This window comes from Eucalyptus grandis, chromosome 8 (assembly GCF_016545825.1).
Source record: "Eucalyptus grandis isolate ANBG69807.140 chromosome 8, ASM1654582v1, whole genome shotgun sequence".
NCBI lineage: Eukaryota > Viridiplantae > Streptophyta > Magnoliopsida > Myrtales > Myrtaceae > Eucalyptus > Eucalyptus grandis.
In genome coordinates, this window is record NC_052619.1 from 609,857 (window position 1) to 678,997 (window position 69,141).

Genomic DNA, 69,141 nt, shown 5'->3' on the forward strand with positions numbered 1-69,141 from the left:
GAAAACAAAGAAGCAGAGAGGGCGCAGAAGGAGAAAAGAAAAGAAATAGAAAAAAAGAAGAAAAAATGACGTGGAGGGAGAGGAGGAGAATGTACACATGGAAATGCCATGTGGACTGATTTTTTTTTTTTTTTAAAACGCCAACTCGTATTAAAATTTTAATTAAAAAGCCATGTATTAATTTTAGCCGTATTTTATCGTTGTTGGCACTTAGATGATTGTTTTTTTTTTATTTTAAAAATTTGGCACTTAAGTAATTCGGCAAATACTTTTGGCATTAAAATAAGTGTCCTATACAATTTTTGACACTTTTAGTGTCATTCTCCCTCTTTTTGAGTTAGGACTGTTCACTAAGGGAGGAACCTCTCCCTCTAAGCTTTGAGAACCCCAATTTTCGGTTTACAGATTTTTGCCCAAATTTCAGAGTTAGGTTCTTCACCAACACTTGCAATTTTGACAGAATTTTGCCCCCCAATTTCTTTAATTTGGGTGAGGGTTCATCAAACACATCTCTAAACATTGTCGTTATAACTTCTCACTTGTTGATTTTGTTTGGCTAGTGAGCCACGTTGGATTTTCTCGTGAGACAAATCGCCTATTGCCCTTACGTGAATAATTTTTAAAAGATGTGATGCTCAAGTGAGCATCTTATGAAAATTATGACACTTACAGCATTCTTATCCCTAAGCAAATGCAATGATACATGCACCGTTTTAACAACACAAATCAGTCCAGTAGTAATTTTCAAGGCGCGGGGATACAGAGAGTCTACAGGTTGAATAGATCCTGTCACTGTAATGTTCCTACTTGACTTGCTATTTTCTTATTGTCCTTTAAGTATGTTGTGACTACAAGCTTGAGAAAGGCTGTTTCAAATCGATGCATGGGAAATTTCTACCCTAAAGCTTCACTAGTCTATCAGAAATCCAGCTGAAGGGAATAGTAAGTGCTTCCTCGGCTCTTTCCCCAGCTCTCTCCTCCAGCCTTCTAAGTTTTGGTATTAAACGGCAGACGTAGTCTTGGGCTCTTCTTCCCTCCGCTGAAAGTCCGGTCATTTTCTCCACCTTCCACCTTCCCACCAGAAACTCTAGAACATCTGAATAGTCCTTTGCTGTGTAAATGCCAAGCCTCTGCACCACGGCCGAGTAATGGAAGAAAATGTTGACATCACAACCGTCATACATCAGATGTGCTGGCATGGTGATTCTCTTTCTCATCATGTCGGCAAGTGCCAAGACAGCACCATCTGGGTCGATCTCAAAGAGCTTCTCCATGATTTTTGTATAGGCTGCTTCATGACGCTTCTCATCTGATGCAATTATACCGCAAATTTGAGCCAATTTCGTGTCCCCATGAGCCTTGGCGAGCCTGCCAGTGTTTCCGTGAGAAATAGATGTTGCCCTTTCTTGAAATGAAGTGTATATAAACAAGAGGTAGGGACTGTTTTCTGCCCGGGGATCCTGGGAAAAAAAAATATAGAAAGATAATCAGCTCCAAGAAGCACAGAGTTGCCTCAAATTTTAGTGGGATCTATCTCAACTGATTGCAGAGGCATAAAGTACATTTGAAGACGACAATCAACAATTTCGAGATGCAATGGACATATATGTCAACCAAAATGATTCCAGTGCGTTCAGTCTCTTTCAGCTGCAATGATTTGCATGCATTTGAGTAATTACTCTGTGCTGATGCACTTTAGTATTAGTTGGTCGTGGTGGTGCTAGGATCTCACCATCCCTGTCCCAATAAGATATTGAATCGTTTTCTCAATTCGCTTCATGTCCACCCGTCCAGACAGGTACAAATACTTGTTCAGGAGGTCACCATGTCTGTTCTCCTCCGCAGTCCATGCCCTTGTCCAAATGGCCCAAGGTGTTAGGCTCGAACCTGTTTCGTCTCTAAGTCCGTCCAAATTATTGAGCATTGTCTGATAAGTAGGGAGGGCTTCTTCTGTTATCATGCTTCCAACCAAAGCAACAAAGTAGTCATCAGGGATTTCCCTAGCCCTCTCCCTAAGTTCCCTAACTTGTTCTTCAAATCCATCCGATGCAGCATCCGGCAGAAAGTCTTGTGGTTGCCAACAATTCTCGACAGGTTTCAAGTGAACCAATACATTCTTCTTGGCCCAATCCTCCATGGACTTGAATATTTCGATCTTTTCAGGTGGCATGGAGTGGGTTACCTGAACATGTGCCTCCCTTCGAGGAATAGAAGACTTCTTGACGTTCTCAATCTCCCTGCATCGAACATATGATCTTTTATGGTTCATTACAAGCCAGAAACAAATTGGATGTTGTATCTAGTTCAATGTCAAATCGAGAAATGGTGTTCCTCCCCACTTGAATAATAGGATTAGTAGATGTGTAGATTCACATGGATTGCAAGAACTTTGGCTGGTCGAGATACTGATGATGAGGATTTTGGAAGGACTGACTGGAGCACCCGACACCCTATCGAAAATGATTACGTCCGTTCATGCTAATTCAGTTTTCCAGCTTCTTTTTCGCTTTCTTTCTTTCATTTTGAAAGTGAGAATCTACTTTTACCACTCGATATTTTTCTTTGAACTGTAATCGATTCAATCGGCAGAAAAACAAGGTGTATGACTATAAATAGATACTCTGTTTATCCAGAAGTTCCTTGATCATTCATAAGAAGCAAGTGATACAGAATCGGCAAACACTTCTGCTACCCAGAAAAGGTTGTGATAAGAAATGCTCAATTTTCTCATGCTCCTGCTACAGCGAAGCGATCCTCTAGGATAGCTATAACAGCATGACCTTCCTTCAAAATATTGTAAAGCTTGCCTAACTTTTTGCATGGTTCTGAAAATTTCGTGTTGGTGGGGTGGTTGGTGGCACTGGTGCCAGCGCCGGAGGTGAGGTGGTTGGAGGGTGCAGGATAGAGACAGATCGAGTTCCTTGGGGTTACTGTTTTGGTATCTCAAGGTTTGTGTTTGCAGTAACTGGAAGACCCGGGTTTTATTCTGGGTATATTTGTTTCAAGAAAAAAATCATGATAAGGGAAATTGCTTTTTAGGAAATCATTGTCTAATAGAATGTTTTCCCATTTTCAGGTTAGTGAATTCATTTTCCTTACTTCAAGTATGCATAATTTCTTTGATCCTAAATGGTTTTACATTGACCAATCATTTTCAGCAAACTAAATGCGTAATAATTCAGAAAACTAATTCACAGAAAAATATTTCACTCAAACAAGAGCACCCAAAGATGAGAAGATTGAATCATTGGGTCTCCACTTCGTGGTGGTGAATTGAAGATGTCGATTCAACCTCTTAAAAGGAGCTATTGTATAGCATTGTTTCGCTTATCGATGGCATAACTCACGCCTAGTTCTTACAAAAGATACATACTTTGTGCATTCACAATGAGAAGTAAATCAAGCACTTACGTTAGCTCCAGAAGAACGAGTGAATGGAAGAAGGGGAATGTTGAAAACTCACTTGGAGGTGGCGCCAGAGCGAAGACTGGAGGACATGGACTTGGAAGATCCGAGGCTGCGATCGGCGATTGGAGGCAGCTTAAAGGAAAGCGACTTCATCGGTTTAGAAGTGAGAAATGGACCGAGTTGGAAGGCCATTTTTGTTTGTTGATGATGTGTTGTCTTTTTTTTTTTTTTTTTTTTTGCTTGGCTTGGTTTGCTCCTTGAGGACGAGACTGCACAAGACGATTTTGAGCAAACCTTGGGGAGTCTTATATGAGGGAATTTAATGGACGTGAAGCTAAAGATTTGTTTGGGAGAGGAGTGTTTGGGCACAAGAGGGCGTTCCCAATACAAAAGGAGCGGTGAAATTTGTCCTGTTTTGCCCAAGCTTTTTAAAAAAGTGAAGCTCGATAGCAAAGTGAAAAGAAGCTGAAGATCTCAGACAGAATTCCAAAATACTCGGTCTTGTGGAACACGTCCGACGACTACCAAGCATCCATGCATGCTACTAATCGCCGGTCTTTCTCACCGTGATTCCCGTGATCCATCGTCCATCCGAAGTTGGAAATGTCACCCGCATGACATCGTGAATTAGGTAAGAATCTCGATTAATTTGATTTTCCTATATCTCGTTGTATAATTTGTAATATCGCAACCTTTCTTTAAATGTTTGATCCATATTGCCATATCCAATGAATCTCTGGATCCCTTATGAATTGGAAAGTCTTCCTAATTTCACAACGTGCACACGATTGACACTCCGATTTTATGCTTGAAATATGACTTGCAATTGTACGGAAAAATCACCAAGCCAATTTCACGCCCGAGATATGATTCTTGATTTTCATTAAAAATTGACCAATCCAATCTCATGAGCAAGATACAATTCGTCAATTTAAAAAATTAAGTAGACACAAATGATATCATGCCTGATTTGCTGCTATGTTATTTTATATGCCTTTGTTTGAATTGATTTTGTTTCCGTAAAAGAATAACCAAGAAATAATAAATATATTCAAATTGGATTAGATTCTCACTAGAATATTGCCTGTTTTACGATAGTTTCATATTTAGATTAGGCATTTTATTTATTTCGAATTTTTGAAATAAAAAAACCAAAAACATTAGTTTAAGATGTTAGATTTTCTTTTCATTAATTTAAATTGCATGTTCAATTATTAGGCAACTTTAATTTCGAATTTTATAAATAAGGAAAAGAAGACATAAAAATTATCATGCGTATGTCGCATAGAATTAGGTCATTTTTTGCACGTCATCTAGTCATTGCATATTTAAGATCATTTGAGTGCATGACATATTAGGATAGTTGCATTTAATATTTTCTTGTCATTAGATCATGTTAAATAATTAATGACATGTGGTGTGACATATAGTTCGCATGATAGGTTGCATGTTACATGTCATGTTAGTTAGGCATTTTGGTGTGTCATTGCATGGCATTCCATGTAGACTAAGTTTCATTTAAATAAGAGAAAACCTAAAAGAAAACTTTTGAGTAAAATTACATATTTATTATAAATCATATCTAGGGCTATTGATGTGAATTTTGAGCTAACATTGCAAATGCTTTGGTTGTTATGAGGTAAGTCATGCAATTTATCCATCTTTTTATTGGGTGTTAAATTGATGGATTATGCACACGCATGGTCACCTCACATGTTAGGAAGTAATAAAATGAATTCAAGCTACTTAATAAACATTTTTTTTCACGAAAGGAATGGTATCACAAGGGAATTAAAGAAATCTAGTGTAATCAAGTCTTTGTACCCAAATTCTCTGGTTTGTAGGAGTAAAATAATTATCCCATTATTTTTACCAAAAAAATAATTATCCCATTATTTTACTTAGGTGTCTAATCGACTTACCATAAATTGATTAGTGATGACTCCTAAATAAAATTCATTTGCAAGCTAAAAATTTGAACATAAGTTGTGAATTGGTATGAGCTTGGAAGAGTCTGAGCTAAGTCTATGCTTAGTAATCCATTTGCACACACAACTTGCCGTCAGACCTAGGCCGCACAAGATCATCTAGGATGGTGTTGAGATGGATACCACTCCAATCACATGTCCACAGTACGAGTGTCCGTCTCAATCTTAAAATTTCTTTCTTGATGTTAAGAGTACCCATCTCGATTCGAATGCTCGAGACCTACTTCAGCTCTTTGATCAAGGTAGAGTCATGAGGACCCAACTTAGTCCACACCCCTGTGGCTAGTCTGATCATCCTTGTGGCTCCACTTTTTAAAGCCTTATAGAGTAGAAATCGAGCCATGTACCATGTGTACGTCTATGTTATTGCCATTGGGTCTACCAATGAAGTAAGTCTTCTAAACCTTCGTCTCACATTTTGCTTACTTTCCCATACATTCAGTTGGTCCATGTTGGGTATAGGTCAATTAGGAAGTTAATATCATGGTCATTTCGATTTAGAAGTAACAATCATTTAGTCCTTACAATTTTTTTTAGAGAATTTGCTTTTAATTTAGGCCTTTTATTTTCATAGCCATGTCTTAGGTCATTATTTCCCAAGAAAAATATTGTTGTTTTACAAAAAATAGCAAAAAAAAAAAAAAAAAAAAAAAAAACTTTGGAGAATTTGTTCTCGATTCATACATTTGTTGTTCCCATTAGAATCTTTATTTTTTTTATTTTTTATTTTCCCGGTTCATGCTTATAAAAGTTGATATCTAGTCCATGGTAGGGTGTCCTATATCTTTATTTTCCTAGTCCAATTTTAGGGAATTCCTTTCATATACGGACTTTTCATGATTAAAATAAAAAGAAGAAAAAAAAAAGAAAATTAGATAGTTGTCATGGACTGGTTCCCTACTTCTACCCTGTGCTTATATGTGCGTTCATTTCTTTGAAATGGGTGATTATGGATCGACGCCACTCACCCATCCATACACGGTCTAGGACAAAAATGGCCGATCAAACTGATATGTGTGATCGTGTTGCAAATATGGAAGATTAGCTCAAATAGCAACTCACCTCGGTGCAACATATGACTGCCCAAGTCGATTCCCTTCGAGAAAATTTGATTCCTGCACTCACTTTCCCTGAGTTAGTAATCCCGAAATAGGCAAACATGACCCAAATGATTGATGATGACATGCTTGAGCTGAAGGATGATCCGTTGTTAGTCACTGTTGAGAAGACTAAGTCTAACAATGCTCTTAAGACATAGCAAGATGAACGCTTTGCAAGACTTTAGGAGAAAGTGAAACAATTGCAGGATTCACAAAGCTCACTCCCGATCGACTTGTCTTTTTATGAGAAGGTTAACATGGCAAACAAGTTCAAAATACCGGAGTTCGAGAAATATGATGATACTACTTGCCCAAAATCTCACTTGCAGATGTACCATGTGTGGATGGCCCAACATGTAAAAAATGAACCCCTCATGATCCAATCATTCCATGCGAGTTTGATCGGACCCGGACTGAATTGATACATTATGAAGAATATAAACCTTCTCGATACTTGGAATGAGGTGGCCAATGTGTTTCTCAAGCAGTACAAGTTTAATATGGACATTGCACTTTCCCATGAAGATCTCGAGCAAATGGAGAAAAAGAAGAGTGAGTTGTTTAATGAGGTGGCAAAATCTGCTTGCCTAGATCACTCTTGAACCTATAGACAAAGAGTTAATGAAGCTGTTTGTTAAGACCCTTTCATTTGAGTTTTGCAATCGGGTGGCTAGCACGTATATTGAGAACTTTAATAAACTCATCCTAGTGGGTGAGCAGATTGAGACAAGGTTGAGAGATGGATGGTTTAATGGGCCAATTTCTACAAGCAAAAGATTTATCCCAAAGAAAGCAAAGGAGCTTGAAGCTGAGATTAATGTGGCCTATTCTCAACCGAATCATAATGTGTCCAATCAAACTCTAGCAATTCAGATTTCCATTGAGTAAGAAGGGTGGAGGATGTCAGTTCTCTAGTCGACAACGAAGTGCTAGAAGACAATTCACACCTCTCCCTAGACCCTTGTCCAAAGTCTTGCTTGTTCTCTAATAGAAGGGATTACTCTCCACTGAGCTGAAGTGACCAGGAATCCTGAGTGTTATCTTGCATATGATCCCTCCGAAAGTGTGACTATCACATGTGAGAGGTTGGTCACTCTACTGATGATTGCTATATTTTGAAGCATAGGGTCCAAGACTTCTTGGATACAAAGGCATTCTCTTTTAATAGTAATCAACTAAATGTCCAGAAGAACCTTCTACCCAACCATGACAGAGGCATATATACTGTCATCGAGTGAAAAAGTTCTTATCTTCACACTCCTCTATGAAGGAGTCTTTTTTTTTTTTTTTATGCTTTCTAGGATTTCAAGTGTTTTTTAGGATTTCTAATTTCAATTATTGCTCTCGTTTCTAGGGTTTGCTTGTTTGATTTTTCCATTATAATAATGTAATTCATTTGATTCTATTCAATGAAATTACAAGTTTGTTTCCAATTTTGAAGGAATGATAAGGTATATCAAACCAGCCTTGTGATGATATCCAACAATGAAAAAAAATATCATTCACGGAGAAACCCTGAGGGCTGGACTTTCTCATGCTTCCTCCCAAAAACCTTTTCGAAAACAAAAGCATTTCACTGCTAATAACATTTTCCCAAAGCTTGTAGCGGATTAAACCTATTTGTTTATCTAACTCATTTACTTCTTGTTTCAAAGCATAATTCTATAACTTGTTATGACAAGGGACATCTGAAAATAGCACATCAAGTTTCATTGATGACAAACTTGTCGGTTTTACTAATGATCAACTCGCTTAGAGCACACTTTCAATGAAAAAATAGATGTGGGGCAACTCTCATTACTACTTGTGCGAGACATTAACCCCAAATGGGCAAAAGGAGTGCTCAACCCTTCTCAACTCCATGCTTGATGTAGCTGTTTTCCTAGCACATTGATGAGACAGTGGAGGCACATCAAGAGAGGATCACCCAATCTTGAAGAAAAATGTGTATCTCATTCTTGAATTTAATCAATTCTAAAAATGACATTCTCTCCCTTTTTCCCTGCAAATGACGAACTTAGGGGCATGTCAAATTCTAATGGTGATAGCGGACTGGCTAAACTGGTTCTTTGGTGTATAATTGAAATTAATCGAGTTTCATTTCTCATTGCATAGAATCCTATTCATGCATGTTCTTTTATGCAGGGGCAAAAGCAGAACTGGAATATTCTTCGAATCAAACATTGGAGTTCCGATATCAGTTGATCAATTCATGTGTCCATTCCTGTTCAACTAAGGGGCAATTCATGGACAACCATCTCTACAAATGTCTCTCCACACTTGATATTCTGACACATCTTGAAAGGACTATTCATGTTGAATGGCATTCTCGACAAGTTCATAAAATGCTTGTAATCTTTCAAAAGAAAATTTATGCATAACAGTTTTACCTGTTTAATTCACCAATTCGATCAAAGATTGTTAGCACATACCAATTTAATGAATGATGTGGAATTGATTAAATATGCTAAATGAGACGTGTCAGGATGATGAAAGGCAAGCCCTATCCTATATACAGTCTCCTGCTTATATAATTGTGAGATAAGTGTAGGAAGTTCCATATCCGTAAGGTAAAGAGTTCTCTTGCGAAAGCTACAATGACCGAAATGATGAGGGGTAATTCATTTCTCTATCCAAGCACTATAGGTGATCCATTGTTTAAGCTCTTTGAGTCCCATACACTAATGGAGATTTCTTTCAAATTACTCCTATCAAGAACCACCCTACATTGGGGTAGATTGAAGGTGACTTGGTATCTTGAGCTAAGGAAAATGGATAGAAATTTTCTTGCTTTCACTTGCATTAATTTTTTAGTGTTATTATTGCAATTGAACTTACACGGTAATTTAAGTGTCTTAGGATGATGAAGAGCATTCTTTCTTTATCATACACACTTATATCCATTGCTTAGCCCACTCAAGCCTGCAAATTTCATTTCTTTAAACCCAATTGGTGATTATCCTCCATATTGAGCCAAGGCAAAGACAATCATTCGAGCAGCATGCCCAGTGTGCCAATAGAAGATGAAGAACCCCAATATTTTAAATGTTGAATCATTCCTTAAAAATAAACCAAAGCGTGGTTGTTCAATGTATGTGTTGTAGACAATTTGTCGAAAGTCAAAAAATAGAACTAGGGGCACGAAAAAGCAGTGTGCCTGGTAAAAGTAAGACCAATGCTCATGAAAAAAGAAGTGAAGAAAAAAAAGAATGAAAACTAGGGGCATGGAAAAGCGGTGTACTTGGCAGAAGCAAGGCCAATGCTCATAGAAGAAAATGAGGAAAAAAAGAGAGAGTCAAGATAGGTGATTATCAGTTGCAAAAGGTTATGTCCCTAATGGAGCAACATTCAAAGAACACAAATGCTGAGTTTTTATAATCAGTGGAGCACGTTATGAAGACAATCCTCAATGGTAAAGAAGAACACTGGTGGTGATGTCAAGATGATCATCAACTCTCACCCTTTACGCACATTTTGAGCCTAACGATCATTTCGCTTCTCAATTCGTGAACCTAGCCTAAGTTACGTCCCCTACAAATTCTCTTCAGATTAAGGCATTTGAATTAATGTAGGAGTTTATATGTTTATAAGCATTGCTTGAAAAAGTGCGGGAAATATTATTTCTTTCTCGTTTTTGACTTGTAAACCTGGAGATGATCGTGGAGTATCATTTATTTCAATAGCATTGACACAAATAGTCCCTTGTTAAACCGTTGACCAAGCAAACATTACGGGCCTTGTTAAATACCTTTTAGATTGGTAAGGTCGTGCCACTTACGAGAATACTCGGACCCTTGTCGATATGATGATAGTGAGATTGAGTGATTTTGATGAAATAGCTTTTTTGAATGAGAGTGAGTGAAAGTCCTTTCAATGAAAAGTCTCTCGTTTAGTATTCTTAGGAAATCCATGTCATAAGTGAAAATTGTCTTGAACGACAATTCTCTCCTGTGGAAATTTGATGGTGTAAATATGGTAAAATCATTATACATAAATCTTGATTGAATTGATAAAAATTTCAGTGAACTTTGAAGTGTGGAGTTCATGAATAGTATTAATTGCTTATTTTTTTGGTGAATGCATATATTTTTGCTCTAATCATATTTGATAGGTAATGTTTTCTTGAAGACCCAAGAGCACCTAACATTTAGGTTACTTTTAGAGGCCTCATGATACATCCAAAATACTAGGAGGTGAGAAACTTTCACAAACATTTAAGGTGCATCCTCAATGTTCCAAAACTTCTTTTTACCAGGAGGTGAGAAACCTTCATGGATATCTAAGGTACGTCTTAAATGTTCCAAAATTTCTTTCTCCTAAGAGCGGGAGAAACCTTTAAGAACATTTAAGGTACATCCTAGATGTTCCAAAATTTCTCTTTTACTAGGAGGTGAGAAACATTTGCTGAAATCTACGGTATGTCCTAGATATTCCAGAATTTCTTTTTACTAGGAGGTGAGAGACATTCACGAAATTCAATGTACATCCTTGATGTTCCAATATTTTTTATACTAGGAGGTGAGAGACCTTCACGAATGTTTGAGCTACGTCCTTAATATTTCAATTTCTTTCTATCAGGAGGTGAAAGACATTCACGGATTAATCTTCTTTTCTCTCATAAGTTCTAGGAGACATATCCCCAAGAATCAAAGATATCACCAGGTAAGTATATCTTTACCCATACTCTAAATACTTGTCACCGTGCAGATATTTCCTCTCAAGTACATCGACACTCGACTCGATCGAGTTGTCCCCTACAGATTTTTCTCCAAATTCAGTTTGATTAAGGCGATCGAAAAAAAGTTTGGGTCATAATCAGATGATCTATGTTGCAATGTTGGGCGATCGAAGAAATGTTCAGGTCCTAGTCAAGCAAAACCTCCTTCTAGGCTACCGTAGCAAGGTACGGGTCCTAGAAAAAGAATTTCCCATTTAGGCGATCATAGAAATGTACGGTCTTGGAAAAACAGTTTTTCATTCACATGACTGTAGAAAGGTATGAGTCTTGAACAACCTAGTGCTTCTAACAGGCAACCATAAAATGGTATGAGTCTTCAAAAAGCAATTTTTTCCATCAAGGTGATCAAAGAAAAGTTCGGGTCCTAGATCACTAAATATTGCCATATTGGATGACCATAGAAACGTACGGGTCCTAGGAAAGTAGCTCTCTTTTACAAGACCTTATTACTATTCTGGACGATTATAGAAAGGTACGAGTCTTGAACGCATGACACCAACCATCTTGAATTGCTCTACCCTCCTTAAAGGTAAGTCATTCTAGATAGGTTCCTTCATTGTTTGCATTAGCATTTTCACGCATCATATAAATTGTATTTCAAAATGGGATTTTTTTTCCTACAAAAATATCATTCATTGCATGTGCATAATCAAAATTTAGGTCTCAATTTGCCTTTAAATGCAACTTCTGCAAACTCACCTTCAAAGAATAATAGCTATTGACTAAATTTTGGTGACTTGATTATTCTTTCATTACATATAAAATTGGGGACTAAAATTTAGCCCTTAAACAAAAATATTAAATTAAATTATGTAGCATATAGATATTAGGAGCATATTTCATTTAAGTACACATTTGTCGGACCGACGGAGGAGGACTCAAGTGGATGGTCCTAAGCTTATTTCTTTATCTGGACTAAGTGCATTGGGCAGCAAAACAGGGCCGAGCTTATTAGAAGGCTATGATGACCGCATCCTTTACATGCCAGAGTTCTAATTCTTTAAAGTGAAAGTCTTGATTCATTGACCCATGTGAAAATTCTTTCAATTTTGTGTGGGCACAAAATCTTTAGTAATTAGGGGAAGGAAGGATGTGGCGGAGACGCCCTTGAGGAAATAAACGCTGGATATTATTATCTTTCGGCAAAGAATAGGAAAGAAAAGGATATAGGCAAGAAAGTTGAAAGAATTAATATCTTGGTGGATTATTATGATCTTCTGAAGACTTCGTTCTGATATTCGAATATTGACGACGGAGGAAAGAAGATTTGAAAACCCAAGCCGTTCCTCGCCTATAAAAGGAGTTGTGATAGAGCCGAGCAAGGGGAGACCACACATTGAATACACGGCTAGAATATAGAGGACCACGAGAGAGAGATTCGTCTTTTAATTGTCAAGCGAATGCCCAGTAACGTCGACGTGCAGCGAGCAACTTTTAACAGTCCCAGCGGCACTTCGACGCTTAACATTTGTCCCCGGCGGCTGCTCATGCTTTTGCATCCCCGACGCCTTTAGATTGCTGTAGCGCCACTTGCAGTGATTTCTCAGCCCAACAAAGAACTCAGCAATCCGGCGCATTCCAGTCCAGCACCGGCGTCATCTCCAACCCTGCCGCAGCCGCTTTGACGATTTTCTGAGCAACTCAACTGACACCAGCAAAGCATCCAGGCCGAATCTTCATCAATTCCTTTTTTTTTTTTGTGGTTACGTCCCATTACAGTTTCTTCCTCTCTGGGATTCTTCAATGGGCACAAGAGGGCGTTCCCAAAACAAACGAAGCGGTGAAATTTGTCCTGTTTTGCCCAAGCTTTTTTAAAAAGTGAAGCTTGATAGCAAAGTGAAAAGAAGCTGAAGTTCTGAGACATAATTCCAAAATACTCGGTCTTGTGGAACACATCCGACGACTACGGAGCAACCATGCACTCATCGCGATTCCCGTGACCCATCGTCAATCCGAATTCGGAAACGTCACCCGCGTGACATCGTGAATTAGGTAAGAATCTCGATTAATTTGATTTTCATATATCTTGTTGCCTAATTCGTATTATGGCAATCTCTCTTTGATTGTTTGATCGAAATTGCCATATCCAAAAGATCTCTTTATGATTAATGAATTGGGAAATCTTCCTAATTGCACACTATGTATACGATTGACAGTCCGATTTCATGTTCAAAATATGACTCGCAATTACGCAGAAAAATCGCCAATCCCATCTCACACCCATTTTGTTAAAAATTGACCAATCCAATCTCATGAACGAGATATGATTTGTTAATTTAAAAAAAATAAGCAAACATGAATGATATCATGCCTGCTTTGCTATCGTGTTATTTTATATGCCTTTGTTTGAATTGATTTTGTTTCCGTAAAAAAGAAACCCAGAAAATAATAAGTATATTCAAATTGGATCATAATCTTGCTAGAATATTGCTTGTTTTATGATAGTTTGCATATTTAGATTAGGCATTTTATTTATTTCGAATTTTTGAAATTAAAAAAACCCAACAACATTAGTTTAGGATGTTAGATTTTCTTTTCATTAATTTATATGCGAGTTCAATTATTAGGCAATTTTAATTTCGAATTTTATGAAATCTGTAAACCATTGATTATGAATAGGGTACAATCAAGTATAAAGGCATTCTCAGGACGTCAAAATTTTACTTTGTGCTGTGAAGTTGATTTTTCCCTTTCCCTTCCTCTTCTCTTTATTTCATGTCAAATGTTGCTGCGAAACTGCAGAAAGTTGCAGCCCAGATTCAAACATGCGTGCTTGTATTTCATGGAAGTTGATTGGCATATGTCAGTTGTCTTGAGTTGATCGGTATTCGACATTTTCATTGTTGCAAAAATTTAGCCTCCAGCACTGGTTGTCTAAGAGACCATCTGTCTTGGTTCCATTAGGAGAGTAAATACACCCTTTCTGCTATATGTGTTAGGAAGCATAAAATGTTATCATAAGATTTGAGAAATCTGGCGTAGTCAGATGCTTTCATGTAAATGAAATGGGTTGTTAGCTGGATCTGTATACTAACCCAAGGCCGGAGATTGTCCAACAGGCTGTAGAGTTGCCGCATAACATACTTCATCAGATCGAAGGATGTCAACACTTGTAGGGAAGCTCATATGCAAGAAATATAGCTATTAAAACTGGTTTTCCCAAGTTTATTATGGCTTCAATACCAGACACGCCACCACAACAAGAGCAACAGCTAAATGACAATTAGTCCTTTTCTCAATAGCGATCTCGGTCCATTATTCTCTATTCAAAAATCAAAAGTATCGTAAACCTCATAAGTACATCAAGTACATATTTCTAAGGCATTTCTTCTGGTACAATCTGCAGAAAATATTTGGCCTCAGTGTGTGGGAAATCTTTTACTGCCATCATTTTCTTACGACGCTCACTTAAGTGTCGAAACTCTTTTTTTTGCTCATTTGAGTGTCGCATTGGGTGTAAAATTGTGCACTTGAGTGCCTATTATAACAATTTATTCTACATGGCTTTTTAAATTATGTATTGAATTCAACGTGACTTTTTAAAAGATATTGAAATTCAATGTGGAAAATTTTTTGTCCGATGTGGTAAGATTTAACAAAATGACAAACGTTTTTTGGAAACACTCTCTCTCTCGCTCTCCTTGAAGCATAGCCCAGCAACTGCGACGTATCTTGGAAGCATAGCCTAGCAACTTTGACGGAACGCTTCTCTTCCGTTGTTCATTGTCCTTCTGGCTTCTCTATCCATATGCTAGCTTTGAGTTTCGAGATCCGTTGACGAGGGAAATATATAAATAATAATGGCAACTCGTAAGAGAGTTTCTCCTTTGAGAGGAAAATAATATTAGAAGTGTCGAAAGTTACGTAAGAATCTCACTTTAATGTAAAAAGTTTTTTTGAATCATTCAAATGCCAATTTTTTTGAAAAGTGATATTTTTAGTACGAATTTCAATTAATTTGGCCGGAAATTTGAAGTGACCTTTTTATTATTATTAATATCTTAAGCTGATGTGGTTTGCTAGAAGTCTAAATCAGTATAAAAGGCCCAAAACGATGTTGTTTGACCAGTTTAATCTACCTGTCGACTCAAAACGATGCCGTCCGCAAGAAAAACGTGGCAAAATTTCTTGTTGAATGACATCATTCATCTCTCTCTCTCCCTCCCATCCATTTCTTCATTTGAGCTCTACAACATCACATGAAGATGGGGGAGGGATTGGGCTTGGAGGCGGCGTCGGAGGTGGAAGATTGGCGGTGGGATTTGGCCTCAAACTTGTGCTTCTCTTACTCGTGAAGCTTCTAGATTTTCTTTTGCTCGATATTGGAGCACTTGAAGATGCTTCGGCCACCGGTTTCTTCAGCGAGAGTTTGGCGCTTCTTGAGTAGTTCTTGCATGGGGATGTCCATTCTAGGGTATCGTGAGCAAATCATGACAGAATGAGATGGATTCATGACAAAATAGAGATTACTTAAAGCTCTACATACTATGTTTAGGCTGAGAAATACATTAAAATCAAGTCCAAAGCTTACGTTTTAAAACGTTTAGGATGTGTTCGACTATTTGCCCGAAAGAGCTGATAAAGTTGTTTTCATCAAATCGATGTTCGGAATTAGGATTGATTCATGATTTCTTCCATGATAGCTAAAACTATGTCTAAATCTATGATTCCATGTAGTTTTATGGCGTTTCCTTCGATCCCCAGAGCTGGTTGCAGATGATGTCCCTGGGTCAAGGCCGTCATCGCTAGACTCCATTAGTAGGGGTGAGCATAGTCCGGGTTGGGTTGATCCACCCCCTAACCCTAGGACAAACTCGCACAGTGTTGGTCCTCAATTTTTGGGACCGAGAATTGACCTTATTGAGCTTGGAACCAAGGATCGGATCGACCCAGTGGGTTTGTTCCGGTTCCCGAGTCAACTCGGGACCAATTGATAATTTTTTTATTTTATTTTTTGTGCTCATTGAAAAAGTTATTGAGGACCGGACTGACCCAATAGGTTCGGTCCAGTCCGGTTCTAGGATCAACCTGGGATTGGGATCAACCAATAATTTTTATTTTATTTTTTGTACTCCTTGAAAGAGCAACTGAGGATCGGATGGACCAAATGGGTTCGATAACAAGTGAGGTCAGCTAAGAAAGGCATGCGATAAGGATCGAGTGGGGTGAGCGTCAAACATAGTGAGCATTGAGTGTTGAGTGGGGAGCAATAAACCAAGCGAGCATCGAGCGGCGAGCAGCATAAGTGACCTAAAGCAAGTGAGGCGAGTGTCGAGTAGCGAGCAGAGAAGTTGTTTCTTTCGATTTTGGCAAATTGAAGACTCAGAGAACAAATAAGATAGAAAAGAACGAGCACTAGAGGAGGATGTCATAATGCTCACCCCTATCCATTAGCCGGTGAAGATGGTGACTGGTGTAATGTTTTGGTGGCGGTGGTCTGGTGATTGGTGGCGGCAAATTAGTGAAGGTTGTTGGCGTATCGGGTTGGTCATGACAAGAAGAAAACAAAGAAGTAGAGAGGGTGCAGAAGGAGAAAAGAAGAGAGAAAAAAAAAGAAAAAAAGAAAAAAATGACGTGGACGGAGAGGAGAATGTACACATGGAAATGCCACTTGGATTGATTTTTTTAAAAAGCTAACTCATATTAAAATTTTAATTAAAAAGCCAAGTATAATTTTGGCCGTAATTTATCACCGTTGGCACTTAGATGATAATTTTTCTCCATTTTAGCACTTAAGTAATTTGGCGAAAACCTTCGGCATTAAAATAAATGCCGTACACAATTTTTGACACTTTTAGTGTCATTCTTCCTCTTTTTGAGTTAGGACTCTTCACTAATAGATGAACCTCTCCCTTGCTACGTTTGCAGATTTTTGCCCAAAATTCAGAGTTAGGTTCTTCACCACCACTGGCAATTTTGACAGAATTTTGCCCCCCAATTTCTTTAATTTAGGTTAGGGTTCTTCAAACACATCTCTAAACATTGTTATTATAACTTCTCACTTGTTGATTTTGTTTCGCCGGTGAGCCACATTGGATTTTCTCACGAGACAAATCGCCTATTGCACTTACGTGAATAATTTTTAAAAGATGTGATGCTCAAGTGAGCATCTTATGAAAATGATGACACTTATGGCATTCTTATCCCTAAGCAAATGCAACAATACATGCGCCATTTTAACAACACAAATCAGTCCAGTAGTAATTTTCAAGGCGCGGGATACAGAGTCTACAGGTTGAATAGATCCCGTCACTGCAATGTTCCTACTTGACTTGCTATTTTCTTATTGTCCTTTAAGTATGTTGTGACTACAAGCTCGAGAAAGGCTGATTCAAATCGATACATGGGAAATTTCTACCCTAAAGCTTCACTAGTCTATCAGAAATCCAACTGAAGGGAATAGTAAGTGCTTCCTCGGCCCTTTCCCCAGCTCTCTCCTCCAGCCTTCTAATTTTTGGTATTAAACGGCAGACGTAGTCTTGGGCTCTTCTTCCCTCCGCTGAAAGTCCAGTCATTTTCTCCACCTTCCACCTTCCCACCAGAAACTCTAGAACATCTGAATAGTCCTTTGCTGTGTAAATGCCCAGCCTCTGCACCACGGCCGAGTAATGGGAGAAAATGTTGTCATCACAACCGTCATACATCAGATGTGCTGGCATGGTGATTCTCTTTCTCATCATGTCGGCAAGTGCCAAGACAGCACCATCTGGGTTGATCTCAAAGAGCTTCTCCATGATTTTTGTATAGGCTGCTTCATGACGCTTCTCATCTGATGCAATTATACCGCAAATTTGAGCCAATTTCGTGTCCCCATGTGCCTTGGCGAGCCTGCCAGTGTTTCCGTGAGAAATAGATGTTGCCCTTTCTTGAAATGAAGTGTATATAAACAAGAGATAGGGACTGTTTTCTGCTCGCGGATCCTGGGAAAAAAAATATAGAAAGGTAATCAGCTACAACAAGTACAGAGTTGCCTCAAATTTTAGTGGGATCTATCTCAACTGATTCTTGCGGAATGACTCCTGAAGATAAAAGTCACGTGCATAAATCACTATTGGATTGCAGAGGCATGAAGTACATTTGAAGACGAAAATCAACAATTACGAGATGCAGTGGACATATATGTCAACCAAAATGATTCCAGTGCATTCAGTCTCTTTCAGCTGAAAGGATTTGCAGGCATTTGAGTAATTACTTTGTGCTGATGCACTTTAGTATTAGTTGGTCGTGGTGGTGCTAGGATCTCACCATCCCTGCCCCAATCAGATATTGAATCGTTTTCTCAATTCGCTTCATGTCCACCCGTCCAGACAGGTACAAGTACTTGTTCAGGAGGTCACCATGTCTGTTCTCCTCCGCAGTCCATGCCCTCGTCCAAATGGCCCAAGGTGTTAGGCTTGAACCTGTTTCGTCTCTAAGTCCGTCCAAAGTATTGAGCATTGTCTGATAAGTAGGGAGGGCTTCTTCTGTTATCATGCTTCCAACCAAAGCAACAAAGTAGTCATCAGGGATTTCCCTAGCCCTCTCCCTAAGTTCCCTAACTTGTTCTTCAAATCCATCTGATGCTGCATCCGGCAGAAAGTCTTGTGGTTGCCAACAATTCTCGACAGGTTTCAAGTGAACCAATACATTCTTCTCGGCCCAATCCTCCATGGACTTGAATATTTCGATCTTTTCGGGTGGCATGGAGTGGGTTACCTGAACATGTGCCTCCATACGAGGAATAGAAGGCTTCTTGACGTTCTCAATCTCCCTGCATCGAACATATGATCTTTTATGGTTCATTACAAGCCGGAAACAAATTGGATGTTGGATCTAGTTCAATGTCAAATCGTGAAATGGTGTTCCTCTGCACTTAAATAATAGGATTAGTAGATGTGTGGATTCACATGGATTGGAAGAACTTTGGCTGGCTGGGATACTGATGATGAGGATTTTGGAAGGACTGACTGGAGCACCCGACACCCTATCGAAAATGATTACGTCTGTTCGTGCTAATTCAGTTTTCCAGCTTCTTTTTCGCTTTCTTTCTTTCAGTTTGAAAGTGAGAATCTACTTGATTCCAGTTGATATTTTTCTTTGAACTGTAATCGATTCAATCGGCAGAAAAACAAGGCGTATGACTATGGATAGATACTTGGTTTATCCAGAAGTTCCTTGATCATTGATAAGAACCAAGTGATACAGAATCGGCAAACACTTCTGCTACCCAAAAAAGGTTGTGATAAGAAATGCTCAATTTTCTCATGCTCCCGCTACAGCGAAGCGATCCTCTAGGATAGCTATAACAGCATGACTTTCCTTCAAAATATTGTAAAGCTTGCCTAACTTTTTGCATGGTTCCCAAAATTTCGTGTTGGTGGGGTGGTTGGTGCCAGCGCCGGAGGTGAGGTGATTCGAGGGTGCAGGATAGAGACAGATCGAGATCCTTGGGGTTACTGTTTTGGTATCTCAAGGTTTGTGTTTGCAGTAACTGGAAGACTCGGGTTTTATTCTGGGTATATTTATTTCAAGAAAAAAATCATGATAAGGGAAATTGCCTTTTAGGAAATCAATATCTAATAGAATGTTTTCCATTTTCAGGTTAGTGAATTCATTTTCCTTATTTTAAGTATGCATAATTTCTTTGATCCTAAATGGTTTTACATTGATCAATCATTTTGAGCAAACCAAATGCATAATAATTCAGAAAACTAATTCGCAGAATTTTTTTCACTCAAACAAACACACCCAAAGACGAGAAGATTGAATCATTGGGTCTCTACTTCATGGTGGTGAGTTGAAGATGTTGATTCAACCTCTTAAAAGGAGCTATTGCATAACATTGTTTCGCTCATCGATGGCATAACTTATGCCTTGTTCTTACAAAAGATACATACTTTGTGCATTCAGGATGAGAAGTAAATCAAGCACTTACGTTAGCTCCAGAAGAACGAGTGAATGGAAGAAGGGGAATGTTGAAAGCTCACTTGGAGGTCGCCCCAGAGCGAAGAATGGAGGACATGGACTTGGAAGATCCGAGGCTGCGATCGGCGATTGGAGGCAACTTAAAGGAAAGCGACTTCATCGGTTTAGAAGTGAGAAATGGACTGAGTTGGTGGGCCATTTATGTTTGTTGACGATATGTGTTGTTTTTTTCTGCTGAGCTTGGTTTGCTCTTTGAGGACGAGACTGCACGAGACGATTTTGAGCAAACTTTGGGGAGTCTTATGTGAGGGATTGGGAGAGGAAAAGGGGGTTGGGGGTGGGTTGTGGTAATCTAAGTGTTAGATATTTTAACAGTTTTGAAAATCTAAAAGCCATATTTTTGTAGTAGCTTTATAAGGTATGATTTGATTTATTTCGTTATTAACCCTTTCTTCATTTGTGTATGAAGAGAATCTCCAAATCACAATCATAACATACCATTCCAAAAAAAAGAGAAAGATCTGTTATATATAGGGGTGTAAATGGTTTCCAAACTGAATCGAACTAAACGGATAAGAAAATTTATTGAATCGAACTGAAATCCGATCTGAACTGAAATTGAACCAAGCCGAAATCCCGGTTCGATTTGGTTCGATTTTTCTGTTTTTATATTTTGCTTTTTTTCCTACATGCACTCATTTCAATAATTTTATTTTTGGTAAAACCATTTCAATAAATTTTTTATTTTTCAAAAAATCGATTTTTTAATTATTTTTATTCTTTCTCTTTTTGTTTCTTTTCTTCTCCTTCTTCATTGGCCGGTCGCTGGTGATGGTGGCAGCTGGTGATCGGCCAATGAAGAAGGAGAAGAAAAAAGAAAGAAAAAGAAAGAAAAAGAAAATCAAAAAAGAAAAAAAACGTTTTTTTAAAAATAAAACAAAAATAAATGAACATATTTTACATTTATTGATTTGATTCGGTTAACTGAACTGATAAAAACCAAATCGGTTAAAAAAGTTTCGATTTTTAATGAAAACCGAACATAATGAAAACCAAACTGAAAAAACCAAACCTTGGTTCGGTTTGATTTTGACACCCCTAGTTATACATATTTTGCTTCTGTGCGTCTTCTCAAGCAAAACCATGGGTGAACTTTGGTTGTCGTTCTCATCGTAACACACGAGAAAGCTATAGAGAGCAATTATGTTAGAAGCGTCAACGGTGAGGTTATCAATGAGGAGGAGGAGTAAAAATGATTCATCGGATAAACACATCACTAATTCAGCTAAGTGAAATCTCTCCCTCTGATGGCGATAATGGCTAAAGTCCGCCATTAGCGAATGGGGTCAAGCATTTCCGGTTATTGTTATGACATCTAAAATATCTGTTAGCTTGTGACCCTTTCATTCACATTTGAAAATTTGAAGTCTCGTAATCGAGTTCTGGAAAATTCCTATTAAGTGTGTTCTCTTCAAATTTGAGTCATTGAATCAAGCATATTTTATGAATTTGTGGTTCTATACTCTTCATGGAGAATGCTTACAAATTTTGCAATTACCTATTTTGAGAAATTCTTAAACCACATCGAGATTCTGTGTGCCTATTTAGAAAGAGAAAGAAACGGAAAAATGGAAAAGAAATGGAATGGAATCAGGCTAATCTTTTATTTTATTTTTTGGGATTAAAATGGTAAGTGCTCAAGTTTATGTGGCTATTGAATTTAATGGGTAATCTGGCATTTTCATCTCATGAATTAGCTTACTGAAAGATAAATCCGATAAGTCTCTAACATCCCCTCATTCTTCAGCCTCGTGAGCATTCACACATGTTCCTTTTCTGATCTTTGTGCTATGTTCTTTTCTGAATCATTGGTCGTTCAAGTGAAGAGATAGGAGATCGTGATTAGTTAATCTCTTAGTTCTCCATTATTTAAATTGATTTTTCTTTTGATGTGTCTATGACCGATGTCAAAAGAAATATGGTTAATATCATAAAAAATCTAAAATTAGTAAATCTATAACAAATTTATTTCAAAATAATTTTTTGACTACCAAAACTAAAAACTTGTATATTTTTGATAAATTTATCTTAAACTAATTTTTTGATCATAAAAAACCCAAACTGATATATTTGTGGCAATTTTACCTCCATTAATTTTCATTAAATTGGATTAATACTATGAAAAATCACAAACCAATACACCCATGATAAGTGGAGGATAAAACCTAAACTGGTATACTTATCAATTACCACGGGTTATTCAATTAAGTAATTTGACGTTAAAATTTAACAGAAACTAATGGAGGGTAAATTTGTCATAGGTGTACTAGTTTGAAGTTTTTTGCTATTAAAAAGTTAGTTTGAGATAAATTTATCATATATGTACTAGAGGCTTTTTTTTTTTTTATAATGATATTAACCTAAAGAAATAACAAAAAATGTCCATCAATTTGCCATTATGTGATTCATGTTTGCCTACAAGTTACTTTGACATCCGAGAATATTCAGATCTTTAATATTTAGTTCTATGTTTGTATATATTAACTTTGGATGGATGTTGAAAAGATGCAATACCGTATTCAACTGCATTTGATGAAAATTGAGTTCAATTAGACCTGATTTTTTTTAAGAGGTGATGTTCGTATATGTGTGCTCGATTGAGTCTATTTGTGTATTATTGAAATCGAATATGTTTGTCCACTGTTGTGTTACTTTATATTGTGTGGCCACATTTATTGATTATGTTGAACATGGTAATGCATATAGATTAACTTTATTAAAAAAGGCGATATGTTTGATGGTAAAACAATAGTTGAGACGAAGAATGCAACACAATGCAAATGAGAAGAATGACATTCTATATAGTGATTTTTTTCTTTTTTTGCATCAAAAGAATACAATGATGCTATTTGTATCGCAGATTTAAATGAAACAAAATCCACCGGTGGATATGTGTTTATTTTTGCTGGAGGTGCCGTAGCTCATATGCAAGAAATATAGCTATTAAAACTGTCTGTTCCAAGTTTATTATGGTTTCTGTACCAAGTACGCCACCTCAACAAGAGCAACAGCTAAAATGACGATTATTTCTTTTCTCACTAGTGATCTTGGTCCATAATTCTCTTCTCAAAAACCCAGTTTCCATTAACCTCATAAGTTCATCAAGTTCATATTTCTTAGGCATTTCTCCCTGTACAACTAATAGAAAACATTTGGGCTCGACGAGTGGGAAATCTTTTACATAAGCAACTGCAATGATACATGCACCATTTTGACTAACACAAATTAGTCCAGTAGTAATATTTTTCTAGCACGCAGAGATACAGAGTCTATAGGTTGAACAGATCATGTCACTGCAATATCCCTACACGACTTGGGATTTTCTTATTGCCATCTAAATATCTTGTGATTAAAAGCTTGTAAAAGACTGATTCCAACCGCTACGTGGGAAATTTGTACCCTAAAGCTTCACTTGTCTATCAGAAATCCAGCTGAAGGGAATAGTGAGTGCTTCCTCGGCCCTTTCCGAAGCTCTCTCCTCCAGCCTTCTAATTTTTGGTACTAAACCGCAGACGTATTCCTGGGCTTTTCTTCCCTCTGCTGAAAGTCCAGTCAGATTCTCCACCTTCCACCTTCCCACCAGAAACTCCAGGACATCTGCATAGTCCTTCGCTGTGTAAACACCGAGCCTCTGTACAACAGCCGAGTAATGGGAGAAAATGTTGTCATCACAACCATCATACATCAAATGAGCTGGCATAGTGATTCTCTTTCTCATCATGCCGGCAAGTGCCAAGACAGTTCCATCTGGATCGATCTCGAAGAGCTTCTCCATGATTTTTGTATAGGCTGCTTCATGACGCTTCTCATCTGATGCAATCATACCGCAAATTTGAGCCAGTTTCATTTCCCCATGCGCCTTAGCAAGCCTGCCTGTGTTTCCATGAGAAATAGATGTCGCTCTTTCTTGAAATGAAGTGTATATGAAGAAGAGGTAGGGACTATTTTCCGTTCGAGGATCCTGGGACAAAAATATAGAGAGGTAATTAGCCTTAGCAAGTACAAAGTTGCCTTAAATTTTTGGTGGCATCTTCTCAACTGAATCTCGTGAAATGACAGTTCAATTTTAAAGTCATGTGCATAAATCATTGTTCAATTGCAAAGGCATAACTTATATTTGAACATGACAATCAACATTAAGAGTTGCGATGGTCATATATATTCACTAAAATGATTCCAGTGCATTCAGTGTCCCTTTGAGATGCTCAAGATTTGCATGCATATGAGTGTGATTTTGTGCTGATGGACTTGCATATTAGTTGGTCTTAGTAGAGGTAGGATCTTACCATCCCCGCCCCGATCAGATACTGAATCGTTTTCTCAATTCGCTTCATGTCCACTCGTCCAGACAGGTATAAGTACTTGTTCAGGAGGTCACCGTGTCTGTTCTCCTCCGCAGTCCATGCCCTTGTCCAAACGGCCCAAGGTGTTAGGCTCGAAGCAGTCTCGTCTCTAACTCCATCCAGAGTATTAAGCATTGTCTGATAAGTCGGAAGGGCTTCTTCTGTTATCATGCTTCCAACCAAAGCAACAAAGTAGTCATCAGGGATATCCCTAGCCCTCTCCCTAAGTTCCCTAACTTGTTCTTCAAATCCATCTGATGTTGCATCCGGCAGAAAGTCTTGTGGTTGCCAACAATTCTCGACAGGTTTCAAGTGAACCAGTACATTCTTCTCAGCCCATTTCTCCATGGATTTGAATATTTCGATCTTTTCAGGTGGCATGGAGTGGGTTACCTGAACATGTGCCTCCTTGCGAGGAAGAAAAGGCTTCTCGACGTTCTCCCTGGATTAAACATTTGAATAATTAGCGATTTCTTATGGTTCGTTACAAGCAGGGAACAAATTGGATGTTGAATCTAGTTAAATGTCAAATCTCGAAAGGGTGTATACCCTATGCGCTTGAATAACAGGAAGTAGATTGAGGATTCAAATGGATTGTAAGAACTTTGGCCGGTTGGCATACTGATACTCAGGAATTTGAACTTAACATAAGGATTGACCAGAACACTCCACACTACTGAAAATAAGAAAGCTCGTTCATGCTAATTCAGTTCTCCGGTTTCTTTTTTGTTTTATCTGTCATTTTGGAATTGAGAATTTGTTTATCGTATAAGAATCTACCCGATTCCACCTGATGCTTTTCATCGAATTGTATCTAGTTCCATTAGCAGACAAAAAAGGCGTATAAAGAGATACTCTGTATATAAAGAAGTCCTTGAATATTTACAAGAACCAAATGATTACGAGTCGTTATTGATAGCCTTAACTCGTGTCTTAGCTTGCCCCTTGCGTTAAATGATCTCCTAGGATAGCTATAAAGTCATGAATTGCTTCATAACGTTGTAAAGCCTGCCTAATTCTTTGCACAGTTTCATGAGTTCCGTGCTAGTTTGGTGGTTGCTGGTTGGTGCCGTCACCAGAGGTAATGCACATGCTAGTACTGTTTCTATTGTGAGACCCTGTCCTTTCATTGTCTATATGGGACGGCCTAATGTTTCATAACTACTTCCCCACCAATCACAAAAGCTTTTACCCACTTTCATTTTGTTAAAGTACCATAAATGTTAACCGAACAATATTCAAAAGTATAGCTTTATATAAGGTTGACATGATAATCTAGTTATTACTGGCCGTCCCACTTGGCACTTTGTTGCGTTAGCCATTTCCTATAAAAATTGACCGGAATATAACTATATTGAAATTATGTATGGAGGTTTAGGAAATATAACTATATTTCCTAATGTTGCCATTTGGCAGGTCTTATGTTAGCAATTTTCATCACATACTTTGTAGATGCAAGATATAAGAGCATAACAGAGTGGAAGAAACAAAGACTCCAATTTTCACAAGTAAAAACTACAAGAAATCAAATCCATAATTGGAAGAGACAACAAGCCATGCCAAAGAGAAAACAGGAGAGAATCGAAGTAAAAACCCTAAGCTCAACCTGAAATTGATTCTACAGGTCAAACGTTGACAAAAGTTAAGCTCAATGCTCCAACCAACATTCAAATAAAAGCATCTCTTCCACCTATAGCTTAGAAAATTTGTGCAACAAGAAGCTACTTCATATGTAACGATCAAATTCAGAATCGAAAGGGACAAATCAATTGAGATCACATTCATAGATTATTTTATTTATTTTGCCATAGCTAACCTCAATAAGTGAGGTTTGTTTACTAATGTACTTGTGGGTATCCGTGTTGGGACGTCGGTGTCGATTGGTGGTCGGTCAAGCTGAATAGGAGAGCGTTGGGCAGGAGCTTGTGCAAGGTGCATCACGGGGTTCAGCAACATCAATATAATATGGACAAATAGCGTGTAAGGAAGGGAATAGAATAGGATTCTGTCTCATCTGTCATTATGGAAATAGTAAATGGTTGGCTTGTAAAAGAAAATTGTAAGTGCTGGTGCCTACACGCCTCGTACCCCCAAATTCTTCTTGTATATTTGTCTTTCCCTAAGAGGAGATAATACCTTCCAGTTGTTTTTTCATTGCGGTGTTACCGAAGTTTAGACAAGGATCAAGATGAAGCCTTTTAGTGACGGCCTTTTAGTGACATGCTTAGGTCCAACGGGGTGGTGATCTAGGCTCTTGAAAAGCCTTTTTGGAAGGTCTACATCCACTTTGCTTGTGAACCCGAAGAGAGAAATGGGTGAGGAAGGACTTAGGGAGGGCCTCCCGAATAAGCACTCCAATGCTCAAATCAGTGTGGTGTGAGAAAAGAAGAGAGAACTTGAGTGCGATCGTGAGGGATTTCATGTGTTGGCTAGACGAACTTAGATGATGATATTGATCCTTGAGGCAGTGAATTAAAGATGCCTGATTTAACCTCTTAAAAGGGAACTATCACAAAGCATAGTTTCTCTAGACGATATAGGATATGTGCAGTTCTTGCAAAAGATACATAGTACACGCATGCATTCAACATCACACTCTCATTAGCTTTAAAAAGCAGGAATGAATGGAAGAGGGGAATGTAGGAAAACTCACTTGGAGGTGGAGCCAGAGCCAAAATTGGAAGACATGGACTTGGGAGATCTGTGGCTGGGATTGGCGATCGAAGGCAACTTAAAGGAAAGTGGTTTCATGGGTTTAGAAGTGAGAAATGTATTGGGTTGGACAGCCATTCGCTATTTTATTGATGTGTCAATGTGATGAGTAGCTTTTTTATTTGCTTGTTTTTCTCTGAGAATGAGGCTCCACGAAGATGATTTTGAGCAAATTCTAGGTGGGTCTTTATATAGGGAAATGGGATGGACATGAAGGGAAATCAAGCTGGAATCTCACCTTGAGCAAAGCATACCAATCGAGGTGCTTTACAAAGTCAATACAAGTGTTTCTCACGCATTGATTGAGAAGAAAATATTGGGAATACTAGTTGGGCTGACTCAGCAAAATGCTAGTCTATTAATTGGGTGATATGTGTCGTGTTGGACCCACTTTGCATAAATCTTCCTCTCTCCTCTCTCCTCTATCCGTTATTTCTCTTTCTCTCTCTCTCTCTCTCTACAAAGTCAATACACTTGTTTCTCACGCATAGATTGAGAAGAAAATATTGGGTATGTGTTGGGCCAACTTAGCAAAATACTAGACTATTCATTGGGCTACATGTGTTGCATCGAGCTACGGCCATGGCTTCCTTGAGCTTGAGCTCAAGTGACGCCATGGTGACAAAATGTCAAAGTTTAGGTGATTGTAGCCGTAACCTTGTGATGTGGCAACCATGGTCATGACCTCATGCTCAAGCTGCCATGGTTGCTGCTACATCGAGTTCAAGCTAGCAACTTTAGACTCAAGCTTGAATCCTATGGCCATGGAAGCTAGAGACTTCATATTGAGCATCCATATCCTTCAATGTCTCAATCTAGCGGTCATGGACGAAAGTTCAAAGCTCAGGCCACCATGACCACAAGCTTGAAGCTCAAGTGGCCATTGCCACAAGCTTGAGTCCAAGCTCAAAACTTGAGCAGCTAATGTTACCCAAGCTCTGGGCTCGAGGTCGAGCTCCATGGCCATGAGCCTCAGCCTCGAGCTCTAGCCATGTCAGATGCAAAAGGAAAGAAGAAAAGCATGTTTTGCACAGTACACGTACATGATCATGGTCATTTGCTTGATTTTCGAGACATTGCATGCGCGCAACAATGGTCCCTCCAAAGTCCCAACAAATAATAACTTTACAATAGTCTAAACTCCAAGGCCGACTATTCTTTGATTAGGAGGTTCAGTTCTGTATCTCTACTGTATCTTGAAGTTCGAACCCTTCGGCTGCCAAGCATCAACTACCCAATCGTCCACGTGTGAAAAGGGGAGGTTTTTTTTTTTTTTTTTTTTTGGGGGGGTGTTGGTTGGTGTGTTGGGGTAGAGAAGTCCTCATTCTGAGTTATTGGGATCTAGGAATTGAAGGGGAAGAGATACCATCCCTAGCTTATTCCTCACATTCACGAGGTCCACCTAAGTGCTCGAAGGTGGGGGATATATTTTCCGGACTTGCCTAATTTTATTCCCTCTATTTCCGGAGATTACTCAAGTTGAAATTCCATCCTAAACGCACATGTGTAACTAATGTCTTGAAAAAAATGAACATATATGATGGAGCATGCTTATCAATGTCTTAGCATCAAAAGAAGTTGCCAGGACTTGACCGACTATTAACTAGATCTTTTACGAGCATTGACCAGTTGAGTTCCACAATCCAGCAATTGTGAATGTTCATGGTCCATGAGTCAATTTCTAACAATAATACTAAAAATAAAATAAAATAACGCATATACCAAATTTGTTTACCAGGTGTGCAAGACTAATTTCTTGATGCATTTATATAAATACACTAACTCTTAGTAACTACTTACAGAGAATCACGGCATTGACAATGACAATTATGATTGTTATCTTTTTTTTTCTTTGATTATAATTAGCTGTTTTGATTTGAAAACTATAAATTTTGTATATTATATTTCAATTATCAAACTATGTTAGCGTTTGCAACTATAGTCACTAAAGTGGTTTTGCTCATCTCTACCAAAAATTATTTCTCTCTAATTGAAAGATGGCTCAATTTGATTCTCTTTTTTTCTCAAAGTTTTCAATCACATCTCTTTAGTTAGTCTCGTTTCCTTATTTTTTATTTATTTAAATTCTGCTGAAATTTATGAGGGCGTGTAACTGTGTCATGCCAACTCTTGAGTAGTTTGTACATTGATTGACTTTTATCATCGTCTAAAAAGTATTAAATAAAAGACGGTCCGTGCCAACCGAGGCTTCAAAGCTTCGAGTGAACAAAGGAAAGACTCTAAAATTGCATCGATTGTGCTTTTTCCAAAGGAGTTGAAGGACTTTAATAGGCAGCTATGATGTTAATGCATGAGATGCAATAATGAATAAAATTTCTTGATAGGGTAAAGGGTAGGGAGGGAATATCAGCAGTAACAACTCTGAGTGGATATTACCATATGGATTTCGCATGTCGGACTTCTTATGAAATAAGTCATAACTACTCCGTACCACCCGCACCCAAAGTTTCAAGATTGGTAAACCTGTTATTATACAGTATACAATAAAACTATTTTTAATTGTGTAATCTAGTTTCAGTGGCTAAAAATATGTCTGACATTACAAGCCAAAGCTCAACAATAAACCCATGTCTAGTTTATTTATACCGACTATCAACTATTTCGGTCGCTTTGTTACATAACAGACATATTAAGTCATATTATATAAGTACATTGTTATCCCTTTCTCATCAGTTTAAACATATAGTACGGCGTCATAACTAGGTAAAAGTTCACATTTTGACGCTCTATCTCTCGATCATCTTTTACGTGTCATTACGCATACTTTCTGTTTCGACGATTATCCTGTTAAAGTAACTCTATTCACAACATATCATGCCCATGACCGGCTTGGACGCAAGGACGAGTTTTAAGTTATATGCTAATAAATACATTATTAATCCATTTCCTAACCACTTAAACGTCCAGAAAAGGCGGTTTGTAGCTGAATGAGTTCTTAGCAGCTTCCACAAATGGCTTAGTAAGCCATCTCAATGACACCCCTAGTTCATACACTATGTACAATAATCTCACCCAATAAAGACGTCATTCAATCTATTTTGTGCAGTACAAATTAAAACAAAAATTGAGTCCGGCAAGTTAAAATTTCTTCTCTTATTTTATTCTAGAGCAATAGCTTTTTGGATTCCATTAAGTTCATTACCCAAATTTTATATTTAGTTGACAGAGGATTATAGCTCTTTCACTGAACAATATTCATAAATAAGTATAACTTTATACGAGATTGACGTGGCGATTCGGTCATCGCCGAATGTCCTACGCGGTGTCTTGTCACGTCAACGATTTCCTACGAAAAAAAAAATCGGAATGACTACATTGGAATTTAGTTCAAAGGTTTAAGAGTCAATTGACAAAATCAAAAAATTAAGGACTGAATTAACATTCGTACAATAGGGTTAGAACTTATCGGACAAGTTTCCCTATAAATTAAGTGCAATGGCCACTTCCACCCTCTTTCTAATGTGGCCATTTAGCAGTTCTGATGTTAGCAATTCTTATCATATGCCTTGGACATGCAAGATAGAAGAACATAACAGAGAGGAAGAGACGAAGACTCCAATTTTCACAAGTAAAAACTACAAGAAATCAAATCCATATTTGGAAGAGACAACAAGCGATGTCAAGAGAAAGCAAGAGAGAATCGAAGTAAAAGCCTAACCCCAACCAAAAATTGATTCTACAGCTGAAAAGTTGACAAAAAAAGTTAAGCTCAAAGCTCCAACCAATATTATATACATATATAAAAGCATCTCTTCGGCTATAACTTAGAAAGTTCGTTCAACAAAAAGCTACTTCAAATGTTACGATCAAATTCAGAATCGAAAGGGTCAAATCAGTTGACATCACATTCACAGATGACGATCGCTTCGTGTTACATACCTACACGAAGACGTTAGACTATTGTCATTGTCATTTAATTATTTTATTTTATTTTATTTATCTTTCCATAGCTAACTTCGATGATGAATGAGGTTTTCAACTATTGTACTGGTGGGTATCCATCCGACTGGTGGGTTCGTGTATTCATGGGGCGAGTGGAGTTGTGGTCGGTCAATCTGAATAGGAGAGTGTTGGACGGAGCTCGTGCAATGTGCATCCCGTGGTTCAGCAACATCAATATGATATGGGCAGTTAGCGTGTAAAAAAGGGAACTGAAAAGGATTCCGTCTTATCTATGATAATGGAAATAGTAAATGGTTGGCGTGTAAAAAGAGAATTGGAATTGTGGTTGTCCACACGCCTCGTAGCCCAAAATTCTTTTTGTATATTTGTTTTCCTAAGAGGAAGAGGAGGGAATATCCTTTACTTATTTTACATCGTAGTGTTCTCGAAATCCGGACGAAAATCGAGATGAAGCCTTTTGATGACTTGGATCCAATTAGGTGGTGATCTAGGCTCTTGGAAAGCTTCTTTGGAGGGTCTTCATCCACTTTGCTTGTGATCCTGAAGAGAGAAATGTGTGAGGAGGGGTTTAGGTAGGGCCTCTCAAATGGGCACTTCGAACCTCAAGTCAGTAAAGGAGTGAGCAGTTCTAGGTTCCATATAGGTTCAACTTGGAACCTATAACTTTCCATTGGGATAGATTCCTCATTTTTTGAAACTTGAAACATATCCTGTAGACTTTAGAACTAAAAACCTATCATATTATAGGTTTCAAGATCGGTTTTATAGTTTATTCAAGATTTATTTAGATTATTAATTGAATGATTGTAATGAATCATCCCCTTTAATGACTACCACTTGTTACTACAACCTACTAACCACAACTTATATTTGGGTACACAAAAATATAAAATATTAACAAAGTAAAAGTTTCAATTATAAAATGAAAACTTAGACTAGTTGTTTCAGATTATATATTCATCATCAGACGCCAAGATATACGCTAAGAAAAAAAAAATTATTCCAAGTTCCATATTCCATCTACCTAAAACCTAAAATCTACTTGTTGAAACGGGTTCCCGATTTTTGAAACTTAGAACCTACTCTACATACTTTGAAACTTGAAATCAGAAAGATTCCCATCGGTTTGGTTTTTCGGTTCTAGGTTCTACTCTAGAGCCATGCTCATTCCTCAGTTAGTATACTATGAGGGAAGAAGAGAGAACTCGAATGTGAGCACAAGGGATTTCATGTGTTGACGAGATGAACACGAATGAATTGAAGATGCCTGATCCAACCTCTTAACAAAGCATAGTTCCTCTCAACGACAACATAAGATACGTACACTTCTTGCAAAAGATACATATTACACGTACGCATTCAATATCAAAGACAAAATCACACGCTCATTAGTTCCAAAAAGCAGGAGTGAATGAAGAGGGGAATGTTGGAGAACTCACTTGGAGGTGGAACCAGAGCCAAGATTGGAGGACATGGACTTGGGAGATCTGTGGCTGGGCTTGGCAATCGAAGGCAAATTAAAGAAAAGTGACTTCGTGGGTTTAGAAGTGAGAAATGTACTGAGTTGGACAGCCATTTGCTCTTTTATTGATTTGTCAATATGATGAATAGCTTTTTGATTAGCTTGTTTTTCTATTTGAGGATGAGACACAACAAAGATGATTTTGAGCAAATTCTGGCTGGGTCTTCATATAGGGGAATGGGATGGACATGAAGGGTAATCAAACTGGCATCTCACCTTGAGCTAAGCATACAGATTGAGGTGCTTTACAAAACCAATACACTTGTTATTTGTGCATTAATTGACGAGAAAATATTGGGTACACTAATTGGGCTAACTCAGCAAAATACTAGTCTACTCGTTAGGCTACACATGTCGCTTTGTGCCCACCTTGCATAAATCTTGCTCCCCCTTCCCCCCGGGTGTTTATTGCTTGCTTTTTTCTCATCTTCTCCGTTGCCTTTTCCCATGAGAAACCATAGCCATGCACTCGAAACTCCAATGGCCATGGCTTCCATGAGCTTGAGCTCAAGTGACACCATGGCGGCAAGATGTCAAAGCTTAGGTCGCCATGGCTGTAAGCTCGTGATATGGCAACCATGGTTGCGACCTCATGCCCAAGCTGCCATGGCTGCTACTAGCTCGAGTTCAAGCTAGTAACTTTAGGCTCAAGCTCGAACTTCATAGCCATGGAAACTGGAGACTCCATTTTGAGTGTCTGTGTCCTTGAGTGTCTCAATCAAGCAGCCATGGACGGGAGTTCAAAGCTCAGGCCACCATGGCCACGAACTCGAAGCTCAATTGGCTGTTGCCATGAGCTTAAGGTTGAGCTCGAAACTTGAGCGGCTAGGGCTACTTGAAGCTCCGGGTTCGAGGTCAAGCTCCATGGCCCAATCACAGTTCGAGCTAGCCATGGCGGACTCAAAAGGAAAGAAGAAGAGCAAGTATTAAACACAGAAGATGGGGGACGGAGAAGATGAGGGAAGGGGAAGGTGGGCCCAACAGATACTTGTCTTTTAATAAATGGACTAGTATTTTACTGAGTTGCCCAACTAATCTACTCAATATTATTTTGCGCATTGATTGATACTTAGTCAATACTAACTGTTGAATCAATCCTAAAATTTGGTTATAATGAGGTCGTCATTGCTGTTTACAAAATCCAGAAATGAGTTCACTAGGCCCACCAGGAAATTCACCGAATCAAATTGTCGTTACGGCCGCCTTTTAATCTTTTCTGTATATATTTCTATAGTTTTCGACGTAGTTGCAGGCAAAAGAGTGATTCGACTAAGAAAATCATGAAACACCACGGTTTTGTCCTTGAAAAGTCGCATGTGTTAGGCACGCGCAAACTGAAAAAATAGACAGGTCGAGGTAAAGTTTTTGATGCTACGGAGACATCGTTAAGCATGCTCCCTCGTGAATGTTCGACTTTCCAAACATCGATTACCTGATCATGGTCATTTGCTCGATTTTGAGACATTGCATGCGCGCAACAACGGTCCCTCCGAAGTCTCAACAATTAATAACTTCTACATTACTCTAAACTCCAAGGCGACTATTCTTTGATTAGGAGGTTCTGTTCTGTATCTCTAATGTTTCTTCAAGTTCGGACCCTTCGGCTGCCAAGCCTCAACTACCCAATTGTTCACGTGTGAGATTGGAAAAAAAAAAAAAAAAAAAGAGGGTTTTTTTGGGGGGGTGGTGTTGGAGAAGTCCTCATTCTAAGTTATTGTGATTCTAGGAATTGAAGGGGAAGAGATTGTTAGCTGGGTTCACTCCTATGTGGAGGAGGTCGAATGAGTTGCAAGCCCAAAAAGGGCTTGAGCCCATATAATAAGTTATATGAGGAAATAGGGTTTCTCACTATCTATATAAAGAGGTAGCTACAGAAAAGGAAACAGTAACAAGAGAAAAAGAAAAAGCAGAAAATCTGGGGTTTTGGGCAATATCTGATTTACATCAAGCTGGCGTCGGAGGTCGATTCGTGGTCCAATTGAGCTGAAATTTTGTCAGCATGTTCGTGGAGCAATTTTCTCGAATCTGAACGGTTTGATTTTTGTTTGAAGCTCCCTACATCAGATTTTTTGTGGATTGATCAAAACCTGCGTTTTTGGTCAGATTTATTCTTGATCTCTTGTGAAGTTCATGTGTATTGCCAAGAATTATGTTCTTGAGGTGTTTGCTGCTATGTACCTCTAGTATTTGCTAGAGAAGAACAATTTTATTGATAGTGAAGTTTTCGGGTGGACTCCGGTCCCGTGGTTTTTTTATCTCCTCACATCGAGGAGGTTTTTCCACGTAAAAAATCGTCTTGTGTTCGCGTGCTTGGTATTTATTTTACTCTACTATATCGATTCTTATTAGGTTTACACAAGAGGGGAGATTATTTTATTCCGCTGCGTTGATTCGATATTGTTCGAATTATTACCGTTCTCCCATCAGAGTGGTATCAAAGCCATCGGATTATTGCTTGATTTTTCTACCTTGTGTTAAACAATGGAAACGAATATGAGTAGAATGGTTACACTGAATGGTTCGAATTATCATATTTGGAAAGGGAAGATGGAAGATCTTTTATATGTGAAAGATTTTTATTTGCCCGTATTTGCCGAGGAGAAACCAGAGAATAAAACTGATGTTGAATGGTCTATATTTCATCGTCAAGTGTGTGGTTATATCAGGCAGTTGGTAGATGATAATGTTTTGAACCATATTATTGAGGAAACACATGCACACAGTTTATGGGATAAGCTCGAACAGTTATATGCTCGAAAGACTGGGAATAATAAGTTATTTTTTATAAAACAGATGATGGCTCTGAGATATCATGATGTTACTCGTTTGACTGATCATTTAAATTCTTTTCAAGGAATTATAAATCAGTTGGCTGCGATGGGAATCAAGTTTGATGATGAGATACAAGCACTATGGTTGCTTGGAACTTTGCCGGACTCATGGGAGACGTTCCGAACATCTTTGTCTAATTCTGCCCCGGATGGTACTATTACCATGGATTTGGCCAAGAGTAGTATTTTGAATGAAGAGATGAGAAGGAAGACACAAGGATCGTCTTCTTCACATTATGATGCCTTGGTTGTTGAGAAAATGGGAAGAAGTGAGTCTCGAGGTCTGAGAAATAGAGATAAAAGTTGAGACAAAAGTAGAGGTAAGTATAATAAATTTGCTAATGTTGAGTGCCATTATTGTCATCAGAAGGGACATATTCAGAGGTTTTGTCGCCAGTTAAAAATGGAGAAACAAAAGGAGAAAGGTAAAGAGAAGATAAGTGATAATGACAGTGATGATAATCGTGTCGCTGCACTTAAAGAAGACTTTCTCACTATTTTTGATGGTGATGTGGTGAATTTTGTATCTCATGAGACTAGTTGGGTAATTGATAGTGGTGCATCCGTTCATGCTACGTCTCGTAGGGATTTCTTTACATCATACAGGTTAGGTGATTTCAGATCTGTGAAGATGGGAAACAATGGACTAGCTCAAGTTGTAGGCATCGGTGATGTGTGCCTAGAAACCAGCAATGGCACGAGGTTAGTATAAAATAATGTTAAACATATACCTGATATCCGCTTGAATTCGATTTCTACAGGCAAGTTGGATGATGAGGGGTATTGCAGCACCTTCAGTAATGGTCAATGGAAGCTCACCAAAGGTTCTCTTGTTGTGGCTAGAGGTGAAAAATATTCTTCGTTATACATTATGCAGGCAAAATTGTCTACAGACAAAATTAATGCAGTAGATAGCGAAGATGCAACTGAGTTATGGCATAAGAGGCTCAGTCACATCAGTGAGAAGGGTTTGTCAATATTGGCCAAGAAGAAGCTCCTTTCAGGATTGAAAAGTTCAGCGCTAAAGAAGTGTGCTTACTGTTTAGCAGGAAAACAAAATAGAGTTGCATTTAAAAGCTCCCCTCCTTCAAGAAAGTCAGGTATACTAGATTTAGTGCATTATGATGTTTGCGGTCCTATGAAAACAAAATCACTTGGTGGCTCTCTTTATTTTGTTACTTTTATAGATGACTTTTCAAGGAAAATTTGGATTTATACCTTGAAAACTAAAAATCAAGTGTTAGATACTTTTAAGCAATTTCATGCTTCAGTTGAGAGATTGATAGGAAACAAATTGAAATGCATCAGAACTGATAACAGGGGAGAGTATATTAGACCTTTTGATGAATATTGCAGACAACAAGGTATTGGACATCAAAAGACACCTCCCAAGACGCCTCAGTTAAATGGCTTAGCTGAGAGAATGAACAGAACATTGGTTGAAATGGTAAGATGCTTACTTTCATAGTCAAAGCTACCTGGATCCTTTTGAGGTGAGGCTTTAAGTACAGTTGTGCATGTATTAAATCTTATTCCATGCGTTCCTTTAGAGTTTGATGTTCCTAATAGAGTTTGAACATGCAAAGATATTTCTTATGATTATTTGCGTGTCTTTGGGTGCAAAACATTTGTGCATATTCCCAAAGATGAGAGGTCTAAACTTGATGTGAAAACACGACAGTGCATATTTATTAGTTATGGACAGGATATGCTTGGCTACAAATTTTATGATCTGCTTGAAAAGAAAATTGTAAGAAGCAGAGACGTTGTGTTTATGGAAGATCAAACAATAGAGGATATTGAGAAATTGAAGATGATTTCAACACCACAGGTTAGTGATAATCTGGTTGATTTAGATCCAGTTCCTCTTACAAATATTCCTACATAGGTTGATGAAGAGCAGCAGGAAGTCAATGTTCCAAATAACGCACATGTTCCTGAACATGTTGAAATAGATAATACTATTCCTGAACCAGAGGCTCAATTAGATGTTCCACTGGATGTTCCAGTCCGGAGATCCGTTAGAGACCGACGACCTTTCATCAGGTATTCTGAAGATGAGTATGTATTATTGACTGATGCAGGCGAACCGGAGTGCTATGCAGAAGCAATAGAAGATGAGTACAAAAGCAATTGGTTCGATGCTATGCGAGATGAGATTCAGTCACTTTATGATAATCATACTTTTGAGTTGGTGAAGTTACCTAAAGGTAAAAGAGCTTTGAAGAACAAGTGGATATATAGGTTGAAGCAAGATGAACATACTTTACAACCACGGTACAAAGCTAGATTGGTTGTTAAGGGATTTGGTCAGAGAAATGGTATTGATTTTGATGATATATTTTCTCCGGTAGTGAAAATGTCTTCTATCCGTGTGGTACTAGGCTTGGTAGCTAGCCTAGATTTAGAAATTGAGCAAATGGATGTTAAAACAGCCTTCCTACATGGTGACTTGGAGGAAGAGATATACATGGAACAACCTGAGGGTTTCAAAGTGAAAGGAAAAGAGGATTATGTGTGCAAATTGAAGAAAAGTCTCTATGGCCTAAAACAAGCACCGAGGCAGTGGTATAAGAAATTTGCGTCAGTTATGACAGAACAAGACTATAAGAAGACTTCCTCGGATAACTGTGTGTTTGTCCAAAAATTTTCTGATGATGACTTTATTATTCTCTTGCTTTATGTTGATGATATGCTAATTGTTGGCAGGAATGCTTCAAGAATTGAGTTATTGAAGAAACAGTTGAGCAAGTCTTTTGCCATGAAAGACTTGGGTTCGGCGAAGCAGATTCTTGGTATTAGAATTACTCGAGACAGAGATGCTAAGAAGTTGTTTTTGTCACAAGAGAAATATATCGAGAAGATCCTTCAGAAATTTTACATGGACAAGGCTAAAGTGGTTAGTACTCCTCTTGCTGCCCACTTTAAGTTAAATACGATGCAAAGTCCTACTACTGATAAAGAAAAGAAAGATATGGACAATGTTCCATATGCTTCAGCTGTAGGAAGCTTAATGTATGCGATGGTATGTACACGCCCAGACTTGGCGCATGCAGTTGGCGTTGTTAGTCGCTATTTGTCAAATCCAGGCAGAGAGCACTGGAATGCAGTAAAGTGGATTATGAGGTATCTTCGGGGAACTTCAAATTTGAAACTCAGTTTTGGGACCGGGAAACTTGAGTTAGTTGGATACACAGATTCCGACTTGGCAGGAGATATTGATATTCGTAAATCTACTTCTGGTTATTTGATTTCTTTTGCTGGTGGAGCTGTGTCATGGAAGTCAAGATTGCAGAAGTGTGTTGCACTTTCTACAACCGAAGCTGAATTTATTGCAGTGACTGAAGCTAGTAAAGAGATGCTATGGATGAAGAAGTTCTTAGAAAACTTGGGTTCAAGCAAAAGAGGTATGTGCTATTTTGTGATAATCAAAGCGCAATTCATCTTGGTAAGAATTCATCTTTTCATTCTAGATCGAAACATATTGATGTTAGATATCATTGGATAAGAGATATTCTAGATGAAAAGTTGTTGGAACTTGAGAAAATTCATACGGATCATAATGGCTCCGATATGATGACGAAGACTACCAAGAGAGAAGCTTGAACATTGCCAATTGATAGCAGGGATGGTGAATCCCTCCACATTGTCGTGAGGGGGAGATTTGTTAGCTGGGTTCACTCCTATGTGGAGGAGGCCCAATGAGTTGCAAGCCCAAAAAGGGCTTGAGCCCATATAATAAGTTATATGAGAAAATTTGGTTTCTCACTATCTATATAAAAAGGTAGCTGCAGAAAAGGAAACAATAACAAGAGAAAAAGAGAAAGCAGAAAATCTGGGGTTTGTGGCAATATCTGATTTACATCAAGCTGGCGTCGGACGTCGATACGTGGTCCGATTGAGCTGAAATTTTGTCAGCATGTTCGTGGAGCAATTTTCTCGAATCTAAACGGTTTGATTTTCGTTTGAAGCTCCCTACATCAGATTTTTCGTGGATTGATCAAAACCTGCGTTTTTGGTCAGATTTATTCTTGATCTCTTGTGAAGTTCATGTGTATTGCCAAGAATTATGTTCTTGAGGTGTTTGCTGCTATGTACCTCTAGTATTTGCTAGAGAAGAACAATTTTATTGATAGTGAAGATTTTCGGGTGGACTCCGGTCCCGTGGTTTTTTATCTCCTCACATCGATGAGGTTTTTCCACGTAAACAATCGTCTTGTGTTCGCGTGCTTGGTATTTATTTTACTCTACTATATCGATTCCTATTAGGTTTACACAAGATGTGAGATTATTTTATTCCGCTGCGTTGGTTCGATATTGTTCGAATTATTACCGTTCTCCCATCAGAGATACCATCCCTAGCTTACTCCTCACATTCACGAGGTCCACCTAAGAGTTCGAAGATGGGGGATATATTGTCCGAACTTTGCCTAGTCTTATTCCCCCTTTCTCCGGAGATTACAGAAGTTTGATAATCCATTCCTAGATGCACAAGTTTAACTAATGTCTTGAAAATCAAAAATATATGATGGAGCATGCTTATCAATGTCTCTGTAGCATCCAAAAAGTTGCCCAGACTCAATCGGCGACTAATTGGATCTCTTACGAGCATTGATCGGTTGAATTTTGCAATTCAGCGATTATGAATGTACATGGTCTGAGTCATTCTCTAACAATAATACTTAAAAAAATGCATATATTAAATTTATTTACTAAGTGCGCGTGACAATTTCTTGAAATGTTTATATAAACACACTAACTCTTATATTTAATAAAGAATCACGGCATTAACAATGACAATTATTATTATTGTTATCTTTTTTATTGTTTTTCTTTGATAATAATTAGCTGTTTTGATTCAAAAACTATATATTTTGTATATTATGTTTCGATTAACAAATTACCACCGGCCCTAATTCAAAGATGGGTCAATTTGATTCTCTCTCTCTCTCTATTTTTTTTTTTCACTCTAAAGTATTTCAGGCACATCTCTTTAGTCAGTCGCGTTTCCTTGTTTTTTTCGTTTATATGAACTTTGCTGAAATTTACAGGGGCGCATAACTGTGCCATGCCAACTGTTGAATTGTTCACGCATTGATTGACATTTATCATCGTCCGAAAAGTATTAAATAACGGTCAGTCCGTGCCAACCGAGCCTTCAAAGCTTCGAGTGAACAAAGGAAAGTGTTGGAAGATCTTAGAATTGATTCTAATTGTAATTGATTCTATTAGATATTCTGTTAATACAGTAAATAGGAAATCTCCGATAGATGTATATTGTCGTATATTTCCTTTCCTAGTTTACTTTTTCAGCTATACATTATAAATGTACAATGTACTAGCATACAGAGATATACAAGAAAACACTTCTTACTAATATTCTGTCATGATATCAGAGCTCCATTTACTGTCCTAGCTTCCGCAACGCTTCTGAATTGCCATTGCTTCTTTCTGATTTGTAATTGAGGATTCCTTCCTGCAGAACAGATTAGCAAAGCAATCAAGAATTCATTCTCAATATCATGACAAAAGACAAGAATGTTATGAATCCCTCAGCAAAAGATTCATCAACTCAGGATCAAACTATTTCAGCTTCTGATCCTAATGGATCGACTGGAGAAGGGCAAGTGACCAATGTCTCGCCCTTTGCCCTCGCTCCCAAAAGATCATGATTCCCGAGAATCCTTGCGGCCTCTAGCCCCATGGCATCAATGGGGCCAGTATCCATATGGAACCAACTCGACTGGTGAGTCGGGTCAGTCGAATGCTGGTCACAGACCCGAATTCATACCGGGTTAAGGGATGGAACCCTACCCGGTTTCACACGGACCGCCGTATCTTTTTCCGTTCAATGGAGGGCGGCCGGAGCTCGGAGATCCACTCTACACATTGCCAGCAGACGGGCTGGAGTTGCGCCTAAACACTCAACCTCTTACTGGGACGGCGAACTACCACTCTTGGGCCCACGATTTCCGACGAGCACTCGTTACTAAATCTAAAGAAGAATTCATCGAAGGAAAAATTCCTTACCCAATGGAAGAGCGACTGTGGAGACATTGGAGGCGATGCAATCAGTTGGTGCGCACCTGGATCGGCAATTGCTTGGCGCCGGACGTCGCCGTCGGACTTCCTCCAACAGAAGATTCGAAGCAATACTAGGATAACCTGTAAGAGATGTATGGAAAGTCAGATAGGGCGAGGCTTTTCTCGTTAACACAAGCCCTAACTGAGCTAAAACAGGGGAACCTTTCGGTGACCGCTTGCTTCAACCGGCTGTGGGGCCTGTGGAACGAAATCGAAGCGGCCGAAGACAAATTGGAGGGGCTGGAGGCCACTCTCCGACAATATCACGCGATTAAGGAAAAGGAGAAAGCCACGAGATTTTTACTTACCTTGAACGACTCCTACGTCGTGTTCCGATCGCAAGTTCTTGCGATGGATCCCAACCATCGCTCGGCCGGATCTTCCGGTTGGCCGTGCAAGAGGAAAATCAGAGGACTGCCGTAACGGACCACGCTCGCGTCGGAGAAGGGACAGGCTTTGCTGCCTTCCCTTCTGGATTCGTCTCGATGGAAACCCTAGTCGAGACCGGAAGAGAATCGAGAGGAAGAGGGCGAGGTTTCGCGGCCGCAGCTTCGCGAAATGATCAAGGGCTTTTAGGTCTTCTGGAATGGACGGCTGGGATCGCGGCGTGAGATCTTACGGTCGAGGGAGATCTGTCGGATCGAATGGACTGGATCAATTCCTCACATCGAATGGCTGGGATTCTCGCCCGCCATCGGATGGCTGGGATTCTCGCGCACCATCGAACGGCTGGGATTATCGCGCACCATCGGACGTTTGGGATCATCGCGTGCAATCGGACGCTCGACATTTTGCCACGTCAGCACCAGTATATAAAGCTTCGTCCGTTGCACGAAATGCACCGATAACAGGGAAGGTCAGTATGCAAAATTCAAAATTTAAAAATAAATATTGTGAATATTGCAAACATCCACACCATACTATAGATACATGTTGGAAATTACATGGGAGACCCAACAATAAAAAGGAAAATGAGTCTTCTGTATATCAAGTCTCTACACAAAAGAGTGGTGGAACATCCCAGCAGAGTATAACTTAAGAACAATATGAAAATATTGTGCAAGCTTTGAGCCAACTCAAGACTGGTGACGCTGGTGCAGGATTCTCAGGTACTTTTCTCCATGGAAGGAATTCATTGTCTATTGATGCATGGATTATCGATTCAGGCGCTAGTGACCACATAGTTTGTAATGAATTCCTATTTTCCCAAATCCATCAAAATCTATAGTCTCCTGTTACGGTACGTCTTCCAAATAGGAACATTACACATGTTACTAAAATCGGTACCGTATGTCTTGATTAGAACTTTGTTCTTAAAAATGTCCTATACATTCCAGATTTTGAGTTCAATCTTCTTTCTGTTGCAAAAGTATGTATGGACAATTCCTGTAAAGCCATATTTAATTCCAAAAATTGTGTCTTTCAGGACCCTTCGACTGGGAAAGTGATGGGCTTAGGTAATGAGGCACAAGGACTCTATTTTTGGACAAATTCTCCAGAAGATTTAGAATTATTGAATAAAGGCATTTATTGTAACACGATCAGTTATAATAAAAATCTTCTTTTGCATCAACAATTGGGCCATAGTGCTAAATTTCCTCATCTAAAGTGCTCCATTTGTCCTTTAGCTAAACAAACTCGAGCATATTTTCCAGTTAGTACATCTCGAGCCAAAAATCCTTTTTCTTTGCTTCACATGGACATCTGGGGACCTTATCATACTCCCCATCGTGATGGGTCTCGTTATTTTCTTACCATCGTTGATGACTATAGTCGTGCCACTTGGCTATATCTTATGTAGTCAAAGAGCCAAACATTTACTCATTTATCAAACTTTCTTTCCTTAATTAGGAATCAATTTGATAAATCTGTACATCGAATTCGTACAGATAATGGGCGAGAATTTTTTACTTCTGATTGCACAACTTTGCTATCTACTCATGGAATTCTCCATGAAAGTTCTTGTACTTATACTCCACAGCAAAATGGAGTTGTTGAGAGAAAACATAGACATCTCTTAGAGGTAGCTCGTGCACTCAAATATCAAGCCTCCATCCTTGAAGAATTTTGGGGAGATTGTGTGGTCACAGCTGCCTATCTGATTAATCACATGCCAAGTCGAATTCTTCATGGTAAATCTCCCTTTGAGATGCTTTACAAGCAACAACCAGATAATAGCCATCTTAGAGTTTTTGGTTGTTTATGTTATACAACAAATGTGGGTCCTCGAGATAAAATGAGTCCCCGTGCAACACGATGTGTCTTTATGGGATACCCTTCTCTTCAAAAGGGTTATCGTGTCATGGAGTTTTCTACAGGGCATTTCTTTACCAGTAGAGATATTATTTTCCATGAAGAAACTTTTCCTTTCAAAGACAAGCTATTTTCGTCACAAGCCACTTTATCATAAGACAATCGGTTTCTCCTATCTGATGAAGACTTGTCATTAGCACCGGGTTTTCTTATGGTGCCTCAACCCTCAATGGTACTAGCACTAGTGGAATTTTCCCATCCAGAGACAGAATTACAAGCTTCATCTGAGGCAGTTCCTCTCTCAGTGGACACAACATAAGTGACTGCTAACTTATCTGTGGCTCCTGCACGTTTGGTTGACCAACCTCGTCGTTCTGAAAGACGGAGTCATCCCCCTACGTGGACGAAAGATTATATCTGTTCTACTGCCAACTCTTCAGGTACACACTATCCCGTTTCCTCATATGTTTCCTTCAAACAGTTATTAGCAAATCATATGTGCTGTATTAGTCGAATTTCTGAAGAGCATGAACCATCTTCATTCAATGAGGCAACAAAAGATCCCAAGTGGCGGCATGCAATGGAGTTCGAACTTACTGCCCTCATGGAGAATCATACTTGGGATGTTGTTCCCTTGCCACCGGATCGAAAACCGATCGGATGTAAATGGGTTTACAAGATCAAGTTCAAATCAGATGGTTCTATAGAACGCTACAAGGCTAGGTTGGTAGCCAAAGGCTTTACACAAAGAGAATGTTTTGATTACCACGAGACATTTTCTCCAGTCGCGAAGGAAGTTACCGTCCGATCCTTTTTATCCATTGCAGCAATACGCAATTGACCCTTACATCAGATGGATGTAAACAATGCTTTTCTTCATGGTGATTTGGATGAAGAAATCTACATGGACCTTCCTCAAGGATTACGCAGACAGGGGGAGTATCGGGTATGTCGTCTTCGCAAATCCTTGTATGGATTAAAACAGGCATCTAGACAATGGTATGCCAAGTTTACTGCTGCATTAACCTCTGCAGGTTTCCAACATTCTAAGCATGATTATGCTTTATTTACACGAAATGTGGGAAAATCATCAATTTATTTGTTGATATATGTTGATGACATTTTGATTATGAGAAATAATGATTCTCATGTTGCGAGATTCAAGGAATATTTACATTCCACTTTTCACATCAAGGATTTGGGACCTCCCAAATATTTTCTTGGCATTGAAATCGCCAGGTCTGACAAAGGAATTTCTCTCAATCAGAGAAAATTTGTCTTGGAAATCATTTTTGAAGCAGGGTTATCAGGTTGCAAGCCAGCAGTAATTCCTATTGAACAGAATGCCAAGTTGACAACACATGAGTATGATCTCAATTCCTCTTCATCAAATAACGATTCATTGCTTAGGGATCCATCAGGATATCGGCGACTTGTTGGAAAGTTGATATATCTTACCATGACGAGATCTGATATATGTTATGCCGTACAAATACTCAGTCAATTCATGCATATGCCAAAAGAGTCACATATGAATGCAGCTTTAAAGGTTGTAAGATACTTGAAGGGATGCCCAGGGCTCGGTATATTTTTATCTTGTGAGTGTGATATGGGGATGACAGCATTTTGTGACACTGATTACGCAACTTGCCCGATAACTAGGCGATCTATCACTGGTTTTTATATTAAACTAGGAAAATCATTGATTTCATGGAAGACAAAGAAGCAATCTACTGTATCATTGTCATTAGCTGAGTCAGAATATCAAGCCATGGCGAAAACAACTTGTGAAATAGTCTGGATACGAGGACTTCTATCAGATTTGGGAATACAAGTCAGTGGACCAAGTAAGTTGTTCTGTGATAATGATGCTGCACTTAAGTTAGCAGCAAATCCAGTTTTTCATGAAAGAACGAAACATATAGAGGTTGATTGTCACTTCACTCGAGACAAGATCAAAGAGGGAGTTCTCATAACAAAAGGCATTGGAATAGTGGATCAACCTGTAGATATTTTCACTAAGCCACTATGCCAAAGACAACACAAGTTTCTATTGAGCAAACTAGGTGTCCTCGACATATATAGGCCACTAGCTTGAGGGGGAGTGTTGGAAGATCTTAGAATTGATTCTAATTGTAATTGATTCTATTAGATATTCTGTTAATACAGTAAATAGGAAATCTCCGATAGATGTATATTGTCATATATTTCCTTTCCTAGTTTACTTTTTCAGCTATACATTATAAATGTACAATGTACTAGCATACAGAGATATACAAGAAAACACTTCTTACTAATATTCTGTCAGAAAGACTCTGAAAATTGCATCCACTGTGCTTTTCCAAAGGGGTGGAAGGAATTTAATGGGCAGCTATCAGGTTAATGCATGAGATGCAATAATGCGTAAATTTTTTTGATAGGATAAAGGACGGAGAGGGAAAATCAGCAATAGCAACTCTGAGTGGATGTTATCATATGGATTTCACATGTTGGACTCGTTACAAGATGAGTCGTAACTACTTCGCACCATCCATACCCAAAGGTCCAAGGTTGGTAAACTCGTCATTATACAGTATACAGTAAAACTATTTAGTTTTAGTGGCTAAAAATATGTCTGACTTTACCAGCCAAAGCTCGGCAATAAACTCATGTCTAGTTTATTTGTGCCGACCGTCAACCATTTCGGCCACTTTGTTACATAACAAACATATTAAGTCATATGATATAAGTGCGTTGCTGGCCCTCTCTTATCAGTTTAAACATTGGGAAAAAGTACGGTGTCATAATTAGGTAAAAGTTCAAATCTTGACGCTCTATCTCTTAGTCTTCTCTTACTTGTCATTATGCATGGTTTTTGTTTCGACGATTATCTTGTTAAAGTAACTCTATTCACAATATGTCATGCCCATGTTAGACGGGCTTGGATGCAAGGATGAGTATTAAGTTATGTGCTAATAAATACATTATTAATCCATTTCCTAACAACTTAAACGTCGAGAAAAGACGGTTTGTAGCTGATTGAGTTTTAGCAGCTTCTACAAGTGGCTTATTAAGCCACCTGAATGAGACCCCTAGTTCATATACTATGTAAAATAATCTCACCCAATAAATACGTCATTCAATCTATTTTGTGCAGTACAAATTAACACAAAAATTGAGTCTTACAAATTTTAATTTCTTCTCTTACTTTACTCTAGAGCGATAGCTTTTTGGATTATTATTAAGTTCATTACCCACGTGTAATATATTAGCTTTATAACTGAATTCTTCCGTATTTCAACATTCTAACGGTGAATGTGTAAGTTATGTTTTACAATGGCGATAAATTAAATTTCGTAATTACTAGGGATGAATAGAAGATGATATTGGAATAAAATATGATTAGAACATATAATGTTAGCTTCATAATTATTTGGTTTTCTCCTATCTATAAAAAAAGTTTCACTGTCTATAGATGAGTAATAGAAATTCCCAGAGACTGAAATTCCCCACAAAAAATCTGGATGACTAATTAAACTACCACGACCCCAATTTTATATTTAGTTAATAGAGGATGATAGTTCTAAGAGCAATCCCACATTGTTATAAGAAAATATGTTAGATAAAATTATGGTGGATTATCTTTTTCTCGGGATTGATAACTCTCCAAAATTAAACAAAGCATGAATTTGCAATTTTAATGGGCTACTAAAAATTCTCAAAGCATCACCTGTTAATCTCAATTACTGAATTTCAAGCAATAAGACCTGGTTACCAAAGGGCAATTGCCAGATGCTGTTTTTAAGCTTATCTATATACCAAGTGGTAATTGGTAAAGTCCGCCATTAAGAAACAGCGTCAAGCTTTTCCGATTATTGTTATGGCATCTAAAGTGTTTGTTAACTCATGATCCTTTCATTCAAAGTTTAAAATATGAAGTCTTGTAATCGAGTTTCTCATGAATTCCTATTGTGTGTTCTCTTCGAACGTGAGTAATCAAATCAAACATATTTTATGAATTTGTGCTTCCATCCTCTTTTATGGAGATGCTTACAAATTTTTCAATTACCTATTTAGAGAAATCTCGAAACCACATCGGGATTCCATGTGCCAATTTAGAAAGAGAAAGAAACGGAAATTGGAAAAGAAATGGAAAGAAATAGGGTTAACCTTTTATTTTTATTGTTTGGGATTAAAAAGGTAAGTGCTTAAAAGTTACCGCACATCTTGGATGGAAACCGGTTGACTTTTTCAACCGGTTTCCATCTTCTACCCAATTTTTCTTTTCAATTTTTTTTATTACAAACTTAAATTGATAGATAAAATTATAAGGAGGCCCAAGCAATCAATTTTCATAAATATGATGTAAGAAAAAAAAAACTTAGATACTAAAATATAAATAATTATAAGAAAAATATTATTACCTATTAAAACAATCGTTAATGTCATTATGGCCTTGTTTAGTTCAGCATTTATAATAGGCTTTGGGACTCTAAAGTCCCTTGGCCAAACGCAAATGCATTTCGTTCGTTTTTTTGCTTAACTTTGGAGAAATACAATTATATCTTCAAAGGACTCCAAAGGCATTTAGCCCAAAGCAGGTTCGGAGGTCCTTTGAGAAGTTGCATTCTCGGAATTTAAATCTTGGCCCTTAATTACTGTTCATCTTCTCCGAAGACCGCTGCACAGAAAAGCCAATTGAAGGCTAATGACCACCAGCCAAGGGGTCGCGTGCACTAGCAATCGTCACCTGAGGGTCACCTGACCCTGACGATTGCCATCAAACCCCAAGCGATGCCTGGGTCCCGTGACCTAGGTGACCATTGGCCTAAATCGTGTGACCCAGGCATCGGACCTTAGGCGACACATGGGTCGCGTGACCTAGGCAACTATTGACTTGAATCGCGCGACATAGGCAATGCTTGAGGTCACGTGACCTTAGATGACGGTCGATTGGGTCGAGCACTCATCTCATCTAAGTTACTAATTATGTGGAAATCAATAAACTTCCTTGCACCCTCATCCTGGCAAATTGTATACATCAATTCAATTGATAAACGCTATGACATAAATTTCCAAATAATTCTACATATTATTTTGGAAACATCATACCGTGCAATCCAAATTCACAGAAGAGTCAATGTGCATCAACTGATCAAGGGTTGTTTTCTTCTACAAGAAAATTCACATGCTTTAGTTCAGCAAACTACTATCAAGCTGATAGTAAATATATGATAAAATTACGTCGTGTTAACTAGAATTATCAATAAAAAGGTTCTTGAGCTTTAAAGCATATAGTTCAATACAAACAATAATAACAATGTTTCTTCCTCAAGACAATGGCCTCGTCGCACCTTTGACCACTAATGGCCTCATCACGGCCTTTGGAGGCAGATTCGACGAATGCCTTAATGCGCCAGATGACAATCTCGAGGGTTTTTCTTCAGTCATGTTCGCGAAGCACACTCTAAACCATCCTGGCTCACTGCAGTGGCACAATGATCCCAGCGAGATGTTCAGCTTGACGTTGTACACATTCTTCATCTACAGTTCCATTTGCGCTTCGATCGTGTTAAAACTTAACAGGTGTCTCATGTCGACCCGGGAGAATAGCCCCGCGTTGCTTTTGAGGCCGCTTATGCCTGCATTCTGGAGGCATAAGAAAACATAAAATTAGAATAAAAAAAAATTGGGTGAAAGATGGAAATCGGTTGAAAAAGTCAACCGGTTTCCATTTTAAATGTGCGCTCCTTACATGACCGTCACTCCGTCATTAACAGAGTGACGGTCAGCTAAGCTTTTCCCATGGGTAATCTGGCATTTTCATCTCATGGATTAGCTTACTGAAAAATAAACCCGATAAGTCTCTAACATCCCCTCATTCTTCAACCTTGTGAGCAATCACACACGTTCATTTTCTGATCTTTGTGCTATGTTCTTTTCTGAATCACTGGTAGCTTAAGTGAAGAGAGAGGAAATTGTGACTAGTTTTTTTTTTTATGACCCAAGGAAACCCATAAGCTGACAGCCGGCGGGCAAACCCTGAGGCCCACGGAGGAACCCATCACCCCTGTGAAGTGGGTAAGTCCACCTGCGATGTGCTGGGGATTCAAACTTCTCCCCTTCATGAGGGAGAAAAAGCCCGAAGCCAACAGTGCCACTCAGTGTGGTGGTGGAAATTGTGACTAGTTAATCTCTTAGTTCTTCATTATTTGTAATTAGTCAATAAAGTTGATGAAAATTAGTTTTTCTTGTGATGTGTCCATGTTGCATGTCAAAAGAAATATGGTTAATACCACAAAAAAAAAAAAAAAAAAAAAAATCCCAAATTGGTATATTTTTTAACAAATTTATCCCAAAATAATTGTTTGATTACCAAAAACTCTAAACTTGTACATTTTTGACAAATTTATCTTAAAATAATTTTTTGATCATAAAAAACCTAAGCTAGTACATTTGCGGTAAATTTACTCTCTATTAGTTTCCATTATTAGATTAATACTATGAAAAATCACAAACTGATACACCTGTAATAAGTTGAGGGTAAAACCCCAAATTAGCACACTTGTCAATTGTCATGTGTCATCCAATTCAGCAATTTGACAATAGAATTTAATGAAAACTAACGGAAGGTAAATTTGTCACAAGTGGTACAATTGGGGGGGTTTTTTGTGGTTAAAAGGTTAGTTCGGAGTAAATTTGTCATAGATATACTTGGGCTTTTTTATGATATCAATCCAAAGAAATAACAAAAATTTCCATCAATTTGCCCTTATGTGATTCATGTTTGCCCCTAAGTTGATTCGACATCCAAGAATATTCAGAGCTTTAATATTCATTGCTACGTTTGCATGCATCAACTTTGGATGGTTGTTGAAAAGATTCACTTTCGTATTCAATTACGTTTGATGACAATTGAGTTCAATTATACCCAATTTTTTAAAGAGGTGATGCCGGTATATGTGCATTATTGAAATCGAATACCTTTGTCCACTATTGAGTTACTTTATATCACGTGGCCACATTTATTGATTACGTCGAACATGGTAATGCATATAGATTAACTTTATTAATAAAAAGTGATATGCTTGATAGTAAAATAATAGTTGAGACAAAGAATGCAACACAATGTAAAGGAGAGAATGACATTTCATATAGTGAATTTCCCATTTTATCAAAAGAATACAGTGATGCTAACTGAATCTCAAATTCAAATGAGACAAGATCCACTAGTTGATATGTGTTCATCCTTGGTGGAGGTGATGTAGCTCACATGCAAGAAATATAGCTACTAAAACTGTTTTTTCCAAGTTTTTTATGGTTTATGTACCAGATATGCCACCCCGACAAGAGCAACAGCTAAAATGACAAATACTTCTTTTCTCACTACTGATCTTGGTCCATAATTCTCTTCTCAAAACCCTAGTATCCATTAACTTCATATGTTCATGAAGTACGTATTTCTTAGGCATTTCTCCCTGTCTAACTAACAGAAAACATTTGGGCTCAACGAGTGCGAAATCTTTTACATAAGCAACTGCAATGATACAGGCACCATTTTAACTAACACAAATCAGTCCGGTGGTAATATTTTTCTAGCACGCAGATTTTTTTTCCTTTCCTTTATTCTTTTTCTTTTCTTTCTTTTTCTCTTTTTCTTCTTCTTCATCCTCTACCCAATCATTGCCCACAATGATGGCTAGTGACTAGCCAGACAACCTCACCAGAGCCTCAACAACCCTTGACGAGGCCAAGCCTCACCAGCCACCAACAAGGGTCAACCTTGCCAAGCCGTTGCGAGGTGGAGCCTCAACAGCCTTGCCCGACCATGGTAAGGGTCTATCCATAAAGTTAAAAACGGTTAACTCCTCAATAAGGTTCCGGAGCCTAATAGCCCAAGTAACAATCTAAAAAACCCTGCTTACATAGAGGCGCACCATACATTGCCTTTCTAATGACTTAAAGTGGACCGTTCTATCTTAAAAACAGGCTTTCCTCCCAAAAGAGAGACACCAAAAGGTTGCCGAGATAATAGAGATACAGAGTCTATCGGTTGAACAGATCATGTCACTGCAATATCCCTACACGACTTGGGATTTTCTTATTGCCATCTAAATATCTTGAGACTAAAAGCTTGTAAAAGACTGATTCCAACTGCTATGTGGGAAATTTATACCCTAAAGCTTCACTTGTCTATCAGAAATCCAGCTGAAGGGAATAGTGAGTGCTTCCTCGGCCCTTTCCAAAGCTCTGTCCTCCAGCCTTCTAATTTTTGGTACTAAATCACAGACGTATTCCTGGGCTTTTCTTCCCTCTGCTGAAAGTCCAGTCAGATTCTCCACCTTCCACCTTCCCACCAGAAACTCCAGGACATCTGCATAGTCCTTCGCTGTGTAAACACCGAGCCTCTGTACAACAGCCGAGTAATGGGAGAAAATGTTGTCATCACAACCATCATACATCAAATGAGCTGGCATAGTGATTCTCTTTCTCATCATGTTGGCAAGTGCCAAGACAGTGCCATCTGGATCAATCTCGAAGAGCTTCTCCATGATTTTTGTATAGGCTGCTTCATGACGCTTCTCATCTGATGCAATCATACCACAAATTTGAGCCAATTTCATTTCCCCATGTGCCTTAGCAAGCCTGCCTGTGTTTCCATGAGAAATAGATGTCGCTCTTTCTTGAAATGAAGTGTATATGAAGAAGAGGTAGGGATTGTTTTCTGTTCGAGGATCCTGGGATAAAAATATAGAGAGGTAATTAGCCCCAGCAAGTACAAAGTTGCCTTAAATTTTTGGTGGCATCTGTCTCAACTAATTCTCGTGAAATGACAGTTCAATTTTAAAGTCATGTGCATAAATCATTGTTCAATTGCAAAGGCACAACTTATATTTGAACATGACAATCAACATTAAGAGTTGCGATGGTCATATATATTCACTAAAATGATTCCAGTGCATTCAGTGTCCCTTTGAGATGCTCAAGATTTGCATGCATATGAGTGTGATTTTGTGCTGATGGACTTGCATATTAGTTGGTCTTAGTAGAGGTAGGATCTTACCATCCCCGCCCTGATCAGATACTGAATCGTTTTCTCAATTCGCTTCATGTCCACTCGTCCAGACAGGTACAAGTACTTGTTCAGGAGGTCACCGTGTCTGTTCTCCTCCGCAGTCCATGCCCTTGTCCAAACGGCCCAAGGTGTTAGGCTCGAAGCAGTCTCGTCTCTAACTCCATCCAGAGTATTAAGCATTGTCTGATAAGTCGGAAGGGCTTCTTCTGTTATCATGCTTCCAACCAAAGCAACAAAGTAGTCATCAGGGATATCCCTAGCCCTCTCCCTAAGTTCCCTAACTTGTTCTTCAAATCCATCTGATGTTGCATCCGGCAGAAAGTCTTGTGGTTGCCAACAATTCTCGACAGGTTTCAAGTGAACCAGTACATTCTTCTCAGCCCATTCCTCCATGGATTTGAATATTTCGATCTTTTCATATGGCATGGAGTGGGTTACCTGAACGTGTGCCTTCCTGCGAGGAAGAAAAGGCTTCTTGACGTTCTCCCTGGATTAAACATTTGAATAATTAGTGATTTCTTATGGTTCGTTACAAGCAGGGAACAAATTGGATGCTGGATCTTGTTAAATGTCAAATCGCGAAAGGGTGTACCATATGCACTTAAATATCATGAAGTAGATTGAGGATTCAAATGGATTGTAAGAACTTTGGCCGGTTGGCATATCGATACTTAGGAATTTAAACTTAACATAAGAATTGACCAGGGCATTCCCCATTCTACTGAAATAAGAAAGCCTGTTCATGCTAATTCAGTTTTCCAGTTTTTTTTTTTTTAGTTTTATCTTTCATTGTGGAATTAAGAATTTATTCACCGTATTAGAGTCTACCCGATTCCACTTGACACTTTTCATCGAATTGTATCTAGTTCAATCAGCAGACAAAAAAGGCGTAAAAGGAGATACTCTGTGTATAAAGAAGTCCTTGAATATTTGGAAGAACCAAATGATTATGAGTTGGCATTGGTAGCCTTATAACTCGTGCCTTAGCTTGTCCCTTGCCTTGAGTGATCTCCGAGGATAACTATAAAGTCATGAATTTCTTCGTAACGTTGTAAAGCCGGCCTAATTCTTTGCATAGTTTCATGAGTTCCGTGCTAATGTGGTGGTTGGTGCTGGCCCCGGATCTAAAGCACATGTTAGTATTGTTTATACCGATGAAATCCTGTCCTTTCATTATCTCTATGGGACCGCCTACAGTTTCATGACCACTTCCCCACCAATCACAAAAGCTTTTGCCCACTTTCATTTTGTTAAAGTTCTATAGAAGTTAACGGAATAATATTCATTTATAAGTATAGCTTTATACAAGATTGACATGACAATTCAGTCATCACCTACCATCCTACGTAGTGCTCTACTTCTATTTCTTATGAAAATTAATCAGAATGACTATATTGAAATTCCATAGGAAGGTTTAGGACTAAATTAGCAAAATTAAAAAGTTTAGGACTGAATCAACATCCGTACAATAGGTTTATGATTGATCGGACAAGTTCTCGTATAAATTAAATCCAATAGCCACTTCCACCCTCTCTCTAATGTTGCCATTTGGCAGTTCTTATGTTAGCAATGACGATGGTTTCATGATGCATACCTACTCGAAAATGTTTGACAATCGTCATTGGCATTTTAATATTTTTTTTTTTTATTTTGCCATAGTTAACTTTGACAAGTGAGGTTTTTTTTTTTTTTTTTTTAACTAATGTACTTGGGGATGGGGCTGTTGGGACGTCGGTGTCCATTGTTGTTGGTTGGTCGAGCTGAATAGGAGAGTGTTGGACAGGGGGTTGTGCAACTTGCCTCACTTGGTTCAGCATCATGAATATAATATGCACAATTAGCGTGAAAGAAGGGGAACAGGATAACATTCTGTCTCATGTATGATATGGAAATTGTCAATGGTTGGGGTGTAAAATAAAATTGTAGTTGCCGATGTCCACCCGCTTCATACCCCAAATTCTTCTTGTATATTTGTCTTTCCCAAGAGGAGGAAATATTCTCTCGTTATTTCACATCTCAGAATTTCCGAAGTCCAGAGATGAAACCTTTTAGCGACTTAATCAGTTCTAGTCGTGTGGTGAGCTAGGCTCTTGAAAAGTCTCTTCACATCTCAGAATTCTCGAAGTCCAGAGATGAAACCTTTTAGTGACTTAATCAGTCCTAGTCGTGTGGTGAGCTAGGCTCTTGAAAAGTCTCTCTGGAAGGTCTATGTCCACTATGCTTGTGACCCCCAAGAGAGAAACGGTTGAGGAGGGTTATAGGGAGGACCCCCCAAATAGGCACGCTCAAGTCAGTGTAGTGTGGTAGAAGAAGATAGAACTTGAATGTGAGAGGCTTCATGTGTTGGCTAGACAAGCTTGGATGATAATATCAAACCTTCAAGGTGGTGAATTGAAGATGCCCAATTCAACCTCTTAAAAGGGAACTATTGCAAAGCATAACTTCTATAACATAAGATATGTACAGTTCTTGCAAAAGATACATATTACACGCATGCATTCAACATCAAAGGCTAAATTACACTCTCATTAGCTCCAAAAAACAGGAGTGAATGGAAGTGGGAAGTGTTGGAAAACTCACTTGGAGGTGGAGCCAGAGCCAAGATTGGAGGACATGCACTTGGGAGATCTGTGGCTGGGATTGGCGATCGAAGGCAAATTAAACGAAAGTGACTTCATGGGTTTAGAACTGAGAAATGTAGCGAGGTGGAGAGCCATTTACTCTTTTATTGATTTGTGAACGTGATAAGTAGCTTTTTGGTTGCCTTGCTTTTCTCTAAGGATGAGACTCCACGAAGAAGATCTTGAGCGAAGTCTGGGTGGGTCTTAATATAGAGCAATGTGACGGACACGAAGGATAATCAAGTTTGAATCTCACCTTGAGCTAAGCATATGCCAATCGAGGTGGACAAAGTCAATGCCTATATTACTTGCGTATTGATGACAAAATATGGAGTAGGCCAACTTAGTAAAATACTAGTTTATTTATCGGGTAATAAGTGTTGCGTTGGGCCCACCTTACATAAATCTTCCTCTCTCCTTTCAAGAAAATATTAGATACAATAGTGGTGACACATCATTTTTACGCAAATCCATTGAATGGGCGACACGTGTCATTTTTACTTTTTCTTTTCTCTTCTTTCTTCTTCTTCTTCTTCTTCTTCTTCTTCTTCTTCTTCTTCTTCTTCTTCTTCTTCTTCTTCTTCTTCTTCTTCCATTCACTCCACCAGGGACGGCATCAACTCAGACTCACTGTCAAGTTAATCCCGCGGTCTTCCGCCACTGCCGTCTTTCACCACCTACTGCCATTTCAATCCTCCATTGTCAAGCTCGAGCTTAGCCGGCGAGCTTGAGCCTCGGATTTTGGATCTAATCTCGGGTGAGCCATAGATTTGTGATCTAAAGCACAGCTCAACCTCATATCGACAAATTCGAAGCCATGCAAGTACTTGTTCAGGAGGACAATCCCTGCGAGGAACATAAGGTTTCTTGACGTTCTCTTGGATTGAACATGAGCCATAGATTTTGGAATTGATAATTTGTTTGTCGCATAAGAATCAACCCGATTCCACGTTATACTTTTCATCAAACTGTATCTAGTTCAATTGGCAGACCAAAAAAGGCATATAAAGAGATACTCTGTACAGACAGAAGTCCCTGAATATTCGCAAGAACCAAATGATTATGAGTTGGCGTTGATGGTTTTATAACTCGTGTCTTAGCTTGTCCCTTGCCTTGAGTGATCTCCTAAGATAGCCATAAAGTCATGAATTTCTTTATAACGTTGTAAAGCCTGCCTAATTCTTTGCACCGTTTTTATCATCCCTATAGGACAACCTACAGGTTCATAACCATTTCCCCACCAATCACAAAAGCTTCTACCCACTTTCATTTTGTTAAGGTACCATAGAAGTTTAGTAAAAATATTCATGTATAAATATAGCTTTACATAAGATTGATGTGGCGATATAGTTGTCGCTGGCTGTCCCGCGTAGCATCCTACCATGCTAGCGATTTCCTATGAAAATTAACTAGAATGACTATATTGGAATTTCGTACAAAAGTTTAGGACTCCATTGATAAAATGGAAATGTTTATGATTGAATTAATATTCATATAATAAGTTTAAGGCTGATCCAAGTTCACTTATAAATTAAAACCAATTGCCACTTCCAGTCTCTTTCTAATGATGTCATTTGGCAGTTCTTATGTTAGCAATTTTTATCATGTATCTTATAGATGCAAGATATAAGAACATAGCAGAGAGGAAGAAACAAAGACTCCAATTTTCACTGCTAAAAACTAAGGAATCAAATGCATAATTGGAAGAGACAACAAGCCATGTAAAAAAAGAGAGAGGAGAGAATCGAAGTAAAAACCTAACCCTAACTAGAAATTGATTCTACAGCTCTAAAGATGACAAAAGCTAAGCTCAAAGCTCCAATCTATATTCAAAGAAAAGCATCTCTTCGAGCTATATCTTAAAAAATTGGTTCAACAAGAAGCTACTTCATATGTTATGATCAAATTTAGAATCGAAAGGGTCAACATTTGAGATCACATTCACGGATAATGATGGTTTCGTGTTGCATTACCTGCACTCGACAATTCTCATGGTCATTTTATTATTTTATTTTATTTTATTTTATCTTGCCATAGCTAACTCCGACAAGCAAGGTTTTTGTTATTATTGTACTTGTGGGTATCCATCCAATTGGGGGATCGTGCATGTATGTGGGAGAAAATATTGCCTATGTCTAGCGTGCCAACGTGGAGAACAGAAGGCACCTCAGAGCGCACATGTTCAAAGTGGGCCCAAGTTGTCGGGCCACGCAAAATTTGAACTTCAGCGAGCGCGAGCGAGCATTCTCTCTCCCTCTCTCTCTCCTTTCAACGCCGGACCAGCATTGACGACGCCACTCCATTGCCTCCGCCTCCGCTTCTATGATTTAGTGTAATTGCCTAATATTTTTAGCATGGACATAAATTGCTCTAATTTATTTCATGAATTTTGCTGTGTTCCCGTGCTTTTTTTCCTTGGGTGTTTGACTTGAATAGATATTGATATCGGGTTCTTGTGCTTTGAGCAATTTGTAGATTCCTTGAGAATGCTATCTAGTGAGAATTTCTAAGGTCAATCGATTCTATGTTACTTTCTGTAGAAGCAGCAACTTTTGGTTGAAAATGGTTCGTTTTACTTGTATCGAAAGCCAAAGTAGAGGCCTGGGGACAAAAGTGAGACCTAAAGAACTCCTAAGTTTTAGTATCCATTGACCTTAGGGGACGAACTGCTCTTCTTTTCTTTTTAGTCGGACCAAATCTCCATCTAGCTTATTTGCGTGTCGGAAAATATCAGGGCTTGGAGAAAGTTCAACACTTTTTGGCCCCTTCAAAGTACATTTTCCTATATGTATACGTTTAGCACTTGTTCATAACCTGAATAATTGTCAAATTATGTGCTTTTGGTCCAGTCCATGTTGTTTAGAGCCTCTGATGTGCTTTGTGAGAACCTTTTTATTCGGTAGAATCTAGTCAACTTGAGGGACTCTAGGTATGTGTGGCTTCCTTTGCTTGTTGAGGGTCCTGTGGATGGACCACTCGAGTACAGTTTTGGGTTTCCTTTATGGTCGAGGGTGTCGATCTGTTGGCATAGGAAGTGGAGGCTTCCTAATGGGTCAAGTTCATCAACGAAGTAATGGTGCTTTTCATGAGGAAAAAATAAAGGATCTATGTATATCATCTGTCTTCTTGATCATTTTTTCATTGGCTTACATATCTTTGTGGCTAGAGGCTAGAGCAGTTTCTGGTTTGAAGCTGATAGTGGTAACGTGCTGAGTGGACAGCATTGTCGGCGTAGTTTCTTCTTTTTATACATTCAAGCGATGTGCATATTCACAGAGTATATCTTTACAAATGGATGTTGTTTTTCCACGTAATTTTCAAGCAGCTAAGCAAGCAACTTAGTTGGTGAAGTTCTGAATAGTTGGCTTTACTCGTTTTTCCTTTTTCCATTGCCCTTCGATTTACATAGACATCCAGAAAAGAGTTGGGAGTGCTGTGACTTACGCGTACAGACCAATTTGATGCGTGACTGGTTATATTGATGCAAGTTCATTTGGTATCTAAAGATGTCTTAGCCTCGCTCAAGGCAAACAAGGAGAAGCGGTTGGTCTCGGTTTCCATTTTTCTATTTTTGCTTGGACAGATTCAGTTCCTGAACAAGAAAGCTTTAATAAGAAGCTGAGAGCGTGGAAGGTGTTTGGAAATTTTCTCACGCGATCAATGGTTTGAGATATGATATGCTTTGAAATTTTCTCATGCAATCAGGGTAATTTGATACACGTAAGACTTAGTCCGTTCATCAAAATCTAGACAGAAAGTCACGAAGAACACGGATAATTTACATTCGAGTTGCAATGTTTCACTATATGCTATATAGACAATCGATGTGTGTAATGTTTCATTTAAGTCTTTGTCACTTTCTTGCAGGAAATAAGACAATTGTGCCTCTAACTCTTGGACCTCAAGAAAGCTTCCGTTGAGGAAATGCGGAGAAGTGTTTATGCACCATTCACGAAGTGACTTCACGAGCTCATCGTTCACTGGATTAGGGGTGACCAACTGTGCATGTTAGCCCACTGTTTTCTAAGCCTATCATGGTACCAAAAGATCCTTCTACAAAATAAATCCGATGATAGATGTTAACACCTAAATTTTTGCCCAAAAATCATTTCCGAAAAATGGGAACTTGTTTTTCCACAAAATATTTCATGTCAAATTCTTGCATATAGATTATCTAGGTGTTCAGTACCGTTTTTTTTTTTAAATGGAAGATGTTTTTACTAAAAAAAAATGAAAAAAAAAAAAAAAAAGAAAAAAAAAAAAATATGCAAGTTGGGGCAAAAATGCAATTTTCAAAAGTTGAGGGACCAATTCGCAAATTTTGCAAAATTTCGCCCGAGCCCATAAATCATCATCTTGGCCTCCAATTGAGTTGAAATTGAACTTTGGTTAGGTCTAATTAATTAAATTGGGTAAAAAGGACCAAATTATATTGAATTGGGTATTATTGAGCAAGAAAATGGCCAACTTTGAGGGATTCTCTTGCAAAATTAGGTGGAGACAATTGCGAAAAATGGTCAAGATCTTAAAATACTATATATGAGCTTGCTAATTGATTAAAAACCGCAGCTAAATTGATGGATTAAAGCACTCAAACTAGCTACCAAAACCTAGTCCATGATTTGGCCTCAATGCGGAGCTACTGAGTAAGTAACTTGATGGCCCACCATATCCTACTCGGCCGCCCAATCAGCTTTATCTCTGCACGTGATGGAAGACCATTATTGATAGTACAAGTGGACAAAAATTTGCCAGGGATAAGCAGCTGGAAGCACATGAACATCGCAGCAAAATCCGCACACTTAACAGCAGCAAAAGTTAAAAAATTGGCCAAGTCAGAAAGTTGTTGACGTAGCCCTATTGACAGGCTTGGTAGGTGTACAAAAGATTGACCAAAAATCCTTTAATTTGGGGGATAAGATCATTGAATCAAGCTCTTTCAAACATGGAAGCTAGGAGACAAGAAGAGAAAGGAGAACTCACAATCATCCCTCAAAGAGGCCCTCAGAAGCAACTCCAGAAAAGCAAAACCCAGAAAAGTGAAATTTTCACAAACTTAAAGCCAAAATTAGCCAAAATCAGCCAAAATCTTCAACTAAAGAGTGAAACTTCACTCAAAGATCTTTCCAACCATAAGTTGCAAGTCCCAAATGGAGATTGGGAAAGCCTCCTAAAGCCCCCCAAAACAGTACTCTCCCGGTGGGCCAAGAAGGTTCAAAATTTTTTCGTAAGTGTTGAGCCCGATTGGTCACGAGCGAGGGAAAGCGAGTGTTTTTGAGAAAGTTAGAGAGACAAATGAGGAAATCCATGACTTGTAACCCAAACTAAAATACATATAGTTTAGTTTGGTGTTAATTTGTCCAACAAAAGAGGTTCTAAAGTCTAATTTTGGAGGTCAACTAAAACCTTTGTTGTTAGTTCTTTTTTTTTTTTTTTTTTTTTTTTTGCAAATCTCATTTCTAGTTTGAAAGAGCCAACTTCCACGTGCCCTTCGAGGATAAGTTTTTGGTTTCCTCAGCCAAGAACCACTTGCAAAAGAAACTAGGAAGCAAGGTAAGCATCATAGATGTATTTTTGTTCGAGTTTGAACATGTTTTAATAGTGAAAAATCAAGAGGAAAACTAGTCCAAAAAACTGATTTTGAGGCTAGAATTTTTTTTAAGTGTTGAAATCTCTTCAAGAGTCTTGCATGTTTGATTTACTATACCCATTTTCGTGCATTACTTGTCTTTGTGACTTTGATTAATGTTATATGGGAGTACAAATGATGCATAGGCCAGCCTAGTTTAGTCTTTAAATCTCTGTGTGAACTATGAGATCACCTAAAACTTGGGCAAAAAATTAAGCCTATCCACATTGATTCATGGCTGGTCAGTAAGGACTTTGCATGGTGTGCTTCTTGGAGAGGTTGTTTTGATGTATTTGGTTGGTCATTCTCTGTGATGTTTGTTACATTTGAAAGTCCATGTTACCTACTTTCACTCGGATCAAGTAATGTTTCCCTTAGATCTCGTATGTGATGAGTGTCGAGGCTTAAATATGGGCATGCAACATATTTGCTTGACTTGGGTTCAAACCCAGATTTGTAAAATCAGCTCAAACTTGCATATTTGAGATCGATTTCAACTTAGTTCTTGTGTGTTTTAGGTTATGATTTCTATATAATCTTGTTCCTTGCATGTGGTAGTATAATCTTGATGCTTTAGTACCACATAAGATTGCTCATCGGTCAAGATTGAAGGTCACAAATATGTCTCGGGGAAGTTGCTTAAGGTGGGTTGATATACACCACTAGTTTGACAAAATGCCCAAACCAAGTTTCGATCTTGAAACGGTTGATTTGAGCTTGATTATTGTGATATTCATGTGCTGTGTTATTCCATGTTAGCATAGATCAGTTTAAAGAATTATTATTAATATTTTTAAAAAATATTTAAAAAAATTGAAAATTTCAAAAATATATAATAATAAAAAATGTTAGATAATATCAAATTAGGGCATAAATGACATTTATGAGATTTTTCAAATTTTATAAAGTCGTTGTCCTAACTTGATGCTATTTTGATATTCTATAATCATTTTTGTAAATAATCTATTTTGCGTAGATTAAAATTATTTAAAGTAATTTCATGCATATTTAAATTCTCATTTTGTTCATGAGGGTCCTGTCTCGAGGCGTGATGACAAGGCCATGTAATATTATTTGCCCGACTTGTATCGGGTCTTTCTTTTCCATGTTACTTTCAAGTCCTTTCAATTTCTTGGATGTTTATTTACCGCATCAATTTTCAATAATTTGAGTGTACATTTCTTTTCTAAATTATGTTAGGATTAGTCCAAACATAAAAAAAAAAAAAAAAAAAAAAAAAAAAAAAAAAAAAAAAAAAAAAAAAACCTATAAAAACATTTGCATGGACACTTAGTGGCTTCATAAAGATTATAATTGGTAATCATGATTGTGTGGCCATTTAGATAAATAACCTTCCAAGTTAGTGGTGCTGCAAGAGTGCTAATAGAAATATTGGCGTAAACAAGTTCCCGTTTCTAGAAATCTCTGGTTGCGTAGGAATCAAGACAACACTCTCGCGTCTTCATTGGTTTCTAGCTGACCCCCAATAAGCTAGTGACGATTCCTAGAAATACATAAGTTGTTAAGAAATAAAAAACAACATCCAACATCGCGAGTGGTACGGGCTTGGGAGAGCCCGCGCCTAATCCAGAGCCGTTGGTCCGCCTCTTTAGGAAAATACTCCTAAACCTTCTTTCTTTTCCACCAAATAGAAAAAGAGAGGTCGTGACAATAGGCAATTGATTAAGTTGGGAATTCACTAATTTGATTTTTGTTTATTGTTCCTCTTGCAAAACATCCAAAGAGAAATTGGATTTAGAGGGACAACTTCTGTCCATTAGGAATTTTGTTGTCGACTCAAGCTACCTTAATTCATGGATTAGTTGACTTCTTTTGTTGTCAAGATTAAATCAAGTGCAAAGTTAACCCAAGAAGAGTATCCCAAAGCCATAGTTTATGAACAAAAGTGCAATGCCTCGAGACATGTGTAGCTGACTTCTTTTGGTTGTTCAAGTGCAATTTGGCATGTTTTGAGATTTGGCAACTGTGAATATGTTGGTTGGGCAATTCGTGAGTTTGACATGTTTTATACATGTATGTGAATTCTATTTGTGGGATGAAGGAAGAGAAAGTTTTTTGCGGTTTGAAAAGCACATATTTGTTGCAATGTTCTTTATGTGCACTAGGTACTTAAAAGCTCTTCTAGATTTTTCTATGGTAAGATAGAGAACACAAAGTATAGCATCTCTTTTTTTTTTTTTTTGGACAAGACATCTTGCAAGAGTTAAATTTCACCTTTTGGCATGATGAAAAATGATTTAGAAATAAGCCTGAACCAATGATTTTGAATGCTTTAGAAAACATTCCTCTTTGCTCGAGACTCAGTAGGTAGCTTGTTCTTGTAAAATCTATATCATTCACAGCTGAATAAATGCATAAATGCCAAGAATTTGCTCTTCTTTAATATATAGGAGCAGTATGATTTACAAAAATTCGCAGTTGAAGTTCAAATGTCGCGATCAAATTTCTAGGTGCACCACCTAAAATTAGGCTAATAGACTATTAAGTCTAACTTAGCTCGAGCTCTCCAAGCTTATACCAATTCGCGACTTAGGTTTCTGTTTTTAACATGCAAATAGATTTTATCTAAGAGTCACCACTAATCAATTTATGATAGGTCGATTAGATACCTAAGTAAAATAATGGGAAAATTACCTTACTCCTATGAACCAAAGACTTTGGGTATGGGGATTTGGTTACACTAGACTTCTCCAATGCCCTTTCGGTACAATTTCTTTTTATTTTCAAAATTTTTTTTGCAGATAGCTTGGATTGATTTTAAATATATTTCCCTCACATGTGAGGTGATCATGCGGGTGCGCAAACCACCAATTTAACACCCAAGAAAGTAATTAATAAATTACATGACTTACCTTGTAGCAACGAAAGCATCTGCGTCGTTAGATCAAAATTCATATCATCAACCCTAAATATGATTTCTAATTAACACGCAATTTCTTTTGTTTTCATTTAGTTAATGAAAATCATGCTTTATGCAATGCAATATAACTAAATGACCTAATTCTAATGACAGGCAATTTCTAATTAAATGGACCTAAAGACAATCACTAAATGACATGCATTTCATGAATCTAATTCTAAATGACATGCACATGATGTTTTTTGTATTTTCTTAATAAATGTGCAATCTATCCTAGAAAATGAAACTAATTTATCCTAAGACATTTTTTGTATTTTTTTATGAAATTCGAAATTAGAAAAATGTGAAAATTATCTAGCTAAATTAAGATTCTATCCAACATATATTAAGGATTAGGTCAGGCTAAACCCTAATTAAAACCAAGATATTATCTTAACTTAGCAATCTCAACCTAAGATGCAGTCTATCTGAATAAATCTAAACTTAAAATGAAATATGCAACTTTATCCTAATGTGCAATGACGTACAAAGGATGCCCTAATTCTACATGACATATGCATGATGATTTTTACTTTTTTTAATTAATTTCGAAAAAAATGTCAAATAATTAAACATGCAATTTAAGCTAATGACACAAAAATCTAACATCCTAAATTTATGTTTTTTTTTGTTAATTTTTTTATTTCGACAATTCATGATAAATAAAATGCTTAATCCAAATATGCAAATAACTCTGAAGCTTGCAATGTTCTAACACAAACATATTTCAAGATAAATAAAGCAATCAAGACAAGACAGATCATTCAAAATCACCAAAGGTATCATACATTGTTCAGATCAAAAGATAATATTTCGCTAGTAAAATCGATAAATTGATCTTAAGTCTTAAAGATCAAAATATCAATTTTATTCTCGCTTGATTAATTATTTCATCAAAAGCCTTATAGACGAAATAAAAAACCCAGGCGTGGTTGCGAATTAGGTGATATGTTGGGATTTCCAATTATGCATAGAGAAATATCTTAAATAAGAAAAACAAGAAATAAAACGAAAAAAATAAAATAAAATAAATCTACCTAATTTGATTTTTTTTTTTTCCAAATAGGGCTTGGAAACTCGTGTGGTGTGCAGTCGTAGGTGTTCGGAGCTCCAGCGAGGTTTGGCAAAAGGGACACTCGAGCAGCAAGGACAGCAAGATAGGGAGTCTCTTGGGGGCGGCGAGCTGTGGCGTCCGGAGATGGTGGCAAGGCGTCGCGGGTCGACGGAGTTAGGTGATGCTGGTATGGCAAGACGCAGACCATCGGCGAGGGCAGGGGCGGCATCAGGCTCGGCGAACGTGAGATTTGTGTTGGGTGGTCACGAACGAGTGGCGGAGCAACTTGGTCTACAGCGTCAGATCGCTAATCAGAGGTCATGGACGTCGGATCTAGTTGCTGGAGCTGTGGAGACCGACACAAGGATACGGGGGCATAATTGGGTCGCGAGCAGAAGCGGTTTTGCTGCTGGAATCGCAAGGGGGTCAAGCAGCGGTGCCAGGTCACGAAAATCAGATGTAGGCAGCGAGCTCGGGGCTGAGTAGGATTCGACAAGCAGAGACGTCGGGTCGCAGGGCTTCGGCTCCGAGCAGCAGGGCGAAACAACAACTCGGACTAGGAGTAGTGTCTCGTCACGGGGGGCTAGCAACGGAGTCTCAGGCTACCAGAGTCTCAAGGGTACGGCGAGGGGCTCAGCGAACACGGGGCTGAGTAGGAGCAAATCTCCGGCGAAGTTGGGCGATGCTGGTGTGACGATTGGGGCTAGTTGCAACTGCTGCAGCGGTGTTCGTAAAATTCTAAACGCAAGTGCATGTATCGAACAAGTAATATAATAATGAAAAAAGTATCATCCCACGGAGATCGATGATTAACAAACGAATTAAATACTAAAATAGATTAATTCTAAAATTTACCTAACATATCATAATATAATTAAGAATAAATTAAAAACGAAATTTGTAAACTAAATGCAGTAAATCGATTAGATAAATATGTTAGAGTATCCGATTTCACCATAACCACTAGATATGAATTTCAGATTATTGTGGGTATAAAAACGATATCAAATATGTGATAACAGAATTTTCTAACCTATTTACTATCCTATCTCTAGATATAGCAAATCTACTCAGCTTATTAATCTACTATATCTCTGTGTGAATTAAAATAAACATGAGTGTATTAAAAATTATGAATATTCCCGACTTACAATGAGTCTTTTGGATCACCTTATTACAGAAAACTACATAAATAACGCGGTATATCTATCCACGTTTAATTCATGGTTATATATTATAATTAACAATTGCATATTATCACTTCTTAGTCTCAAACATACACCTCAGATTATTCAAGTGGTGGCCAGTCACTCAAAACTATTACGCACAATAATATATAACTCACATGAATGAAATCAATTGTAAAATATAAAAATCATGAAATTCACATCATCGTGATTAAGCTACATCGTAGCCCTAACAAAAGAAAATTAGAATATAGTAGAAGAATAAATAAAAATATAAATCAAACCTAGCATCTTGAATCAAAGAACAAGAATTCTGTCACCACTTTTATCTTCTTTTCAAAATACTTGAAAAACTATCAAAACAATGAAAAACAATCTAGAAGAAAAACTAGCTTAAACCTAGCTGCTCTCTCTCTGGCTCTTCATGTTCTCCCATTTAAAGGATATATCCAAGCTCCAAGCAATTACGCATAAAATCAAGGAGTAAATAAGATGATTCCGATTTGACATCTATCTTCCATTGCTTCTTGATTTGAATTCCCGATTTATTTGCCATTCTTTTCCTTATATTCTCCATATCTCATTATTCTGTATAAATAGGGAAAATTTGAATAATCAGAAGGAAATCCAAATATTTTCTCATAGATATTGCATTAATTGTTGCCTAAAATAGGTAAAATAACTCTATTTTTATAGAGTTATCAAGCAGTGTCATGTTGCAGATGGAATGTGGCGGAAGAGGTTTGGGCTGCTGCAAGTCGCGGCAAAAACCGGCAGAGTGTTGCCGTGCGCATCGCTCGGCACAAGGGGACTCGGGATCCGCAAGGGTGTCGCAAAAACAGAAGCTTCGTCGTGGCTAGGGGCGAAGTGGACGGCGGTGGTCGCGCGGTGATGCAGAGCTCCGATGCCATTCGAAGGTCGGCGTGACGATGGCTGGTGGAGGCGCAGCAGTGGGCGACAGCTTGAGCAGCGTGGGGAAGCCGAAGGAAGACCCAAAGAAGAAGAACAGTAGTTCTTCTTTTCCTCCTTTTCTTTTTTTCTTTTTTTTTTTCTCTTTCTTTCTCACATGTCACCCTCACGTCTCTTCTCTCTGTTTTTTGTGCCTTTCTTCCCCCTTGCTACGTCTCACTCACCCTTCTCTCTTTCTTTCACTCTTTCCTCCCATTTTTAACTTTCGACGGCTTCCCCACCTTAAAACCCTACACATTTTAACATATGTATAAGCCACGGATTAGGATTTTAATTTTTCCAAATTGATATCCATAAAGATTTCTTTTTCAAACGCAATATTTACTTTTCCAAATGCAATATTTGTTTCTAAATTGAAATCTTACAAAGATAAATCCGTAAAATTTTCTCGAGGATACGGGCTTAGGCTGATTTACTCCCTTCGTGGGCTTAACCCGACTCATCAAATTAAAGTTTTTGAACCATCAATTCGAACCCATCCGTCTGGCCCAATGCAAATTAAAAATAAATTCACCTAAAACTATATGCTATACAATTAACTATTTTTTCAGGGATAAAATTAATCCCTAATTTTTTATTACGATAAATGACTAAATGGGTAGCCAAAATTTAGATGTCAACAGCTGCCTCTCTTTGAAGGTGAGCTCGTAGAGGTTGCATTCAAAGACAATTTGAGACATAAATTTTGACTATACACATACAATGAACGATTTTTTTGTTGGAAAATGAATTCCATTTTAAAATGCAATTTATATGATGCATGGAAACGCTAATGCAAATGATAAATGAATCTACCTGGAATAACTTACCTTCAATGAGGATAGAGTAATTCGAGATAGTTAGTGTCACATGTCCAGGACCCGTACCTTTCTATGGTCACCCAGTATGACAGTGTTTGGTTGTGTCTAGGACCCGTATCTTTCTACGGTCACCTTGATGAAGAAATTGATTTTCTAGGACCCGTACCATTCTACGATCGCTTGAATGGGGAAATAGATGTTGTCTAGAAACCGTACTATTCTAAGATTGCCTGAATAGGGAAATATATATTGTCTAGGACTTGTACCATTTTACAGTTGCCTAAACGAGGATTCACCTTCCAGGACCTATACCATTCTACGGTCGCCTAAACAGGGATTCACCTTCCAGGACCCATACAATTCTACGGTCGCCTAAACGAGGATTCACCTTCTAGGATCCATACCATTCAACGATCGTTTGAATAGGGAAATAGATGTTGTCTATGACCCTTACCATTCTACGGTCGCCTTGATGAAAAAAGTGATTTTACAAGACTCATACCATTCTACGGTCGCCTGAATGGGAAATAGATATTATCTAGGTACCGTACCATTCTACGGTTGTCTAAATGAGGATTCACCTTCCAGAACCCGTACCATTCTACGGTCGCCTGAATAGGGAAATAAATGTTGTCTAGGACTAATACCATTCTACGGTTGTCTAAACTGAGGTTTTGCTTAGTTAGGACCCGAACCTTTTTTCGATCGCCCAGCCTTGCAACAAAGATCGTCTTACTAGGACCCGAACCATTCTTCGGTCGCCTTAATCAGACTGAATCTGGAGAAAAATCTTTGGTAGACAATTCAATTGAGTATCGATTAAGAGAAATTTTGAGCTATGGAAGTACGCCGATTTGATAAGGGGACTCGCGTCATGTCGATGAAAAAAACTCTGAGCTACGAAAACATGCTAGGTCAATAAAAGAAATCCAGGCTACGGAAGCACATCGATTCGATAAAAGGGACTCTGGGCTACGAAAACACGCTAGGTTGATAAAAAGAATTCCGGGCTATGGAAGCACGTTGGTTCAATAAAAGG

At 38.2% G+C, this 69,141-nt stretch overlaps 4 protein-coding genes across 4 annotated transcripts; all 4 read right to left on the reverse strand.

Moving 5' to 3' along the window:
* Positions 1 to 848: 848 nt before the first annotated feature.
* On the reverse strand, positions 849 to 3,600 carry LOC104456197 (stearoyl-[acyl-carrier-protein] 9-desaturase, chloroplastic). Its single transcript, XM_010070938.2, has 3 exons — positions 3,464 to 3,600; positions 1,733 to 2,237; positions 849 to 1,460 (listed from the first exon to the last, which is right to left on the reverse strand). Exons 1-3 carry the CDS (start codon positions 3,598 to 3,600, stop codon positions 900 to 902), a joined length of 1,203 nt encoding a protein of 400 aa, XP_010069240.2. The 3' UTR covers positions 849 to 899.
* Positions 3,601 to 17,593: 13,993 nt separating this feature from the next.
* Positions 17,594 to 20,337, reverse strand: LOC104456200 (stearoyl-[acyl-carrier-protein] 9-desaturase, chloroplastic). The gene is made up of 3 exons (XM_010070940.2): positions 20,201 to 20,337; positions 18,480 to 18,984; positions 17,594 to 18,154 (listed from the first exon to the last, which is right to left on the reverse strand). The coding sequence occupies exons 1-3, from the start codon at positions 20,335 to 20,337 to the stop codon at positions 17,594 to 17,596; spliced, it is 1,203 nt and encodes a 400-aa protein (XP_010069242.1).
* A 3,027-nt stretch (positions 20,338 to 23,364) lies between these two features.
* LOC104456201 (stearoyl-[acyl-carrier-protein] 9-desaturase, chloroplastic) lies at positions 23,365 to 27,435 on the reverse strand. Its single transcript, XM_010070941.3, has 3 exons — positions 27,195 to 27,435; positions 24,485 to 24,983; positions 23,365 to 24,159 (listed from the first exon to the last, which is right to left on the reverse strand). The coding sequence occupies exons 1-3, from the start codon at positions 27,329 to 27,331 to the stop codon at positions 23,599 to 23,601; spliced, it is 1,197 nt and encodes a 398-aa protein (XP_010069243.2). The 5' UTR covers positions 27,332 to 27,435; the 3' UTR covers positions 23,365 to 23,598.
* A 24,347-nt stretch (positions 27,436 to 51,782) lies between these two features.
* LOC104456202 (stearoyl-[acyl-carrier-protein] 9-desaturase, chloroplastic) lies at positions 51,783 to 55,693 on the reverse strand. The gene is made up of 3 exons (XM_010070942.3): positions 55,503 to 55,693; positions 52,911 to 53,409; positions 51,783 to 52,584 (listed from the first exon to the last, which is right to left on the reverse strand). The coding sequence occupies exons 1-3, from the start codon at positions 55,637 to 55,639 to the stop codon at positions 52,024 to 52,026; spliced, it is 1,197 nt and encodes a 398-aa protein (XP_010069244.2). The 5' UTR covers positions 55,640 to 55,693; the 3' UTR covers positions 51,783 to 52,023.
* Between the last annotated feature and the right edge of the window lie 13,448 nt (positions 55,694 to 69,141).

Coding starts and splice junctions, on each gene's coding strand:
- LOC104456201 (XM_010070941.3), bottom strand. CDS start 27,331: ATGGCTGTCCAACCCAATACATTTCTCACTTCTAAACCCATGAAACCA. Junction 24,984..27,194: donor GGCTCTGGCTCCACCTCCAA/GTGAGTTTTCCT, acceptor TGTTTAATCCAG/GGAGAACGTCGAGAAGCCTT. Junction 24,160..24,484: donor ATCTGATCGGGGCGGGGATG/GTAAGATCCTAC, acceptor TTTTTGTCCCAG/GATCCTCGAACGGAAAATAG.
- LOC104456202 (XM_010070942.3), bottom strand. CDS start 55,639: ATGGCTCTCCACCTCGCTACATTTCTCAGTTCTAAACCCATGAAGTCA. Junction 53,410..55,502: donor GGCTCTGGCTCCACCTCCAA/GTGAGTTTTCCA, acceptor TGTTTAATCCAG/GGAGAACGTCAAGAAGCCTT. Junction 52,585..52,910: donor ATCTGATCAGGGCGGGGATG/GTAAGATCCTAC, acceptor TTTTTATCCCAG/GATCCTCGAACAGAAAACAA.
- LOC104456200 (XM_010070940.2), bottom strand. CDS start 20,337: ATGGCCCACCAACTCAGTCCATTTCTCACTTCTAAACCGATGAAGTCG. Junction 18,985..20,200: donor CGCTCTGGGGCGACCTCCAA/GTGAGCTTTCAA, acceptor TGTTCGATGCAG/GGAGATTGAGAACGTCAAGA. Junction 18,155..18,479: donor ATCTGATTGGGGCAGGGATG/GTGAGATCCTAG, acceptor TTTTTTTCCCAG/GATCCGCGAGCAGAAAACAG.
- LOC104456197 (XM_010070938.2), bottom strand. CDS start 3,600: ATGGCCTTCCAACTCGGTCCATTTCTCACTTCTAAACCGATGAAGTCG. Junction 2,238..3,463: donor CGCTCTGGCGCCACCTCCAA/GTGAGTTTTCAA, acceptor TGTTCGATGCAG/GGAGATTGAGAACGTCAAGA. Junction 1,461..1,732: donor ATCTTATTGGGACAGGGATG/GTGAGATCCTAG, acceptor TTTTTTTCCCAG/GATCCCCGGGCAGAAAACAG.